This window comes from Gorilla gorilla, chromosome 4, assembly GCF_029281585.2.
Source record: "Gorilla gorilla gorilla isolate KB3781 chromosome 4, NHGRI_mGorGor1-v2.1_pri, whole genome shotgun sequence".
Lineage (NCBI taxonomy): Eukaryota > Metazoa > Chordata > Mammalia > Primates > Hominidae > Gorilla > Gorilla gorilla.
Genome location: NC_073228.2, coordinates 151,610,269 through 151,678,077, shown reverse-complemented (window position 1 = coordinate 151,678,077; position 67,809 = coordinate 151,610,269). Strand labels below are relative to the sequence as shown.

The window sequence follows — 67,809 nt, the reverse complement described above, 5'->3', positions numbered from 1 at the left end:
ATGTAAGTTTTTGTGACAAGGGAACTTTCATAAAGAAATGAAAACCCAAAGAAACAGGTAAACTTGTGCTTTTTGATCTTAGGTTTGAGGAAAATGTGGTCAGTCAGTGAGAAGTATGATTGGATAATGAAGGTCTGATTTAATGGCAATACGCTGGGGGGAATTTAGCAAGGCCTGTTTATTCAGATTCTTATCTGTGTCTATGACTTCAGATATAAGAATGTTTGCTTTCTCTGGGTATGTAGAGGGCATCTCTCCAATGAGGGTTTAATGACCTTCTTCAGGGGAGAAGAGAGAGAAGAAGGTAAGAGAGACCTTCCTTTTTCTGTGGTTTTCTCAAATGCCAATGTGCCATATTTTCTGGTAGCACGTCCTGAATCCCACCTGCCTCAAATCTATACTTCAATTTGCCAGGGATAATCTGGTCATAGAGTTATCCCTTAGACATTTTCAGAAGAGAAGATCAACTGGAAACTTTTTTTGGATACTTGCATGTAAAATAAAGAATGTTAATTATTATAATGTCATCATTGGGTACCAACATAATATTTTCCCCAGTTCATTTCCTTAAATTGAATGTGGCTCAAGAAATCTAGTACTCTCCTTTCAACACCTCTCACTTTCAGTAGTCTGTGATGAATAACTCACTTGTTTTTGCCTCAGCTGTTGATAGAGAAAAGAGAAGAGAGAAAAAAGACAAGAGGGTAGTATATAGAAAAAGAGATTATGGTAGTTGGTAGAATAACTTGACTTAACCTCCATAACTGTTGGTAGATGTTGATTAGAGAATGGAACTTCAAATTGAACCCATTTATTTGTCTCTTATAATGGCATGAGACTTGTAATACCAATAATCCTATGAATGTTTTCAATGTTCTAATTTGTTTTTTATTGAACATTTGATGTAGACAGTAATAAATTAGGCACTGTTTTTACATTGTCTGTCTTCCCTCATCCTTACACTTCTGGAACTTAGAAAATAGTCCCCTCTCTTCTCATATCTCTCTTCTCACTATGCCAGAACATGTAAGTAGGTGAAGTAGGTTTGTCTTCAGTAATGATTGGGTACCCACTGTCCTCATACTACCAACTAACTTTTTCCTGTCTCTCCATTGAACTCTCATCATCCAGGCCATTCATTCGCATTCTCTTTCTGTGTGTGTGTGGGTGTGTATGTGTGTGTGTGTATGTATGTATGTATGTATGTGTGTGCCTGCCTGCCTCTGTGTCTCTGTCTCTCTCTCTCTCTTTCTCTCTGTTAATGACTCAACCATTCACCTAGTCACCCAAACTATAACCTGAAATTTACACTTAGCTCCTTGCTTCTAATCTCCCTCTTGCTCTCTATCACAAGATCATTTATATTTACTTCCTTAAAAATACAGGTAAGAAAGTCTTTATTCTCATTTTGCAGATGAGGACACTGAACCTCAACAGGTTTAGTAATTGTCTGCTACTGAAGACTAAGTAAATGGAAAGGCAGGATGGGAATGCCTAGCTATGTGCTTCTCATTGTGCCATGCTGCTTCCTCTATGTCTTAAGCAGTGTCTCTGGATGTGAATTTAATACAAGAGCTCAGTTAACCTCTACATGGACTATGCATTGTTTGTGGACAAAGGAAACTACTCCTATAAATAGGTGACAAAATTGTTCAAATATATTTGAGGGTTTGATTCACAAAAAAAAATTTAAAGGCAATATTAATTTGTTCATTTAAAAAAATACTAAAGTTTTTGTCTTTGTGTACTTTCTTAACTAATGAATTATAAACATTTTATTTTTTGGCATTAGGGAGTTCCTCATATGCAAAGAAGTTGGAAACCAGTGGCCTTCAGGATGTAATGCGAACTTTTTTTTTTTTTTTTTTTTTTTGAGACAGAGTCTTGCTCTGTCGCCCAGGCTGGAGTACAATGGCATGATCTTGGCTCACTGCAACCTCTACTTCCCGAGTTTGAGCGATTCTCCTGCCTCAGCCTCCCTAATAGCTGGGACCATAGGCATGTGCCACCACGCCCAGCTAATTTTTGTATTTTTAGTGGAGACTTGGTTTAACCATGTTGGCCAGGCTCGTCTCAAACTCCTGACCTCAGGTGATCGACCCACCTCGGCCTCCCTAAGTGCTAGGATTATAGGCGTGAGCCACTGCGCCCGGCCAGAATGTGAGCTCTGTTACAGGACATAGCTGCTGGAATTCAGCTTTTGCATAGGTGCTAATTTAAACTCCAGTTATCCCTACTCTTTCCCTGTCACAGGTTAGACTTACTTCTAATTGCTTGGAACACACTTTGCTTTTGCTCATTTACTGCATTTCTTTCCTTCTCTGTCACCATCTTCCAGCACTGATGAACAAGGTGGGCCATACAATTCCCATGGCCTTGCTGGCCCTGTGTGCACACCACTACCACAGCATGCCTCATGTTTTCATTATCCACTTGTGTAATCTTTATCCCTCATTATAATAAAATTCCTTAAATGTAGAAGATATGTCTAATCCATGCCTTTGTCTTCAGGATGCTCAATAAGTGCCTATTGACCTACATTTTCCTGAATAACTTTGAGTTTACTACTATACTGTCCCCCAAATATACTACTATTATCCATCCATACTACTACTGTCCCCCAAAACTACAAATCCATAAATTAAAATGAAATTTTGTTTTTCAGACTAATTTAAAACAAATTCCAGTTAGATGCAAGGGAGAGATAGATTCTATTATTTCCAGATATAATGTAGTGATAAAATAGAAGTTTAAAAATAATCTTAATTGAAAAAATATTTTGATATATTTTCTTTTTCTCGGTGCTGTCTTAAAATCATGTGGGGCTATTCCTAGTTGACCTTCTTCAGCTTTACATAGGAACTTCCACAGAAAGCAGGCTACAACGGGACTTCATATGATGAGTTAATTCTCAGTTATTGGAAGATAGTAAGATAATGCATAGCAAGGGCTGTCTGTGATTAATTATTCAGAATTTGAACAAGAAATAAAGCAGCATTTTAATTTTGTTCTAAAACCTACGCAGAACACAAACAGGCCACTAAATCCTGTTCATCATTCACAGGACTTCTCACCTTTTATCTTCAGTCAGCCTGTCCATTCAGCTCCCAGAGAGTATTCAAGGGAAATAATTCCAAATCACTGTAAGTACTAGTCTTCTGTTGAACCAGGTATTCTGAATTCATGAATTCATTCATACATTAATTCATTCGACCATCATACCTTGACCATTTTTCATATGCTAAGTAAGGACTGTTTGCTGTTCTAATCCCTGGAGCTTCAATAATATCCAAGTCAGAAAAGATGCCTCTTGTCATAGAGCTCACACTGAAATGGAAGGAGTAGGACTCATTACCAAAAGAAAACAAATACACAAACAAGATAACTTTAGATAATGTTAAGAACTATAAAATAAAGAAATATGAAATGGAAGGAGCAGGACTCATTATCAAAAGAAAACAAATACATAAACAAGATAACTTTAGATAATGTTAAGAACTCTGAAATAAATAAATAAGAAGATATGATAAAGACTGATGGGAGGACACAGGAAAGGAGGCGGGTTAGATTTGAAATCACCAAAAATTATATGCAGCAATGCTTATCAGGATGTAGAGTCTATTTCTCGCCCATTAATCTTGGTTAGCCTCATGATATACTTTGGCCAATACACTGTGGCCAAGGTGATATGGTGCAACTTTCAAGCAATACCTCAAGAGGCCTTTTAGTTTATGCTCTCATTTTCTGGAAGCCCAGGTGTTTTGTAAGAAAGGCCAAACTAGCCTGCTGGAGAGGCCACGTGGAGAAAAATCAAGGCCCTCCAGCTGATAGATTCCATCAACTTCCAGGCAGGTGAATGAGGACATTTGAGAGCCAGCTCCAGGGCTCCTTCCAACTGACCACAAATGCATGGGTGAACTCAGATAACAAAATGTGAAGCAAAGACAAACTATCCCAGCAGAACCCTGACCAAATAGCTGGCCCTTGAGTCATGACTAAATAAATAGTTGTTTTAAATCACAATGCTTTTGGTGAATTGTTACATGACAATAGATAACTGAAGCTGAAACCAAGGTGGTAAAGCTACTTTAGGTGAGATGGTGAGGGAGAACATGCATGAGCGGGTAGCATTTGAGCAGAAGTTTAAACAGGAAGAAGCCAGCCCTGCAGAGGTTCATGAGACATGATTCCAGGTAGAGGCAAATGCAAGTGCAAGGGACCTAAGGCAGAAAGATGTGCAAGAGAAACCGAAAGAAGAACATGTGGCTGGAGTGTGATAAACAATGGGGAAAGTAGCACTGTAATAGGAGATGAAGGAACAGAGGTAAGGGAGGCCTTATCAGGTAGAGCCTTGTAGATTGTGGAACCAGGTTTTGATTTTATTCTAGATGAAATGGGAAGTTATAACAGGTTTTCAAAAGAAAACTGATATGATCTTTCTACATGTTTACATATTATCCTGGATACTTTGTGAAGAATGGATAATAGAATGGTGGAACAGGAAGACCAACTGAAAGGCTGTTGAGTTAGTTTAACTGATAGATCATGGCTTTGACTAGGATAATGATTGTGAAGATAGAGGGGAGAAAATAGGTTAAAAATGTGTGTTGAACATAAAAATGGTAGGACTGTTGATTTGGATGTAGTGGGTAGTTAAGAGGAAGACAAGAATGGAGAATTATTGCTAGGTTTTTGGCTAGATCCTACCAATTAAGGAATAAATTGAGGGTAGAAGAGAGGCAATGAATATTTAATTTTTATTAAAGTGTGTTATTTTGAGTGGTGATGCACAGCAGTTAATAGTAGTTAATTGGCTTTTTGCTTGAGACTCAGGGGAGAGAACACAACTAGAGATATACATTTAGGAATCTTTAGCATATAGATGGTATTTAAAGCCATGGAAGAGCATGATCTCTGCAGCGAGTTTAGGTAAAGACGAGAGCCTCGGTCCTATAGACAAGGAAAATACATTGTACTGATGTAAAAAGAGTCACCAGTTTAATGTGAGGAAAATAAAGAGAATATGAAGTTGTGAAATACTATATATACATAGTATATATATATAGACCTGAGGGATGTTTCAGCAAGTAAAGTATTAATGACAGAGACAAGAGCAATTTTGGAGAAATCAAACCAAAAAGCTAGAATGGCATGAGCTGAAGAGTGAATGGAAGGTGAAGGGGTAGAGACAGTGAGTAAAGATAACTATTTCAAGAAATCTACTGTGATAGGCAGTGGAGAAATGGATCTGCATCTCCAGGGAAATGTGGAGTCAATGGAGGACTTTGGAACTTTCCAAAGCACGTTTTTGAACTCATGTTGGGCAAAGATGGAGAAATTGATGATGCAAGAAGGTAGGGGATAATTGTAGATGTAATATGACCAGGTTTGATGACTGGAAAGTTTAATCTCCCTAGAAAAGGTTTCACATTATTTTTTTTTGTTGTTCGTTTTTTGTTTTTTGTTTTTGTTTTTGTTTTTTTTTTTTTTTAACAGTCTCAATCTGTTGCCCAGGCTGGAGTGCAATGGCACAATCACGGCTCAGTGTAACCTCCACCTCCCAGGTTCAAGAGATTCTGCTGCCTCAGCCTCCTGAGTAGCTGAGATTACAGGCCCCCATCCACCACACCCAGCCAATTTTTGTTTTTTAGTAGAGACAGGGTTTCACCATGTTGGCCAGGCTGGTCTCAAACTCCTAACCTCAGGTGATCCACCCGCCTTGGCCTCCCAAAGTGCTGAGATTATAGGCATGAGCCACCATGCCCAGACTCATGTTATTTTTTTTTTTTTTAAAAAAAGCTTTTGGAAATGACACTGTGAGCATGCACTGAAGCAGTGGATGCTACCTGAGCAGGTGGCTGGGACTCCAGCAGCACCTACTCCTCTTGCTCTGATGCTCCTCCCTCAAGCATACACCTGTGGCCTCACCTGAAATTCTTTAATTTCAGTTGACAGAGAAAAAAATAAATGGGTTGTGATTACAAATGGCTTTGCATATTGTGCTGGTGTAAGGCTAGAAATGCATGATGCAGAATTACAGCCCTATTAAAAGCTTTTGTGTTATAAAATGAAGAAAGGAGAGCCTCCCCTTTAGAATATCTTCTAGAAGTATGTTTGTTTTTTGTAATTTTTTCTGGGTAGAGTTGGCTCAGGTTACTAATATATACTACTTCATGGGCTAGCCAGATCATCAGACACTTGGAAAGAACACAACTGAAGATTTAGTAACAAGGAGATCTGGGGAGAAAGTATATCAACTTTCTCAGAATGAATATAGGATATAAGGATATTTGTGTTCCATGTGAATACTCACTCAAGAGTACCCACTGAAGAGGATGTTCTCAGTAATCACATGGAAAATGCTATGCTCTGCAGATGTCAGCCAGTCTCTTCCCCCAAGCACTCTAGCAGTCACTCAATCTGATGAGGTTAAAAATGTTCATGGCAGTAGGGATGAAAGCTATGCATTGGCTCAGCAACATGGATTTCACCAGGGCTGACCTGGCTACCACCACTGCTGAATATCCACCTGACCATAGCTGATGCTGAGTCCTTCTACTAATAGTAGCATCATTCCTCAGGGGACTAGGCAGCTACTTGGTGTTAAGTTGATTTTACTAGACCCCCTTCCTAATGGTAGGATAAGTAACTTATCATCACTAAAATACATAGTTATTTTGAAAATGGATTTCCCCTTTCCTGCACACAGTGCCTTCATAGATACTCTTGCAAAGGACTTATTTGGAATCTTCATATTCCACAGAACATTGATGCTTTATTAGTTTCTTATTGTTGCTGTAAAAAATTACCACACACTTAAGGGCATTAAACAATACTATTTTATTCAGTTACAGTTCTGGAGGTCAGAAGTCTAAAATTATTTCATTGAACTAAAGTCAATGTCAGCAGTACTGGTTTCCAGTTTCTACTGGAGCTGAGGGGAGAATCTGTCACCTTGCCTGTTTCAGTTTCTAGTGGCCCATCAATGTTCTTTGGCTTGCTACCCCTGTTTCCATCTTCAAGTTCATCATTCCAGCCTCTACTTCTGTCATCATGTCACCTTATCCTCTCCTGTAGTGGTACCTCCCTCTGACCCCCTCTTATAAGAACACTTGTGACCAGGCGCAGTGGCTCACGCCTGTAATCCCAGCACTTTGGGAGGCTAAAGCAGGCAGACTGCGTGAGCCCAGGAGTTCAAGATCAGCCTGGGCAACATGGTGAAACCCTATCTCTATGAAAAATATGAAAATTAGCCGGGCGTGGCAGCGTGTGCCTGTAGTCTCGGCTACTCAGGAGACTAAGATCGGAGGATCGCTGGAGGCCAGAAGGTGGAGGCTGCAGTGAGCCAAGATAGTGCCACTGCACTCCAGCCTGGGTGACAGAGCAAGACCCTGTCTCAAAAAAATAAAAATAAAAAAAATAAGAACACTTGTATCATTGGGACCACACAGACAATCCAGTATATTCTCCTCATCTCAAGATTCTTAACTGCATATGCAAAATCCCTTTTGCTATATAATATAATACATTTACGGGTTTCATGCATTACTAGGTAGACATATTGGGGCATCATTGTTCAGCCTACCACAGCTAGTGACCAATGAATGTATTCCATAGAAAATAAAGTGGATCAATGGGCTGACACTCATTAAATTTACTGATCTTGCCATGTGCTCCATTATCCAGAAACACTCGGCTCTGCGGAGCATTAGAATGGCCTACTGAAGATGTAGTCATACTACTTTCTGACTGAAAACATCCCCCAACCAGCCTGGAAAACATAGCGGGGCCCCTGTCTCTACAAAAATGAAAAAACATAGTTGGGCATGGTGGTGCATGCCTGTAGCCCCAGCCACTTGGGAGCCTGGGCGAGAGGATCACTTTAACTCAGGAGGTTGAGGCTACAGTGAGCCATGTGTGTTCCACTGCACTCCAGCCTGGGTGACAGGGCAAGACCCTATCTCAAAACAAACAAACAAATAAACAAACAAAGACATCCTTCAAAGATGTGATGCTGTCCCAAAGAATGTGATATATTCTTTGAACCACCAGTCAAAATATGATGCTATTTTTTTTAATAATTGCCAGATTTCACAGTTACGGGAATCAGGGGTTAGAAGTACACTCAATGACCAGCTTGAAAAATTTCAATTTCCTGGCCCTATAAATTTAAACTCTGCTTCTTTTAAGGTCTTAATTCCAAAAGGAGAGCACTTCTACCACATGACATGATGGTTTCATTGATCCAAAAGATAAGACCATCACCTGGCCTTTTGAGGAATCCTCATGTCACTGAAGCAACAGCCAAGGTGAGGTAACTGATCTCTATTAAGGGAAAATACAATGTTCTCAACAATGGGACATGGTTGACAACATATAGATCCCAAGAGATTCTCTGAAGTGCTTCCAGTAATAAAAGTTAATGTAAAACTATAGCAACTCAACCAAAAGGACTACTAGGGGCTCAGACTCTTCAAGAACTAAAGTTTGAATTACACCACTAAGTAAATAATATCAACCTGAGGAGGACCTGCTTGAGATTAAAGGAAACATGAGGCTGGGTGCATTGACTCATGCCTGTAATCCCAGACATTGGGAGGCCAAGGCAGGAAGATGGCTTGAACACATGAGTTCAAGACAAGCCTGGGCAACATGGCAAGACCCCTGTCTCTACAGAAATTTAAAAATATAGCCAGGCATGGTGGTGCATGCTTGTGGTGTCAGCAACTCGAGGGACTGAGGGGGGAGGATCGCTTGAAACCAGCAGGTTGCCGTTACAGTGAGCTGTGTTGTTCACACCACTGCACTCTAGCCTGGGCCACAGAGTGAGACCCTATCGTTAAAAAAAAAAAAAAAAAGGAAACATAGAAAAGCAGAAGAGGAAATTGCAACTATCACCAGAAGCTGATGATCTGTTAACAACCAGTCATAGAAATGATGACTGCAGTTACACATGATTTATTCCTCGTCTGTTATGCAATATTTGTGTATGTTAATCAGCTGTTTCCTTTTTCGTCTTTCCCTTTCTTATCCTATTTTATATATAAAGTGGGATGACGGCTATTGTGCAATTTAGTGTTTAAATTACAGAATATCCAGAGTGACAGCTTTTCTGTTTGTATGCAAAATTGTTAATTATGTTAGGTAAAAGCACCATATTGTTGTGATTGTTGTTGAATGAAATTTAAATACGGGTACAAGGGAGGCAAATGGACACTGTATAAGCAACAGGTGAACTATGTTGACTCTTTGTCTATTAATTGCCAGCTCTACCCCTACTCTGTAGTGCTCTTTTCTGAATAACTGGCAGAAATGGGAGCCTGAAAACCATTTTTTCCAGGTTTCATTGACAGTGGAGGCTGAGAGAATATAGTATAAAAGAAGAGGGAAACCATTTTATTTTCTATTATTAATGGTACATCAAGATGTGGCAGCAACATCAGTAGAAGTGTAATCTCCTGACTTTCTGCTCAGCTGCAAGTGGTATGAATCCAGCTGAAGAAGTAGCAGCAATGCATTCAGCAGCAACAGCAGGATTATAAACTCCTGCATTTCCTGCTCAGCTGCAGTGGTGTGGATCCAGCTGTAAAAGCAGCAGTCATGCATTCAGCCGCAGCAGCAGGAAGATAAACTCCTAACTTTCCTGCTCAGCTGCCCGGGTGCAGTTTCAGCATCAATGGCAGCAGCTCCAGCAGACAGAGGGCAAGGGCAGCTAGGCTTCAAGTCCAGGTTCAATCGCAGCTTCCGGTGTCTTTATAACACTCTTCTTTTTTGTGTTCTTTCTGTGTTTCTAAGAGCACTGTAACCAATTGTCTGCATTAAATCCCTCTTTGCTTGAAATATTTAGAATGACCTCTGATTTCTGGGCTTGGCACTAACTGACGTAGATATGAATCTCTCATTTATATAATGTGTAATAAAACTATTTTCCAAGGTTGTTTGCTCTTTCTAGTCACAATTTTCCACCCTAGACTGGAATATTGTTTGGGAAATTGGGCTGACCATCTCACCCAGAGAAACAGTGATTCACAATGAAAAAGCAGTCATGTGATCTTAGGCAAGTTAAAATTACCCTTCAGGGTAAGTGTTCTTAAAAGTGAAATAATGAATATAAGCTTGTCCAAAGAATTAAAATAATTATGTAAACTGAAGTATGCAAATTATTTGCTTATGAAATTAAATGGTTTAAGAAAAAAAGAATCAATAGAAGTGAGGCTATCTGACTGCTATAAGGGATTGGATGTTTCTATCTATTCTCTTCTTTTGCCCTCTTCTCTAACATCTCTCTTTCTCTCTCTCTCATTCACTTTCTCATTCTCTCTCTCCCACTCTCTAATGAGACCTCTATTATTCTAGAGTATTTTGCACCTTTTTTTCTACTCATTCTCCCTCCCTGTATTATGGCTCCATTCCCAGAGAGACATAGTTCAGTATCTCCCTCCCATGGTCAAGGTCATTGACAATGTAGTCCCATTATCCCAACATCTGCATCTACAACTAAAACTTAGTTTACCAGACATTATAAGCATGATCTGTATTAGTCTGTTTTCAGACTGCTGACAAAGACATACAGAAGACTGGGAAGAAAAAGAGGTTTAATTGGATTTACAGTTCCACATGGCTGGGGAGGCCTCAGAATCATGGCAGGAGGTGAAAGGCACTTCTTACATGGCAGTGGCAAGAGAAAAATTAGGAAGAAGAAAAGTGGAAACCTCTGATAAACCCATCAGATCTTGTGAGACTTATTCACTATCATGAGAATAGCCCAGGAAAGACTGGCCCCCGTGATTCAATTACCTTCCCCTGAGTCCCTCCCACAACACGTGGGAATTCTGTGAGCTACAATTCAATTTGGTTTCGGTGGGGACACAGCCAAACCATATCATTATCTGTGCACATTCCCCTGCCATGGAAAGAATAGAAGTTCCAAAGTCTATAGAACTGCAATTCAAACGTAATTCAATTAACTTGGAATTATCACATATCATTTAATTATCTGGGAATTTAAGTACCATGGATAGGTACTTAAATACAAATCTGGGAAGCTCTGAAGGGGATGGTTAGGCAAGTTATTGGTCCAAGCTGAGGGTGAGGGGTCAGAATCCTATCTGAAGATGAGGCTACTGTGTTGATGGATCCTAGAAAAGGAGCACCACTCCCCTTCTTTGCTCTGCTGAATCAGAATCCTCTTAAGGAAAGAAAAAAAAGGTTGAAAAATTAAAGAATGTGGTGGAACTGTGAGATAGTACAAAGAGGGGATGCTAAGTCTGGAGAAGGAAGAAGAATGCCAATGATGCCTTCTCCTCATCCAGAGACTCCCTACCCCTGGCTGTTACTGCTAATGGGTTGTCCTTTGTGACTCCAAAGGCATAGAGTGCCAAGATATTCAACCCTGCAGCAGCCTCCTCTATGGGACTACTGCTGATCATAAGCATAACTCAGCAAAATGTCCCAATCATAGGGGATCCCTGGATGAACTGCTCCTTATGTTCAACAGATAAAATTCTAGACACAGTAGAATGGGAGAAAGGGCCATTGCCCATTTAAAAAGAAAGCACAGCCATCAACAGAGGCAAGGATGTGGTACTAGGAACTGATGCCTACTGGCATCTCTTGCTTATACCATAGAATGGTGATATAACAGAGCTTCTCAAGGGCCAGAACAGAGGAATACATAAGGCATGGGGAAGCAAGCTTAAGCATTGTGGCAAGTCATCTTCAAGGAAGATATTGTTCTCAAAGATATCATTCCTGTGGTACAGTTCTCATTCATTTCACATCTCTATTCCCAACACCCTTCCAAAGACTGCCCCAGTCTAACGTATGCAGTTACTTCTCTGCATAAATCCTGCTTTTCCCTATCGAGTCTTACCACGTAAAGCTACAGTTCTATTGCAAGAGAGGGAAGCACATCTCTACAGATTGTGTCTTTAAGAACTAACATAAGTATTTCACCCATCTGACTAGGAAGGAGGAGGCTTATCAAGTGATAGTTTTATAAATCTAGATAGAATTTTTCTCTCAAACATTCAGAGTCAAAGGCCAGAAGTTACTTACCTGATGTAAAGTACTTTCAATTAAACATACTGGAGACAGACTTGTATCAATGACATTAAGTTATGAATGACAAAAGAGAAATAATTCAACCTCTTCTAAGGAATATGTGTGAAATACTCCCTTGGAGTGTCACCAAGCCAGGCTAGGACAGAGAGTTAGGCCTCCAAACCCCTGAGCAGCACTTGCTTTCTTGAGATAGCATTATCTGGGGATCAGTTTCAGGTGGGAGGCAAAAAGTTAAGGAAGAGTTTGCCACTATGGCAGAATTAGTTTGGCAGTGGGAAGGTCTACGTTTTGGTCTCAAGAGAGGAAATTGTGAATTTACCTAGAAAGGGTGAAGTTTTACCCAGCAGATAACTCTGCCCTTTCCTGTAAATTTACCTAGACGGGGTGAAGTTTACCCAGCAGATAACACTGCCCTTTCCACTATGACCCATGTAACCTGGACAGCCCTGTATTGCCCAACACAAAGTTACTCTTAGAACATAGAAGACCTAGGCAGGAAGACCTGGTGGTGTTTATGATGTCCACTGTGGACTTGACACCAGCTAACCAGAATAAGAGAATTTTAGGGACCACTCCTTTTTCTTTCTTCGAAAAGGAAAACAGAAAATTGAGCATCAATAGAAACATCAGCCTCTGTCCTTCCTGACTTCTGATGTCTACCCTTGGACATCCATGAAATCCCAAGCTGTCTAATTCCCCTTGGAAATGAAAAAGTAGAGAGGGGTATGCACTTAAGTTTCTCCGGCATGATGCCTCCACCTTATAGGAACCGGTTAAACATCCCCAAGACAATCATCAGCAATTGCCTCTGGATACGTAAGGATTCCTAGGATCAGTTGCTCCCCCTGAACTTGAAGAGATCACTTTATGTGTAAGAGAATGAAAAGCACATATATAGGGCCATCAAGGACAACATTGGCCAGAAAATGTAAGGTAAGGGCCACAGCAAAACAAAGACGCATTCAGGTAGGATTTCCTGGGCTCACATCATACTCACATCAAGGTCAAGGCTATTTTTAGTGTTCCCTTCCCTTCATCTCAGCTAAGGTCTGTAATTCTCACTGCCAAGTCCCAGGTTCATTTAGGCATGCACTTGATGCCGCTTCTAAATCCTTATCTTTACCTGTTTATCTTGCTGTTTTCTCAGTAGTTGTGGCTAGATGTATCTGCTGTCCCAGGCAGACCAAGTTTAAGACATGTACACTGGTCTCCCAGATCAACTTAATTTAAATGGGTATGTCCTCCTTGCTACACACAAGAGGATTTTGAATTGATAATCCAGGAAAACTGGAGTCACTTCTCCTAGGATAGAACTCTGCATTTATTTGCTCAAAGCAACTGGTAAAGAATGATGGATGAGCCAAGGTTTTCATTTCACCATATGGAATCAAAGGAGTTTGCATTCCTTGTTGCTATGTCTCTCAGTCTGCAGTCAACGGAAAATATATTTCATTAGAACAAGAGGGAGCTACTCAAGTTACCTCTTTTATGTTACTATTTATGTTAGATCATAAATCAATCCAGTCTTTGATATAAAATCTAGTATTTCTAAAGCCATTATGTAAATACAAAATTACCAATTTTCAGTGCTTAAACCAGGGATGATGCATCTATACTAAAGCATATGAGAATTTTCTTTTTGTCAAAAATACTGGTTCTCAGGCCTTTGAGATTACTATAAATATCAATGGGAGACTTTGACTAAAAGGCTTCTTTTTAAAGATTTGCATAATGTTGTCTGGATGGTATTGCAGAACCTGGATCCTGCAATCTGCCCCTACCTTTAACTTGTTCCCACCGTGTTTGCTTGCCTTGACCTACTGGTTAGTCCTGCTCTCCCTGCCATTTTCACTGGGATTTTTCTTCCTATGTGCTTATTTGTAGGAAACTCTTCTCCATTTCAGACAACATATTCTAAATGCACTTTACTGCACTATACTTGAAGAATGCTCCTTTTAGCATGGACTGGTCTAAAAATTATATCAGTGCCAATGCAGTAAGATTTATAAGAGGATGGAAAATGCAGAGTTTGGCTCTTTTTAAATTCTTTTACGTAAGTAGGCTCTACAAGACATTTGAACTATACTTTACTGAAAATAATTACATCAAAATTTGGTCAACAATGCAAATTGTTGCTGGACCAGGGCCAGGGCTAAGATGATACCCCAGGCATTCAAAAACTCAGCTGAGTGCTCCTGTCACATATGAACCATGAAGAAGGACCTGCAGAGTCAAAGGGAGAAAACATACATCTCATATCCTATCTCTTCTAGTGTCTGCTTTACTTATTTACTCTTAACTGTGTGCATTTTCTTTATTCAGTCATTTATTGGTTGGCTTTATCCTCTTGGGGGAGTTAACCAATTACAGAAACAAAACTTTTATTTTATCTGATTAGAATCAGATTATGCATTTTGGTAGAAATACCTCAGAAGTGATGCTGTGTCCTTTTCAGCGCATGATGTTAAGGAGACACAGGGCCAGGCGTGGTGGCTCACGCCTGTAATCCCAGTACTTTGGGAGGCTGAGGCAGGCAGATCACCTGAGGTCGGGAGTTCAAGACCATCCTGGCCAACATGGGGAAACCCCGTCTTTACTAAAAATACAAAAATTAGCCTAGTGTGGTGGCATGCACCTGTAGTCCCAGCTACTCAGGAGGCTAAGGCAGGAAAATCACTTATCACTTGAACCCAGGAGGCAGAGATTGCAGTGAGCCAAGTTCATGCCACTGCACTCCAGCCTGGGCGACAGAGTTAGATTCTGTCAAAAAAAAAAAAAAAAAAAAAAAAAAAAAAAAAAAAACAAAGAGAGAGAGAGACATAGGATGTCTGTTCATTCTACTCTTGGTGATGTTAACTTTGATCACTTGATTAGAGAGATACAGTAGCCCCCTCTATCCCCTAATCTGGGGGATATGTTCCAACACCCTCAGTGGATGCCTAATGCTGCAGAAAGTACTGAACCCTATATATGGGCATACTTTAGTGAAGTTACAGGTTTGGTCCAGACCACAATAAAGTGAATATCAAAATAAAGCAAGTCACAGGAATTTTTTTTGTTTCCCAGTGCGTATAAAAGCTATGTTTACATTGTACTACAGTCTATTAAGTGTGCAATAGCATTATGCCTTAAAAAAACAATGCGCATACCTTAATTTAAAATATTTTGTTGCTAAAAAATGCTAATGATCATCTGAGCATTCAGGAAGTCATAATTGTTTGCTTGCCTCGATACTGATGCTGCTGACTGACCAGGGTGGGAGTTGTTGAAGGCTGAAGTGGTGTGGCAATATTTTAAAGTAAGACAACAGTGGAGTCTGCCACAACAATCGACTCTTCCTTTTATGAAAGATTTCTTTATAGCTACCAATGTTGTTTGAAAGCATTTTACTCACAATGGAACTTCTTTCAAAATTGTAGCCAATCCTCTCAAACCCTGCCACTGCTTTATCAACTAAATTGATGTAATACTATAAATGCCTTGCTGCTATTTCAACAAGGTTCACAGCATCTTCACCAGGGGTAGTTTTCATTTCAAGAAACCACTTTTCTTTGGTCATCGATAAGATGCAACTCCTCATCCTCATCTGTGAAAGTTGTATCATGAGATAGCAGGAATACAGGCACATCTTCAGAGTCTGCTTCTAATTCCAGTGCTCTTGCTATTTCCACCATAACTGCAGTTATTTCCTCCATTGAAGTCTTGAACCCTCAAAATCATTCATAAGGGTAGAATCAAGTTCTTCAAAACTCCTACTAATGTTGATCTTTTGACTTCCTTCCATGAATCTTGAATGATCTTCATGGCACCCAGAATAATGAATCCTTTCCAGGAGACTTTCACTTTACACAGATCCTTCCCAAGAATCACTATCTATGACAGCTATAGCCTTGTGAAATGAATTAAATAATAAGACTTCAAAGTCAAAATGACTCCCTGAACCATAGGTTGAAAATGAACATTATGTTAACAATCATGAAAAACAACGTTAATCTCCTTGTACATCTTCATCAGAGCTCTTGGGTAACTGGGTACCTTATTAGTGAGTAGAAATATTTTGAAAGGGATCACTTTTTTGAGCAGTAATTCTCAATATTGGGTTTAAAATATTCAATAAACCATGCTGTAGACAGAAGTGCTGTCATTCAGGCTTTGTTGTTTCATTTGCAGAGCATAGGCAGAGTAGATTTGGCATCATTCTTTAAGGTCTCTAGCATTTTCAGAGTGGTAAATGAACCCTGGCTTCAATTTCAGGTCACAGCTGCTGTCCCCTAACAAGTCAGTTTGTCCTCTGAAGCTCGGAAGACAGGCACTGACTTTTCCTCTTTAGGATGTTCTAGATGGTAACTTCTTCTAATAGAAGGCTCTTTTGTCTGCAATGAAAATCTGTAGTATAATATAGCCACCTTCATCAATGATCTTAGCTAGCTAGATCTTCTGAGTGGTTTCCTGCAGCTTCTACATAAGCCCTTGCTGTTTCACTTTGCACTTTTCTGTTATGGAGATGGCTTCTTTCCTTAAACCTCATGAACTAACTTCTGCTAGCTTCCAACTTCTCTTCTGTAGCTTTCTCACCTCTTTCAGCCTTGTAGAATTGAAGACAGTTAGGGCCTTACTCTAGATTAGGCTTTGGCTTAAGGGAATATTGTGGCTGGTTTTATCTTCTATCCAGACCATTCAAACTTTCTTCATAATAACATAACAGTAATAAGGCTGTTTCACTTTCTTATCATTTGAATTTTCCTCAAGCACTTTTACTTTGAATTCACAACTTGGCTAACTGTTTGGCATAAGAGAACTAGCTTTAAGTCTGTCTTGGCTTTTGACATGCCTTGCTCACTACGTTTAATCGCTTAAGTAGAATAAGTTACTTGAACACAAAGACTGCAATACCGTCACAGTTGATCTAATAACTGAGAGAGCTACTAAGTTACTAACAGGCAGGTAGCTCATACAGCGTGAACATGCTGGACAAAGGGATGATTCATGTCTCAGGTGGAACAGAGTAGGAACATGAGAGATTTCATCATCCTACTCAGAATGGTGCACAATTTAAAACTTAGGAATTATTTATTTCTGTAATTTCTAACTTGATATTTTTAAACTGCAATTGATTGCAAGTAATAGAAACTGTGTAAAGCAAAACTAAGGATAAGGGGGAATTCTGGTACCAACTAGGTTTCTTCACTGTAAAGTTATTCCTTTTCCCCTTGTAAAGAATGGGAGGGGGACCTTGTAGAGACTGACACTCCATAAATATCCTCTTCCTCATCAAACATTTACCCATTAGTTTTAGCATTGATGATTCATCCTTAGAATATTACTATGATGTTTGCTAAATGCTGATTTCCCAAATGATGGATCATTCCTTTTATAGTTATGAGTTGGCATTCTGCTGTAAGAAAAAGCTTTCCTCCCTGTTTATTTCATTTTATTTATTTATAAAAGAATGGAATCATGGATTCTAATTTTATTATATGAATTACATTCCACTACTATTATTAATCTTTTGATGCCCAAACTCTTTCAGATTTTGTGAATGCCACTCCTTTCAAGCTGGTTCCTTTGACTTTTGAAGTGTTTCCATCTTTCTCTAAGTACTTCTTTACTTTCTACAACAGCAAGATGTTCCAGGCTCATTTTATCTTTATTGCCACAGATCTGGAATCAGCCATTTTGTCCAATGAGTCCTGATTTATTTTCTTTTAATGAAGTATGACCTTTAGAATTCATGCTCTGGATATTGTTGTGTCATTGCTACCAGGCCCTCTGAGCAGACAGATCTGGCATATACATGTCAGCAATCTCTCTCTCTCTCGCTCGCTCTCTCTTCCTCCTGCATCCCCCCATCTCACTACCAACTTTTGTTCACACATGCAACCTATGAGTATCTGTTCCTCCACAACCTCACCAACAGAAGCTATTTTTATAATAATCTGATCTTATAAGACAATTCCCAATGATCTGTTCTAGTCATGAAGGCCAGACTCACATGGATCTAGGAAGAGACAGCATTCACTGCGCCACATAAAAGTGGAGGCACAGGGTGACTAGATGTCACCAAAGGGCTCCCCTCAGTGTGGCAAGCTATGAGTGTAGCTTTTAAGAGAAGGCAGGCTAAGTGTTTCCCAGTAAACTTTGTCCATCTGCCCAAATGTATATGGGAGACATAAAAAGAAGGGTCAGCGCAAATCAGAGTACAGATTCTAAGACAGACATGAAGCCTTGTTTCAAAGACTGGTCCCTGATAACAAGCTTTGGATTATTGACACTTCTTCTAAGCACATCTAGGGTACTCAAAGGTGGCTCAATGAAAAAAAAAATCTCCCTTTAAAGACTGCATCTTAAAATTTTGCCACAAAGAAAATTTAGAGTGGGAATGGATCTTGGAGAGATGAAAATGTATATGATAAAAGCAAATGGTTCTATTATTCCTCTGTGGCCTGTCTTCAGTGAGATGATTCTTGACTACAGTAAAGGTCCTGCAAGAAGGCATGATCTGAAAAGATCCTGGCCTTGATGGTTAGACTTACAAAGTTCTGGGGACACTATTGGGAGAGGTGAGACTGAGCATTTCATTGATGAACTTTTAATTGAACCAAAACTGGAGAAAACATTTAAATGAGATGTCTTCTAAAGCCTTTTCATTGGGGAAGAAAGGTGCAATTCTAGTTTCCAGTTGCAGTTCTCATCCACATCCAACTGCAGTTCCCCAAAACTGAGGGTTTTACAGAAATCCTGATGACAGTCATGGAGCCACTTCTCTATTGAAGGTGTGGATGGAGGAGGGGACGGTAGGAATATCAGTGACACATTACTCACATACATGTTAAAGGAAAAGGAGAGGAATAGCATTAGGATTCCCCTTTAAGTTTGGTCCCTCAAACTAGTCCCTGGATTAAGAAATTACTATGAATTATCTTAGTAAGACATTACTAAGAATTATCATGAACTTGGAATTGTTAGTCTCAATCATCTTCATTTTCTCATCCTCTGTTTTATACAGGGGTTTCTCTGATCTGAAAATAGGGTGTCAAGTGGAGGAAAGTATGAAGGTTGAGGACACTGAATGAAGCAAAGAATTAGTTTGTAATAGATTAGTTAAGGCTTAGATTTTTTAAAAATGGGAAGCACAAGAGATGTTAGTAGCCTAAGCCTGAAGCTGCTTTATCTTGGTCTCATACAATCTGCTTCTAAAATCTCATTTATAGCACCTTACTCAGGATAATCTGTGGGACAGAGCTCAAAAAACAGAATTTAATATTTATTACAACCTTTGATTCAAGAAATAGGAGACATTGTTATGATCTATAAAAGACCAGGCCTTTGACTTGGTCTAATTCAGTCACAGAGGCTGTAATTAGGTATAAATTATTCTTTCTAAGTCTGATATCCCATACTTAGATCTAGGACATGAAGATTTCTCCTTCAGGGAAGGTATATAAAGCAAATATACTCTTGTCTCCGTACTTATGATCTTTGCATAAAGTCAGACCCAGGCCATTTTCCAGAAAATTCTGGGAAATTAGGGCATTGTATAATGCAAAGCACTTTTCTCTTCTGTGACTTCTCTATGCTATAATATCCCAGGGCCAAGACAGAAATGGTTGGAAAAATGGAGAAAATATTAGATCGATTGCATCTGATTCACACTGTTTTAACTCCAATAATTAGGTGTTTGAACCAGATAGTCATTAGACACACCATTGTATCAAAAGGAAGAATAAAAATATATGCCTGATTGTGAAGGCTAGCAAATCTCTAGAATTACAGTGGCATTTGCATGATTCTCAATATGCTATATCTTCTTTTGCTCTTATATTTAAAAAACCTACTCATCTGACAAAGGGCTAATATCCAGAATCTACAATGAACTCAAACTAATTTACAAGAAAAAAAACAAACAACCCCATCAAAAAGTGGGCAAAGGATATGAACAGACACTTCTCAAAAGAAGACATTTATGCAGCCAAAAGACACATGAAAAAATGCTCATCATCACTGGCCATCAGAGAAATGCAAATCAAAACCATAATGAGATATCATCTCATACCAGTTAGAATGGCGATCATTAAAAAGTCAGGAAACAACAGGTGCTGGAGAGGATGTGGAGACATAGGAACACTTTTACACTGTTGATGGGACTGTAAACTAGTTCAACCATTGTGGAAGACAGTGTGGCGATTCCTCAGGGATCTAGAACAGAAATACCATTTGACCCAGCCATCCCATTACTGGGTATATACCCAAAGGACTATAAATCAGGCTGCTATAAAGACACATGCACATGTATGTTTATTGCAGCATTATTCACAATAGCAAAGACTTGGAACCAACCCAAATGTCCAACAATGATAGACTGGATTAAGAAAATGTGGCACATATACACCATGGAATACTATGCAGCCATAAAAAATGATGAGTTCATGTCCTTTGTAGGGACATGGATGAAATTGGAAATCATCATTCTCAGTAAACTATCGCAAGGACAAAAAACCAAACACCGCATGTTCTCACTCATAGATGGGAATTGAACAATGAGAACACATGGACACAGGAAGGGGAACATCACGCTCTGGGGAATGTTATGGGGTGAGAGGAGTGGGGAGGGATAGCATTAGGAGATATACCTAATGCTAAATGATGAGTTAATGGGTGCAGCACACCAGCATGGCACATGTATACATATGTAACTAACCTGTACATTGTGCACATGTACCCTAAAACTTAAAGTATAATAATAATAAAAAAAAGAAAAAATAAAATAAAATAAAATAAAAATGCTAAAAAAAAATTGTTCCATGTTACAAAGGCAGATCACAGCTTCTGGGAATCTGGGGAAAATAGTAATGAAGCCATGTAACCTATTCCTCCTTTCTGGGTCTCCACTTACTCAGTGACTATATGTAAAATAAGGAAGGATTGGAAATTGAGCTGTTTGGAAATGCAGAAAGCAGTGACATTTTTCTCACTCAGTGTTAATTTGCACCTAATGTAGTGACTTTGAAAGCCTCACCTAGAATAATATGGTAGGCTGAAAGGGAAGGGTAAATTCACTATTCATAGCATTATTACACACGAGGCCTTTCAGGAGATAAGAAGATGGTGTAATAACAGAACAGTCAACCTGACGCGTTGGCTCAAGCCTGTAATCCCAGTACTTTGGGAGGCCGAGGAGGGTGGATCATGAGGTCAGGAGATTGAGACCATCCTGGCTAACACAGTGAAACCCATCTCTACTAAAAATACAAAGAAAATTAGCCGGGTGTGGTGGCACGCGCCTGCAGTCCCAGCTACTCAGGAGGCTGAGGCAGGAGAATCGCTTAAACCCGGGAAGTAGAGGTTGCAGTGAGCCAAGATTGCGCCACTGCACTCCAGCCTGGGCAACAGAGAGAGACAATGTCTCAAAAATAAATAAATAAAAATAACCAAAGAGTCTTGAATTTTACCACTGATACTCTGCCCCCATATTGAAAGCCAAGTATTCCAAACTCTGGAAAAGGCTCTGGCCCAATTTCTTACATCATAATATAAAATCTCCATATGCATGGAGTTGGGATGATGTAAGTGACTCCAAGAGTTTCTCTGTAGTGTAAAGTCTGCTGATTCTCTGCGTTGCCCAAAAGCACAATCACCATAACTCTGTGGAGAAAAATGACTACATGGTGTTAGGCTTTGCAAGAGGAGCTTCCACTGGAAGGGACCCTAGAGAAGCAGGGTCTGCAGAGTTTACAGTTCTGTTGAACAGAGGAGAAGCATGAAGTTCTGAGCACTGAGCTGTGAAGACCTCTGCCAGACAACTCTAGACAAATCAAGGGGAATTTATGAAGCAAAAATTTCTCTCTTTTTCTTCCTGTTTCAAGAAATTCTCTTTTATGAAGACAAACCATAGGATTAACAGGAAATATAGGCATGAGCAAACTGTACAAATAAAACCGTCTGTATTTTCTGCCACTGTCCCAATGCGCTCTAACATAGAGGCAATGAAGCACGAAAAGTAAAATGATAGGGATGTAGCACGGTGCTGCGCTGTTTCTACAGCACACTCGGCTTACCTGTTGGCAAGGAAGATATAAAAGATTGGATAAGGAATTTAACAAGAACTATTTGAGTGGCTCATGCTTATAATCCCAGCACTTTGGAAGGCCAAGATGGGTGGATCACTTAAGGCCAAGAGTTTGAGACCAGCCTAAACAACATAGTCAGACTCCAGCTCTTCAAATTGTTTAAAAACTAGCCAGGCACAGTGGTGCATGCCTGTAGTCCCAGTTACTTGGGAGGCTAATGCAGGAGGATTGCTTGAGTCCAGGAGTTCAAGGCCTCAGTGAGTTATGATTGTGCCACTGCATTCCAGCCTGGGTGACAGAGAATGACCCTGTCTATAAAAACAAAAAACAAAAACCCAACTATTTGCTATATAACCTCATATCTCAAACCCTGATTCATCTGGATGAATGAAGGAGCTATTCACACTGAAAGACCACATTCCTGCTGCATATATTCCCTAACTGCCCTCCACATCTTCCACTTTGATGTCTCTCTTAAAGTCCCCAAGAGGTTTATTATATGAGCTTAAGAATCAGTGCTGCAGCCTCTGGCCTCTGCATGTAAGGACCTGCCCTTCTTTGGCACCACTAAGCACACAGCTGCTGTTGCTTCTCAAGCACCTCACACATGGTCTGTCACCCTGCAGGAGTCCTCATCTCCTCCATGGCACAGTGGTCGGCCCATTCACCCTGGCCATCAATGTCCCCAGTCCTTGTCAGATCAAAATGCTTAGCAGTCTCTTTCAAGGTAAAAAGAATTCACTCTCACCTCTACTTTATGCTCTTTTAGAGAAGGAGAAAGCTCTTTCCTCTGTATGTTAACTTTTGTGAGTGAGGTAGGAACAATCCTCTTCACCTTCTTCTGGAAGAGTTGTCAAAGCAGGATCTCTTGGGCCCTAGTGTGTGAATGCATTGAATAGAAGGGATCTTTCAGTTTCCACACAGAGTACAGCATGCCTCACACCCCCAGTGTCACTGGGTCAAGAGTGGCTCAGGGTCCAGTGCATAGTCTACCTGAAAGCACTGTTTACATCCACTATCCTTTTTTGCCCTCTATATCTTGGTTATGTATCTCTTTGTCATAAATGTATAGCTCTAAGATGGGAGGATATTGTGAGAGATGAAGACATTGCTGAAACAAGAACTCCAGTGTCTAACGTTGGCCATATTGTGTTTCAGCAGATGGGTTTAAAACCCAATCTGGCAAGACCAAAGAAAGTTAGAAGAAAGGGTATGAAATTGTATTTCTCCGACTTCAGGATCAGATAATAGTGTCCTTAACATCCAGTGTGAGGTTTCTCACAGATATAAGAAAAAAGATGAATATTCATTAATCTGTTGATTCAGATGACGCAAAGGCTGGCTATCATGACCTCAAAAAGTCAATCACTGGCTTAGTTTATTCTAAGTCGTAAATTAGATCAATCATACGTATAAAATTTTATCTCAAGCTTGAAGCACAAGTGAGTTGTACAAGTAAACTTGCTCTTGTCCTCTTATTTGTACATTTTCTATAAAAATCTAATTTCTCAAATGTACTTTGGGTCAGTTTTAACACCTCATTAATTAATTAATTAATTAAAATAATTGACATGAGTTCATTTTGCATTTGCCTAAGGATCCTGGTAGTGCCATTTTGAGAATTATACTTCAGCCAGAGTTAAGAGTTTAATAGATTTATTTGAGAAATGGATTGGAGTTTTATTAAGAATTCAGAAATGTATTAGAAAGAGAAATGGATGATGAGAAACAAGAAGGAATTTGGACTTAGGGTAAAAGAGGTTTAAAAGAGTTAATATGAGGAAATCTGCTGCCCTGAAGTCTAAATCCTTCTCTCTTGGCTTGGCCCTGCCTTTCTTCCAAAGCCTTAATTCAGGAATAAACCCACTAGTTTCAGGCATCTCATGAGAAAGACCTTCAGCTTGTAGCAGTAGCTAAAGCCAAGGACATGTTAAGCAAAATGTCCCATGAGGAGGCAGTCGGGCAGCGAGCGGACACAGAGATCTCAGAGATTAGCTCACAAGGTTTTATGTCCTTGGCAGGGAAAAAGAAAAAAAAAACACACAAAACACAAAACACAAAACTCAAACTCTTTCATTGTACATTTTTTCTAACATGGAAGTGTTGGCAAGCTCCAGGCTCCCAATTTCACACTTTGGATCAACTGTAAGAAAGAAATCAAATAGTAATAAAATGTAAATACAGGATTTGAGTTTATGAGCCAGAAAGCTGGCTCATAAACATGTGAGACAGATCATGAAATCTGTAAATGCCACATTCCAGCAACCCTTTTGTCCATCAGTCTCTCTGTACCTGGCATGTCTTTCAAAGGAAAATAAGTACTTAGCTGTTTGAGGTACCTAAAAGATTATTTGGGGGTCTTGAGGTGGGAGGTATTAAGAAAAATGTTCAAACACCTGGGGTCCTGAAGGAAAAGACTAAGGCCCTCAAGGCTTTCATAAGAAATATTCAGATCCAGGGAAGGGCATTATATAATAGAATAGCTGGCACTAAAGAGACCCTTCTACATGCCAGACTTGTGCTCAGGTCTTTACAAACATAGTTCATTTACATCTCCGCTTAATAGCAAAGGCGATTATTATCCTGGCTTCATAGATGAGGACAATGAGGCACAGAAGATATAGTTACAAGGTCTCATGGTTAGAAGGTAACAGGATCAGGAGTGTGATCGATGAAGAGGCCAAGCTAGCTGTGGGAGAAAATGCATTCTGAGTAGATAGAGGAAGGCCGTTTCCTATGGCAACCCACTTCTAAGGTCCTTGGGAATTTTCTGAATGAAAATCCAGGGCCTCACCTGCCCTTTTTAGCCAAGTTGCTTTCATTGCAGTAGCATAAGCTCAGTGATGGTTTACCTGATCCACTGACAAGTTGTTCATGCCTGATTCTCAAAAGCACAAAAAGGAGGCACAAAAAGGAGTCCCACAAGTTGAGCATTTAGAACACCCTTAAGTTTCCCCACATTTTCCCAGAGCCAGTGCTCTGAGGCCTTTACTCATTACAGAAGGTAATAACTGAACCTTGACAGTGTATCCTTCCAAATGAAAGAAGTTAGTTGTCTACTTAGAAGTAATCCTTGACACCTCCCTCTCCCTCAACCCTAACATCCAATCCCTCAGCAATCCCCAGAATTCTACCTCTAAAATGCATTTGAAACAGTCCAATTTTCTCCATATCCACCCTAATCTAACAGGTATCATCTCTGGCCTAGATTACTGTAGCATGCTAACTGCATCCACTTTCACCCACCACCAGTTCATTCCACAATGCTTTAAACCAAATTTAAATTCTGCAATGGCTATTCATTGCAATTAAGAAACTCCAATTAACTTACAGTGGGCTACAAGGTGCTGAATGATTTGACCCCTGTTCACCTTCCAAACTTCCCCTCATGCCAATTTCACCCTTGCTCCCATATTTCAGCCTTCAAAAGTATTTCTCATTCCTAACTTTCTCTTCAGAGCTCATCCATCCACATGAAACTCTCTTTTCTCAGCTCTTACGTGATTGGCATAATTCAAATGTCATTTCTCAGTTTGAATGTCACTCCTCAGTGAGTCACTCTCGTTTTCCCTACCCTCAGTCCTTCTTCATCCTTTCTTTCCTTGCTTCATAGTACTTGTGAAAATTTGCTACTATTTTAGTGGTTTGATTTTTGTTCTTTGGCTATCCCACACATTTGACTCTGAGCTCCACAGGGGAAAAGCTATGTCTGTTTTTCCTCTGTGCAATGATGTGTTTATTGTACTCTCTGGCTCATGTTCTCTACTCCCAGTGATGTAATAAGACATTTTGAGTCCTTAAGCACTGTAAAAATTATGAAAATTATGGTGCTTCCCATAAATGCCTAAAAATAAAAACTAAAGTTACAATAAAACTTATACATATACTGAAATTAAACTGGCTTTTATTTGTAGAATTTCTGATTGTAAAATCTTGTAAAAGGTCGTTGAAACAGAAGTTTTCTCATTTCTTTGGTGTCCCTGATTTTTTTGTAACCTAAGCCCATGTGTTATCTCCCATGGTAATATACAACTGTCCAGGACCTGAAAGGGAAAAACTGCTTCTCATCTCAGCCTCAGAGCAAAGGTTTGTATTATCATGCAAATCTTACTTAATAAATCTGTAATGCGGCAGTAGTTACTGTGAGCATCATACCTCTTTTTCTACTGTTAGAAGAATTAATCCTTTGGCCTGTTTTCATTCATTCTTATCTCATACAGCTTGTCAGCTCCATAGCTATTGACAAGCCCTAATCCCCTTAGTAAATTAACAGAAGAAAAATGGAAGAAAGAAGTTCTGTGTTTACATGTGTTGGGAGATGGAGAAGCCAGATTATTTTGACAAATATGTAGGTGGCACATAATGGGTGCCATGTTCTGTGCTAGGTATTAGGATTAAACAACATTTGAGCAGCATGCCATGTTCTTTCATATATCAGGACCTACGTGCATATTCCAAATCACCTGCTCCCATTTCACCCCACAATCTCTCCAGTAATATCTTCCATGGGATTCCAAACTACATTATACTTTTCTTTTATCTGCTGTCAGAGCTGCCTGATTTTCTCTATTGTAGTGCTCAACATAATTTATTTTAAGTAATTATGTAATCTCTCTTTCCTCTTAGACTATAAGCTCCATGAGGGGAGTTCTCATGCTACCTGACTCACAGCTACATCTCTGGTACCTAGTAACAGCACACAATAGAAACTAGCAATAAACATTTCTTAGATTAAGTAACGTTAAATGAATGGATGAACTTTTCACCTTGACCTCAAAGGCTTGCACTAAAATAAGAGAGAAAGACAAAGGAAAGAATATTTACCATTCACCGTGTAAGTGTAGTTAGGATGTGTCACAGTACAATGCTAACCCTGGTATCAGTGAAGATCCCCTGAAGGAGTTGATGGATACATTTTAAAGGTTGAAGAGTTGAGGCAACAAAGGAACCTCAAGAGGAAATGGACTGAGCAAACACAGAAGTGTCTACTTGTTATGCAAGGAGTCATCTGTAAGATCATTGGCCATAAGAGTGTAGAGTTCATAGCAGAGTTCTTCTAATATATTTGCTTACTGATACTATTGATAAAGGACATAGAGTGAGGTCAGAACGAGATCGTTTATTCTTAGCAAACTCAAGAAGACCCTTACTGCTTACATTTAATGTTCTCTGTAAATGTATTACTATATTAATATAAATGTATACTATATTAATAATCTCTTATAAAGGAGGCAGGGGATAAACAACAGTCACTTATGAAAGCCTTTGTTTTTGCCCCCTTTTTGGGGGAAATCAGGCTTTTGACTAAGTGTGACATAAGCGTCTCCAGAATTCCTCATTATCTGTTGACAGCTGGTCTGCAGCCGTTAACAGCAAGCTTGTAGAATAACCCCAAGTGATCTGAGTGCTTTGGAAACATCCAGAAAAATGTGCTAGGCATAACCATAGTTAATAAAATTGTGTTTTAACCATATTGATATGACTCGTCATTTATTACATGCCAGGTACTCCTTAACATTTTGCACACAAAAACTTCAAAAACGACTCAATGGGACCAAAGACTTCCAACAACCCTAGCAGTGAGTTTGGACTCACTTAACTCAGTCAAGCCTTCATATGAGATGGCAACCACAGCCAACTGTTAAACTACAACCTCATGAGAGGCTTTGAGCCGGAAGCTCTGAGCTAAGCCCCTCCCAGATTTCTGCCCCACAAACACTATGAGATAATAAATGATGTTTCAAGGTGCAAACAAATCCCTCAGAACAATAATTCAGTGGGGTAGGTACTGCTATCATGTCACACAGATAAAGAAACTGAGCCACAGAGGAATAAAGCAACTTGTCCAAGGTCACTCAGAAAAGAAATGGTAAAGCCTGGACTCAATCCAGGAAGTCTGTCTCCAGAGCCCACACTTTGCAGCTTCCTCCCATTATGCTGTGGTATCCCCTGAAATTTTAATGCCACTTTTGGAGCCAAGACCCATACCCTGTACTTTTTCAGACATCTCACAGAATTCAGAAGTCAAAGTTGTAGAAGTCCCAGGAGAGGCAGACAGTTTGGTCACAATTAGTACTATTGGCCAAGAAGCTCTTAGAAGAAAATCAGGGTTTCCCAAAGAACACCATGCCTACCCACTGAGGACATGTTAGATGACTTCGAACATACGTGAGCAAACATGTTTACTTTCATAACTGTGTATTTTTAAAATCTGTGTCAGATAAACATTATGTTAATATGCATGTGTGCTAGATGAGGTAATTAGTATAATTATCTAAATAATTATGAGAAATATCAACAATATATCTGAACAAATGATACTATATGTATTATTTTATTTTTATATATATATAAATTACAGAGCCATGATTCAATGCAGATAGTTATTCTTTATTTACTGGTTTATTCTTCAACAAATATTTATTGAGCACCTAATATGGCCCAGACACCACTCACAAAAAAACATAGAAATAAAAATCCCTATCCTCTCTTAGTTTACATTCTAATAGGGAATAATACAGTATATTACTAATATACAATACAGTACACATTATAGTATAGCATGCCACGTTAAGCAATGTTATATTATCCCATAGTATATTATTCATATTAATTTTATATATAGTATATAGAAAAATAGAACATGGTATGAGAGGGGATGGTAATAGAGAGGTGAGAGTTTTAATCTTTCTTTTTAAATTAAAAATTATTATAAATAAAGTTGAAGTCTTTGTTTTGCTAAAAAAATTAAGAATTTGTTTTCGTTTCCTTCCTATGGGTCCATTATCTTTACCATGTCAATTTTCATTTATGTTTTGCTGAAGTCAGAGAAACATTTCATTAAAAAATGAATAAACAGCCAATCAAGTAAATCATAAATAATTAAAGCAAATAAGGGAACACTATTATTAAATAATGATAACAGTGCTGCCTGGACGTGACCGAAAACAAATGAGTAAGTTGTATTTGAATGGTTAAACTGGAGACTTCTTCAGATAGGAAACACCAAACTTTTCTCTTACCAATTGACTCTTGACCAGCTGTTTTATGTTGATGGGAGGAGAGGAAAAACTAGAATCACCCACCCCTAGACATTTGGCTCCTAGCGCTAAGGATGAAATGCTGTCCCGAGGACAGTGTGGAGGGTTCTGTCATCTAGTGTGTCATAACTTCTACAGCCTGCAGCTTCCTGGTCTGCTTACTCACAAGACCATCTCTGCAGAGAAAGCAGAAGATAAAATACAGGAATACAAAAAGAAGCGAGATGATCACATCCCATTCCTTTATGTTACACATTACACATAGGTGATGCTGACCTGGAAGTGTGTGCAGGTTGTGTGGCTGCTGAGACTTTGACAGAAGGCAGGGGACACTAGCTGCACAAAGGAGGTTGCAGGCTTTCCCACCAAGTGGATGGAAAGCCAGTGTCAAGTGCTGGGGAAGTGCTGCAACTCTTTCCTCATCACCTAGTTATCTTCAAGCCAGTTTTATTAGAAGAAGCCCCTGACATCAAGAGTGACACCATGCAGGAAAAAGTCTTCTCATGTTTTAATATTAGTTACTTACAAATGAGTAACAAGTAACTGTAGCTACATTTATTGAATATTTCCTATCTGCTAAAGACCGTACATTTTACACACATCATCTAGTTTAATTTTTGTAATGACTCATGAGGTTCTGTGATTATTTCTTTTTACAGATGAAGAAACGTAGATTTGAGGAAGTTAATAAATATGTTCCAAATTATACCTATAGTAAATACTGGCGCTAGGAATGGAGCCTAGATCGTCTGACTCTGGAACTTGTGTTAATCCCATTTGAACCTGTAAATAACTCTGTGGATTAAGAACAAAGATTATTTCCGTTTTATGGAGGAGTGGCATAAAAGTGTGGTGGTTAGGAGAGCAAATGTAAGTGTTAGAAGAGTCCATTTTGATTCCGGCTCTGTCGTTTATCAGTTGTGAATTTGGGAAATGTATCTAACTCCTCTGATATTTACGACGTCCTCAAATATCAAGATGTAGAGAACACTTAATCTCTTAGGGCCTCTCTGTCTTTGCCATCATCATCATGGTTATTACGTACTTTGGGTTTTCTCATCTTAATTTTTTCTCCTACCTGAAATTGCCATGTTATTCCCCTTAAACCCTTAGATTAAGAGATGGCTGCAATGTACTACTATGCTGCTAATAGTAAATATTTATTGTACACTTACTACATGCCAAGTGCTTTTAGTGCATTATCTCATTCAATCTTTACAACCCCTCCACGAGATAAATACTGGTGTCATCTATAATTTATAGTTAGAAACAGAACTCGCCTAGAACCGGACATTGCTGATTTCACTTCCCCCTTTTCCTGCCCACCACCCTGACTGCCAACTGACTTCGGAACTCCAAAAAGGCATCCATGAAAACGACAGGAATTGCCTGCAGGAAATTGAATGCTCCAGGAGTTTGACACTAAAAAGACTGGGAACTGTCCACCAACTTGTGCTACCGAGAATAGTGGTTGTTGAAAGGAATTTCGGTCTCTATCCCAACTTACTTTTCCTCAGGGATGTGTCAATTACCTTCAAGTCCTCTTCAGAAGGGTAGCTGGAAAAACAGTGAAACCAAGTAACTCACTTGAGAACAAGCCGGGAGTAGTGCAAAGGAATCAACCAGACTCTTAATTTATTACAAAGTCCAGCCACTCCGTTTGCTTTCTAAAAACCTTGTTGCCTGGTATTGAGTAAAAGATGCTATAAAGGACGAACACGTTTGGAAGTAATAATAATCTGCTGTTATGCGACATAATTTTTTCCACATTTGTTGTTATTTTTCTGATAATAAATTTCATACATTTTATTGGAAAACCACAGAAAATGCAAAAAATAGCTAAGCCGTTGGTATGTTTCTATCTAGATTTCAATTAAATTTTAATTATTCTCTCCCCGTGCCTAGCTCCCCTTGCCCCATTTTTAAAAAGACCTGGAGTTCAGGGTAGGAGACATCAAGAGCATCCTAGAGGGCAGCAGCACAAATTCACTCCCCTCCAGACCCTGCAGCTTGCTTCGCCCATCTCCCCTCCCCCTTAGCTTGGTCGCTTATCATTGGTCATTGCCATGGCAACCAGCAGCTGCCGGGCCAGCAGCCTCTACCGCAGCAGGGGTGGGGCACTGGGGGAGGGGGAGAGAGAGAGGAGGAGCCAGAGGAGGTGTCTGCTGCAAGTTCCTGGCTGCTTCCGAGCTCACCCCATCCTCCGAGAGGGAGGAGGCCCAACTGGTGATGCTGCTGCTGCTGCTGCTGCCGCCGCCGCCGCCGCCTCTATTGCTGATACTCTAGTGGGGCTGGAAGGGTGGTTCCTATTCGCACCATCGCCAACCAGAGACAGAGGGAAAAAAAAACCCGGCAGCCACTGCTGATGTTGGGTTCGGAGGCTGCATCCGACTCGGTCACAAGGAAAATGGATTCAGTTTGCATCTCTCCCTCCTTTAAACAGCTTCTCCGGGTCTCAGCATGGTGAGTAGGAAACAGTAGGGCTCCCTTCTTGGTTTAGAGTGTTATTATTTGACCTGTGTATACATTTCTGGCCTGAACTTGAACAATGACTCCCGTGCCTCAGACTAGAAGGGGGAGATGTGGAGACAGAGATGAGGATGGAGGGAGAGGAAGCTTGCCAGGAAGAGAGAAGTGAGAAGACAACCGCTTGTGTTAAAAAAAAAAAAAAAAAATGGTGTTCTGATTTTATCTCTAACTGGCTCAGAATGCAGACTGAGCCACTTGGTGCCTTTTTTCCTAAGCTTAGCAACAGCATCAGGGGTTGGAAAAAGAGCTAACAACAAGAAGAGGGTGTTATTGAAAGGAATCATTTCATTTGCAGCTCTCACATACAGGGTTGGGCCTTCTTCAGAAATACATTTGGTGTCTCATAAGCTTACCAGACTCATGATAAGGTGGTTTTGCTTATTTTATTGATTGCTTAGAAAAAGTGGCCCCAGAATTTGACATTTTATTTTATATTCTAATATACTCTTGTTGAGAAATCATTTGCAAGACCCAGTTTTATTTTATATGTAGATTTGACTGTGAGCTTACACATGTATATCTTATGGATATACATATCATATATACACATGTCACTTAGCATTTATATTGCATTTATGAAGCATATTTATATGTAGGGTGTGCTTTGCAACCATTTTTATGGGTTACATATGTCCTTGCATGCCTGGAAGTAATTGCATGTTTTTGAAACTATGCTTCTGGTTTATATTATTATTCATTGGCTTTATTTGGATTAATGTGAAATTTATTCTGGTTATTGTCCCTTAGTTTCATTGTGACCGATTGGAACAGATGCCTATCGTTTGATCTGTGTCATAGAACTAGATGCAAATTCGTAGCCTGCCTCTTTATTTTTAATTGGGTTTGTGGGGGATGATATTGAGGACTCTGAATTTACAATGATGGGAATGGGAGGCGGTTTGTGGTATTATTTTGTGTCTAGCATCTTACCAAATCAATGTTGAAGCAAATCAGTTTTCTTGAAATGCCACCCCAACCTTTTCATGTTTGTGCCTTGTGTCCCAGGAAGCACAGCTAAGCTGGAAGGTGAAATGCATTCATTTTATTTAATAGTGCTGCTATCTGCTGTTCATTCCTTCAGTATCCAGGAACCATTTCACAGTTCTCTCAGATGTTGTATTAAGGGTCTCCTTCTGTAAATAATTAAGTAGGAAAGTAGGATTGTTTTGAAAATCTAGGTATTCCCAAGCACCCTAGCCCAGCCGTTTCCAAATTAGTCTGCTTATACAATGAAATGAAACCAGAGTGAGCAAAGCGAGCAGGAGAATGTGTGGCTTGTAGCTGAAATGGGGGTCTATTGTAATTTACAAATGCTTACTGGCATCTGCTTGACCTTTTATTATGTCAAGGCTTTAAGGCAGTTCAGGAGACTAAAGATGCGTGAGATGAGGAGGTTCCATTCCCGCCCAGAATAATGGATTTCATTGAATTAAAGCCAGAAAAAATTATGTAGGTAAAGTGTATTAGTAATATTACATTTACCACATGGGCTATTATAGTTTTATCCATTATTCTCTTCTCTAACAATATCATTGTCAGTACAGACGTTTTTTACAATGTAAAGTAACAATTATTTGGGTCTTTAGTCTTGCATCTGATTCTACATACACCCCCCACATTTATAATTTTCACATGTATTTGAATCAGGTTTATAGTTTAATTTTGCTGAGAATAATTGTTCTATTTGGTTTATACATGAGAAGGTCCCTTGGTGACTCAATTGTGCATGTGCTCATAGCATGTTATATATTATAGATCCATAGCTTTGTAAACTCATGCTACTTTGTGCCTAATTTTAACAACTATATGAAGTAGGGCAAGGAAAGAGGTACTGGGCTTGTATGTTATAACAAATTGTATAACACATTGCATCCTGAATCTTTTAGTGATAACACTTGACTTCCAAAAATTAAAATGTTAGATATGCCTATAGCACACTTAAAAAATTAAGATTTGTACTAGTTGACCCTATTTCATGCAGTGAAAGCAGATATCCTGGGGCTTTGTTTTTGTTTCTTTTTTTTGAGTTTTCATTTGGAGGTGGTTTTATAGGCAAAGTTGGTACAGTTTGAACAGAGGCAAATCCCTTAGGCCATGTGCTGAAAACTCCTTGTAGATAGCCTGTTTCAGCTATGTGTCAGCTATTACCCTGATAGAAATACAGGTCTAGCTTTTGACCCCACTATTTAAGACAATTATATGGCCTTTGCTAAGGGGCCATAGAAAAGTGAAGTGTATTTCAAGCACTAGAAGTTGAACTCTCTGAGGAAAGATTTTTAAAAGCTAGGATCATTTCATTTAGAGAAGAGAAAAATGAAATATGACAATCGTTTGTTTCAGATAAGCTGAGCATGGGGCATAAGCACAGGACATTGCTTATTGCTATTTTTTGGAACCTCAAATGTAGTCAATGGGCTTCAACTTTATGAGGAATTATGAAGATTAGAAATATGCAAATGTAGAAGTTCCTCATAGTAAGTGTGAGTAGTCAACTGGCTAATCAGATAAAGCAATGAACTCTTCTCTCATCAAAACCTCCAAAAGTATGACCTAGATATGCATTTGTCTAGGATGTACTAGATTTCCTTCTCAAGAACTTCTCTTGCTTTTTCTAGAGTGAGTCATTTATTTGAGAGAGTACATTAGTTGTTTAAGATCAGACACTTCTAGGTTATAACAGTAAGACTCCATTTTGTAGTTGACTTCTAAATTACAGGTTCTAGGTATTTGTAAAGAAATCAGCTGATCATCTTCCTAGAGAAATTTACATGTAATCCTGCCAGAATTCAGGAAACTGAACACTTACCTGTTCATAAGAGCCCTTCTTTCTCAGCAACTTTATGGAGTATGATGTCAAATACATATATTAAAATTATTTCATATTGTATAGTTAATTTTGAAAAATGTAATGTGTTATTTAATGGTGTCTTTATACAAAGTAATTCAAGAGCAATCAAGTTGTTTTTTTTAAAAAAACAAATTATATGAAAGGTATATACAAATTAATGTTTAAGTGTGCTGTTTAACAAACTAATCTTCCACTCAAATGCTATCTTAAAAATGTCATTCATGTTAGAATACTAAAGTTAAATATTTTGATTGGTATGTAAGTCTTTAGTAAAACTTGTTTTAATTAAGACACACACTAATTAATTTCTCACTTTGTAATAGAATGTTTCTTATTTCAAGTGACATCAGAACATATTTTGATTTTATGTGCCTGCTACAAGTCTGCTTCAGGATGACTTAGGCAATATTTGGAGAGTGAAACAGTTTTCTACATTTCTTTTTGGTTCATGAAAAGTCAATGCTTTGTTTCTCATGGTTGGAGCTTATTGTGGAAGTTTTAACATAAATAACGCAATGATGGTCTTTTACTGAAAGAAATAAATTAGGTTTATACTTGGTTATTACTCTGTGAAGTGTGTTGCATTCCCTCTGTTTACACATTCCACTATTATTCTATCAAGGGAAAATGTGCTTTCAAACAGGATAAATTAATCAATTGACTAACAACTATCTGTAGAGCTTTTATATGACTAGCAGCATTTGCATATGCTAGCAAGAAAGAATTCCCTTGGAGAATATAAGATATACATCCATGAAACAGTTAATGTTGAAAACAATATAGTTGTAATTAGTACCATCACTTCACCTTATATTATTACAAGTTTTTATGATTCTGTCATTTTTCCATTCTTTTTCATTTTATATTCTATCAATTTCAGTTTATATTCTATCATTTCAATTCTATCATTATCAGCAAAGCTAGTGTCATAATAATTATTTAAAATAAGTGGAAACAGATTCAGGGAGGTTAGACTTGTCCAAATTTGTGTTTGGTAAGTGGTGTAACAGGCTGGATCCCTAGTCTCATGAGCACAAACTACAATAGTAGAAAGGTAGCAAATTATCTTACCAATTTGAATTTTAATTGGTAAGATAATTTTAATTCAATTTACTAATCTGTGTTGTGTGGCTCATTTTATTTGAATATTTCAGGTACCAAAATTTATTCTTTGGCCATATTTAATTGCCAAATACACTAACTATGTGCTTAGGGTATCAGGCAAAAAAACAAACAAAAAACAAAAACAAAGCAAAACAAAAAAAAAGGCTCACACACACAAAAAAGCATTTTAGAGAAAATCTGGGCTTCTTGATATATCAGAAAAACGTAGAAGCATTTGTTTGGGTGAAAATCAGAACTTTGTTGGACTAATATGCACTTATTTTATAGATAAATATTGTTTTTGTTTTTAATGACATAGAGGTTGGGAGGTGACCATTTTTTTCTGTGTTTAGGATCTGATTAAAATTCCTGTAGGTCCTGAATCTTGAAAAAACTTATGCCACCTCCTACTTATATGTCCTAATTATCTCTCCACCTACACATTCTTAAAAGTAAAAATGATATTGTCATAAAATAAGTGTGCATCAGTTCAACGACTTTCTGATATTTTCTCTGAACAAATTCTCCTACATTTTTCTGAAATATCAAAAATATTTATTTGTTTTTCAAATATTCTAATTTTCTGGTGTCTCTTTTTCTTTATTAATGCCCTAGGCACATATTGGTGTAAGTATTGGGTAATTCAGCCCTGGCCAAATAGCAAATCATGGCGTCTGAACTGTATTCTACATTTGGAAAAAGTGTCCTTTATAATTAATTAGCTTGCAGTAAAAATGGGACCTGTCAAACTAAAAATATTATTCTTTAAATCATTATTCATTACTACAAGTAAATTTTGTTGCTTAAAGTTTTTCTATATTTAAAAATAACACATCCTCATTATGGAAAAACGATAATACAGAAATGTGTAAAAGGAAGATGAGAACCGCTCATAAGCCTACCATCAAGAAATCATTACTGTTAGCATTTTGGAATATTTCCTTTTAGATCTTTTTGTATATGCACATAGAAACACATGCAGACACACAGTTCCATAAATGGACCATACTGTATGCACTGTTTTATATTGCTTTTGCTTTATGTATAGTGGCCATCTATCCGTGTCAACAAATGTGTCTCTACTGAATTTTAAATTTCCGCATGCATTTTTCTTGATGATTCAAGCTGTTTTTCCCCCACTTGAGAGTCTTCACACTTTACTTTTAAATACTTCTTATGATACAGATAGATCCTGCTTGATTTAAAGCAGTCGTGAGTCAGGCATTATATTCAGGAAATATGAACTCTGTTAACCTGACCTGCCACTGCATCTTACAATGGGTATTAAATTAACCTTGGTCATTCTTTGTCTGCTGATAATGAATGAGGTCTGAATCCAAGGCAGTGAAATCCCTGTTTGAGTCACTAGGAGTTTCACCAGGTGCATATATCAGCAACAATTAGAAAACAAAAACAAAAACACATCTGTTTCAGATTCATGTTAGTTTTCCCCAGTGTTGTAGTGGTATGTCCTGTAGTTTTATTTTTTAATTTTTAATTTATTATTATTATGATTTTTGAGATAGGGTCTCACTCTGTTGCCCTGGCTGGAATGCAGTGGCATGGTCTTGGCTCACTGCAACCTCCCCCTGCTGGATTCAAGTGATTCTTGTGCCTTAGTCTCCTGAGCAGCTGGAACTACAGGTGCCCGTCACCGTGCCTGGCAAATTTTTGTATTTTTAGTAGAGACGAGGTTTTACCATGTTGGTCAGGCTGGTCTTAAACTCCTGACCTCAAGTGATCTGCCTGCCTGGGCCTCCCAAGGTGCTGGGATTACAGGCATGAGCCACCATGCCCAGCCTGTCCTGTAGTTTTAACCTTGGTTAAGCAACTCAAATCCATTATGGGAAGATATTTAAACAACTTCTCGGAATAAACCAAGTGTATTAGTCCGTTCTCACACTGCTATAAGGACATACCCAAGACCGGGTAATGTATAAAGGAAAGAGGTTTAATTGACTTACTGTTCTGCAGGGCTGGGGAGGCCTCAGGAAACTTACAATCATGGCAGAAGAGAAAGCAAGCATGTCCTTCTTCACATGGTGGCAGGAGGGAGAAGAATGAGAGCCGAGTGAAGGGGGAAGCCCCTTATAAAACCATCAGCTCTCGTGAGAACTTACTCAATACCACGACAATAGAATGGGGAAAGCCACCCCCAAGGTCCAATTACCTCCCTCTGGGTCCCTCCCACGACATGTGGGGATTATGGGAACTACAATTCAGGATGAGATTTGGGTGGGAACACAGCCAAACCATATCACCAAGATGTAGTTTTGCTATTTTTTTTCACTATATTCATTATTTCATAATGAATTCATGTATATCATAGTTTTCAAATAAAACCCCAGTCATCTGACTCTTTCCTCTTTTTTAAATATGAATGGTTGACTCTTCTTAAACTTTAAGTTTGAGCTTTAAACATAATACCTTGGAGAAAATTCCCTAGGTATATATCCCCTTTTGCTCTCTGCAACCTGTGTGTTTCCTTCATAATACGTATCAAAAGTTGTAATTACAGAGCTATTTATTTGCTTTCCCTACTCTTCACTAGAATGTAAGCTCCATGAGGGCAGAAAATGAAACTGTGTTGTTCACCAATTGTAACGAATGCCTTGGTACAACATGCATACTCAATAAAGACTGTTTGACTGAGTGGCTGAATGAATGAAAGAATGAGAGTCCCCTAAAGGGCTCCTGGCCTAAGACTGTAGAAGACTTCAACTAGTAGCTCTTTCGACTGTGATTCTCATTCTTTTAATTTGACTGTAAAAACAAAATGAATTGCATTCACATCCTCAGGATGTTATGATTTTGATAAGGCAAAATCATATTCTTAAAGGTAATATATCATAACACTTAACAATCCATCATTAAAGACCGCTCACTACATGCTACGATATAAGTAAGAAAGATTATGAACACTTCCGTGGATCTTTTTATTTTCTTTTAAAAATTGAATTGCAAGTCAGAAATAGTAACATCATTAATTAATACCTTTTAATTCACTAATTAAAATAAGTTAGTAATTTAATTATTATAAGCAGCAAGTTATATGATACACACTCACAGCTATTGTGCTATTTTAGAAAGCTACTCTACCAAATTCACTAATCATAAACAAATCATTCCATCATATCTCCATTCAAAAATTAAGTTGAATCAGAAATGCATCTCACTCCAAAGATAAATTAAGGCAGCATCCTGCTTTCATGAGAGTTTTGAAATCAAATATAAAAAGAGTGACTTGTACCAGAGGGTTAGCTTGACAGACACACGGACATGCCTTTGAACCACTGAGGACAGCGATTTCTACGGGTGTCTAACCTGCTGATACGCTGTAACTTAAGTATGAGGAAAAAGCCTTTGTTGCCTTTCTTTGTTTGGCACTTAAATCAAGATCATGGCACTTACTGCAATTCTTGAATTTCTGGAGTCCAGTTTCAGTTAGAATATGCATGGAAAACTAAATCTGACAAATTTTAGCTGACACTGTGTGGCCAGAAAACCACTCGATATTATTTTCAAGAAGGGAAATTTGCTGAGATTATTATGACTCTAAAAAAGCCTCTGAGCATGTGGGTAGGAGAAGAGGGTGATATTTTCATCATGCCATCTTTTCCAAACTGGAAATGTTCCCCTGAAAAATGCTTATAACCACAGTAAAAACCAGGCAATTGTTTTTTACCCGCATTTCTTACCTGGCTCTTTCTTATGTAGCACTTCATGGAGAGAGGTACATTCCAAAAATAAACTGAGCTCTTACTCCATAGTCATCACTGACGTATATTTAAGGCCCTTAACCTACCCATAGGTCAAGCATACCTAATTTGAACCTATTTTCCGAAATGAAATTATTAGGTCTTTTAAGTGCAAGAATACTCATGAAAACAACTCGACAATATTTTAAATAAGTACCATTCTGTAAAATCTAGGCTATTGTCTCATTCTACCAATAAGCCATTAAATGAAGAGCAAAACAGTCAACAAATTTTTATATGATGATAACCAATTTGGAGAATTTATATTAAAAAATCCATGCTGAGAATTCACGTGAGAATTCACAAGCTGCTAATTCTGCTAATTGACATTGGCAACAGAGAGAGAAGGACTTAGATGTTTTGAAGATATTATAGGCCCTCAACTTGCTTTCTTATGGATTTGCTAGGTAATTCAGATTATGAAAATGGGTACTCTGGAATTACAGGGGTTTCTCCATCATCTTCTCAGTTCTAGTTTCCTAAACCCAAAGGAAGGAATTATTTTGACCAGTGGCTCAGTCTCTGTCTCCTGTTGTCTTTTAAGGAGTAATTTAAATTGTAGTTAATTAACTATAAAACGGGTTTTGTATTTTAGAGAATATATTATTTTTAGCTATATTATGGAAAACATTTGAATTTTGACTTCTTTTTAAAGCACTTCATTAAATAAAATCATCTATAAAATTTAGAATACAGAATATTTTGAGCCAGATACTTAAAACATTTAGCAATAATGAAAAATAAGTCTCAGCTTTTTAAAAAATGAAGTAGCAAGGAATGCCTTCCCCCAATCAATTTCACATAGAAGGAATGCTTTACCTGTCTTGCTCTCTTCTTAGCCAGATTGTCCACATTTTTGACCTACAGGGTGCAATGCCACACTCTGAAACAAGAGAAAGGAAAATATTAGCCTACGACAAGGGAAATCGATTGTTGCATCTGAGTGTGACCTTTGGGTTTTTGCTCTCTACAGGTTTAAGAGTCCAGTATCCAAATGCACACTTAAACATGCCTGATTCATACTAACACTCTTACATGGGCAGATTTGACTACATATATACTGTTTAATCTATTTTAACTATGGTATGTGACTTTATATTTTTCTCCTTTCATCCTATGTATGGTTATTGAAATCAAGCCTACATGGTTTAGTCGAGGCCCCTGAAACGTAGTAAAGAGACAAGAATTAATATTTCTAGCTAGTCGCTGGTCATTTGCTTGCTGAACTTTCACTAACATATGTGTAGTTTGAAAACATGAACTGTCTACATTTATTTTGTATAATCCTCTCGCTTTGAAACATTGATCTTTGGCCATGTAGTCAACTGTAATCTAAGCAGAATTGATCAGTTCTCAGTTCACGTGGTGCCATCACTAACCATAGTCTTGTGGTGCTTAAGTGCTGTTTGACCAACGAAAGGATCCTTATGACAGAGAGTAGCTGATGAAGCAGTGGAAAAGCATTTCGTTCAAGGCAGACTTTTGCCAAAGATGCACTTCCCCCTAGGTAAATTTGAAAATTTTTTCAGAGTTGATGCTGACTCATCTTTACTCTTTAGAAGATGTGGAGAGACTGATAGTTTAGAATTTTCTTTATAATTCAAGTAAAACTATTTATTCCAGTAGTTAATGGGTTAGCGCTGACCTTCCTAATAACAAGGATATCTGATATGCTCTGAATATAGCAAGTATGAAAGGAACAAAACAGAACAACTTCCTTTTTAAAGTTATCCAGAAAATGAGAAAAAGACCTAAATTCTTTGAGCATCTATTATGCATCTAGTATGCTGAGTATTTTCATCCATGCCTGTTTTTGCAGTTCTCACAGCAGGCTGGTGAAGTAGGCATTTTTCTTCCCATTTTGCCAATAAAAATGAAGCTTTGACAGGTTAAATGTTATACCCAAAGCCATTCAATTAGCGATTTTTTGAACTGAGATGGAAATAAAGTCTGTCTGATTATGTAGCACAGTGGTTACAAATTGGAGCCTTGTGGACTGGACCCAGCTCAAGAAAAGTGTTTGTAAACATGAGTAAAATGTTAGTACAAAGCAATATATGCTCTTAACACAATATTTTTTAAAACACACTTTTATCCAAATTTTATAATTTTGACATTTCAGGAGATATTAAAATATCTCCTCCTCTTAGGAAAAAAAAAAAAGAAAATCTGGCAACACCAGGGCCACCTTTCTTCATGGCATCTGGAGTTGAACTGTGGGTATTCTGGATGGGTATTGTGCTACTTCAAATCCCTAGCCAGCCCCCCACCACCCCCTCATAATTGATATTTATTGTTCTTCAGGTACACATTCAGTTTTCATTCATATAGAAGCTGAAAATCATGAACACAGGAAATAATCCTGCAGACAAACATTTGCTAAAAATGAATTATCTGTATGAAATTTAATGCTTTAGATCTGGTTTGTGGGCAATCCCAATGACATTTCAACAGTATGATTTGCAGCTTCAAATGTTTCCCTTATGTCCCAGCAATTATTTATGTCTTTCATAATTAGTAGACTAAGGCATTTTTTTCACAATTTACATATGTTTAATACTTTATTTTTCAAGTTATAAAAAAACTTTTAATACTTCACATTCTCACAAGAATAAAGACAGGGCAGATATTATATATTAATATGTATATCTTAGGTCATTTAATTATCCTCCTCAGATCTTTCCATTCACATGTAATTTGTGCCAGCAAATCTATGGTTCCTGTATGTGGAAACAGCAAAATAAACCAAGAGCTTTTTCTTTTTGGTGGTGGGGGGAAGAATATGAATAGATAGTTCCTGCAAGTATATTATTATCAGCAGCAGCAATACCACAAAAGCTTCACTGAAGACCCTCAAAATAGAAAATATTTATAGGCTTCCAATTGTTAGCCCTGGTCCCTGTCCAAAAGGAACTTTTGTTTTTAAAAGGATAAAGGGCCAAATATAAATGGAATATTAATGCATGTAACAATTACAGGAGAAACATAAGTAGCACTACAGTTCCCTGTGCAAGTCTTTATTTGTGTGAACTGATCTCTGTGGCTTGTAACTAATGGCCCTAAACTATGAATGCATACGGTGATGAGAATGCTTTGAATCAGTATTTAATCCTTCCTTTCTTCTCAACAGGTATCTTTCATTTGATGAATCAAATACAATAATGTTTATATTAGCAAATAGGAACTATTGAGATGTGTCAGTTTGCTTTTTGGACTAAATCCAGGTTAAAATATATCTAAGGGTTTCTTTCAAAACATATTTGATATTAATGCTAGTTTTTGTTTTGTGTTGGTTTTTATTTTGCTTTACTACTCTTACTAGATACTAGCATTGCACTAAATTTGTTGCATACCTTGTACCATCACACTTTGAAAAAAGTGATTCTATTCTTATTTTATTCATAATTAAACTAAGGCATATTGAGGTCAAGCAACTTAATACTTACTCTAGATCATCCAACTAATGACTGATGGAACGAGATTCTGACCTTAATTCTGTCTGACTGCAAAGTTGCTCTTAACAAATAAGCTAAACTACTTTCCCCTTTTAATGAAAACTTGATTGTGATTCTGAAAATTAAAGTAAATGAAGAAAAAGGCAAATATATTTGAATGTTATTGTTACATATTCATCAAGACACAATTCTTGCTAAAAAGGACAGCAACGCTCTGCTTAAATCTACATTCAAGAACAAAGCCCACATAAACACACTTTCCTCAGTGAAAAAAAGAAAATAAGGGGAGAATGAATCCCAGTCCTAAAATAAACCATTCAGAGATTTTGTGTTTAAATAACTATTAAGAGATTTTGTGTGAGTTCTGTGTATTTCTACAGTGTAATCCAGGATTCACTTTTTAAAACAAAAATTTAAATAGGCATTAAATATATTTTTAAAAAGAAAATTATCTAGTTTTCCTTCCTACTTTTTTCAAGCAATAAATAAGAAAGACAAAAATTTTGTTCTGTATTTTTGACAGTTCTTTAAACTGTAAACATTTTCTTTTCCTCCAGATCCAGAGAGCAGTTTCACAGGAATTTCACCTCTGGATAAATCCCCAACTGCAAAATAGACTGGGCAGTACATATTTCAGAATTTAATGCTATGAACAATATAGTTTCTGTGGTCTTATCATTTACATGGTGTAAATTCACGCAACTCAAGGCTTTTTTGTTTAAATTTTTTGTTTACAGTAAATAGCAGGCATTATAACAAGAATAGGTTTGGATGAGAGACTGAAATTTTGATTTGGTTGTCTGTCTGTACACCCAACGGGTATTTTATGTAGACAGCCTGGATCCTATTGTCCTTTCTTTTCCTTTTTGCTATGGCTCACCAGAAATTGTGTTTGTCTATGTAAACCCATTTAGAACCTCTGACCCAGGTGGAGCAATTTTTCAGAAGTCCTGTGGAGTCACTGTAGATAGTCAAATATATGGATATATGGATATATATGGATATATGATCACTTATATATGATAAGTTAATTGTGACCTATCCCAACTGTGGAATGCAATGAAGCCCTTTAAACAGTATGTTGTAGAAAAATGTTTAGTGATATAGAAAAAATATGTAAGATTTGTCTAAGTTAAAAAAAAGTCAAAAATCAAGATAGAATTTAATCCCAATTCTGTGAAAAGAAAATTACACAAACATATATACATACGTTTTAAAGGGCCAAAATAGTGCAAATGAAAATATTAAAAGGAATTTGTTGTAGGTGGTAAGTTTATGAGAAATTTTTCTTTGAGTTCTCTGATTTCCAGATTTACTAAAATGCATTTTACTTCTTTAACAAAATGTGGTAAATATTTTTAAGGAAAGATGTTGATATCAAAATGTTTAAATCATCTACAAACCCAAATATTTGACTATCCAGTTTTGCTCCACCTGGGTCAGCAGTTCCATCTGGTTTACAGAGACAAACACAGTGTTTCTGCTGAGCCCTAGACAGAAGGAAAAGGCAAGGAGGATAGGATCCAGACGCTCTACACGAAATACCCATTGATGTCCTAATATTTTGAAAAAAAAAAAAAAAAGATCTTGTCTCAAAATAGTTTGAAACCCAATGATATAATTAATGCAATTGACATTCTGTATACCTAATTTCTTTAAAAACTAAAAATTTCAGTTGTCACTGGGATATTCAGCATCCTATTTTCATTAGTCTATAGTGGGTTTAGTTCATAGTAATTATTAGAATACATGGTAATAAGACAAAAATCCAAGTTTAATATTATGTGGCTCAGTCATAATCCATTTTTATTGAAAAGCTCTAACAAGGATTATTACATGACAGGACAAAAATCCATACACGTTCTGCAGAATTCTGAGCTTTTTCCCTTTAGGAGGTAGGCACAGTCATCCTCATCATGAAGGATCTGCTTACACTTTTGCCACCCTCTCCGTAGTTTAGATGAAATGAAATCTTTCTCTTCTTGGGCCTAATAATCATGATGATGAGGAAGATGATTATGACATCTCACACTTTGAGGGTGGGTTCCAGAGGGTCACAACTCCAGGGAGGACTGTGTGAGTGGCACCTCCCTGAATTGTACAAAGGAGGAGTACTGAATGAGCACCTGCTGTGTGCCAGGCGGAGTTCTGATCATTTGACAACTGTGATATCATTGAGGCAGGAACTATTGTACTCCCCTTTAACTTCTGTATTTGAGGAAACTAAGACAGAGAAATGTTAAGGAACATGCCCAAATTCAACCAGCTAATAAATGGTTAGCCAAATGGCTTCTTCATGCTTGTTTTCATACTAGGTGTATGGGATAAAGATCAGGATCCTATTCTCAAAAGGCTTATGTAGGAAGACAAGTCTATAAACAAAAAAGTTAACAATAAAACATTACAAACATTGTGACAGTATGTGTCTCCCATTCAGCCACAAAAGGACCAGGCCTCAAACAAAATTTTAATACTTTAACATTTGCCATAAAGATATAAAGTCTTATTTAAGTGAAATCATATTTGTTCTTTATTGGGGAAGTAAAAGCAGAGTGTGAATTATTTTATAGTGCCTACTTCCTGATGCTGTTTATTACACATTGTAATGCTGTCCATTAGATAGTATATTTTAATACTGTCTGACCAAACCCATCTCAGTGATGAATGTTAAAATAACTCACATGACTTATTTTTATGTAAATTACTACCAAAGAGTATCTGTTTTTTAAAATGATGTCACCTAATAAACCTGTTCAGTTAGGAACTAGAGACATATTTGAACATTTTGAATGGGAACAGAACTGAAAAATATATTTTAAGCTGAATGCAAACAGGTATTTGTGAAATTTGTGGTCTTGATTGTAATACAATGAAGAATTAAGTTTAGAAATAATTCTAACACCTACGATGTGTTCTTCTAAGTTAGGTGTATGTGTGGGGGAGTAAGTAGTGAGTAGGGAACCTACAAAGATGAATAAAACTTAATCCTAAAAGCACGGTAAGCTGTAAACCTTGAGGCACTAAAATTTTGCTGAGAGACCCAGAGGCCTTTATCAGAACATAAGAACATTTACAAATTGAGTATCAAATACGTAAAAATCTATACAAGAAAACTTAAGAACATCAATCGAGGCACGTGAATGAAGAAAAACAGTAAATTCATGAAAATTGAGTTTACAAACCTGAAAGTGTGTGTGTGTGTGTAGGGGTTTTGTAACCTGTCTTGCCTTAAAGTTAAAAAAGAATGTTAGTTACATGGAATCAAGCCATGAATGGCCATGATTCAGGGAGTAATGCAAGAAAATGGATTTTTAAAATAAAGCAAACAAAACAACACAAACAGATCACTTTGCAGAGTGAATGGTTTGCTGTGCTCAATTTCAGCATGCTTGAAACTTCATCACTTAGGAACTATTAGAAAACAGAGTATAAGACTGAAGTAAGAAATGACTATTAAATCCTACGAGGAAAATTATGAATGGCTTTTTAAAGATTTTTTTCCAATTTGAACCGTTTCTTGCATGTGAATCTAATGAGGGCATATGCATGAGAAATATTGGAAAACACATTAGATACATTGATTTCAGTTACAGTCAAGGGACTCTTTCATTATTATTTTTTCTGTATTTAATACATAAAAATCAACCCAGAAAGTAAGAAAAATATAAACCTGGAGGGAAAAAGGTCACTGAGTACTTAATGAGAGTATTGATTCTGATTTGCCTGCCTTCACTTTGGATTTTTCATCTTTGAGCTATGATTATCAGTACTCCAACCTTGGTATTAAATAATCTGTAAATTCTCTCTTGGTGTGTAGTCAAATGCCACTGAGCCAGAAACCTGTACAACTATTGCAAATCCCTTAAACTGTTTATTTTTCTTTAAGTAAAAAGGAAGTGTTGAGATGGATTCTCTACAAGGACTCATCCAGCTATAAGCCAATGTATTTATGACTTTGTGACTGTCCATCACATTTTCTGTCAGTTCTTTGTCATAGTAAATGCTTCTCAAGGTAATAAGGCAATATCAGCTTATTGTCATTTTTCTCTTTCACTCTGTGTGTATGTGTGTGTGCGTGCACGCGTGTACACGCACAATGTTGCCATTCAGTTTAGCCAACAGGTCATTAAATTCAAGCTGTACATCAAACAGTGCATATAATGTGGTATGCTGCCAGGCTAACTATTCAATCCAATGCATAAAGGAATTGACTACTGTTTTCTCTGCTGCAGCCCAGATACTGCATCCTTAAGGCCAATGTGCAAGCAGAAAGTGAGTGATTGACTGGCCGATCTCATTGAGAGGTTTTTGGTTTATTTAAGGGCTTTTATCAGTTTATATTACAGCCACTTTCCACTCAGCATTATGAATCTGTGTTAAGTGGACCCCCAAGGTAAGAGCATTCTCCGCTCTGCAAAATATTTGCACTTGCACATTCAGGAAGCCACTGTCTAGCTTTCCCTTTTTAGAGGCCATGTTGGAAGCCAGCTTACCCATATGTGTGATATTTTAATCAAAGTATGAATATAGCTCTCCTTAGAAGGAAAAATCAAATGAAAAAAATAAAAGATTATCTTTTTCCTTCTCTCCCATCTCTCAGGGCATGTACTGCTGTTGTATATGGAGTCAGAAGAATATCTCATAAACAGAGAATCCCTTGACTTGACAAGTGTTCTTTTCCCACAGTTGTTATTTTGGTACCAAGTTCACTTATCCCAGCTCTGATTTGTTTAGAGTAAAGCAATGTGACACAGTGGAAAGGCACAAATTTGGGAATCAGAAGTCAGAGTTTAATATTTGTTCAGCTACCAGCTGATTGTATGACATAAGCATGCATCCTGTCCATTCTGGATTTTTGTTTTGTTAATTGTTAAAAGAGAGAGATAAAAAACATCACTTATTTTTTTCCTCCTTTCAAAAGGAAAACAAGCAAAAAAAAATTCTACAGAAAAGTCTCTTAATTCCTTTGCCTTCAGATATGTAGGCATGTTTGCAAGCTGATTGAAGAAATCCTCTTCTGAATCCAAAGTCTTTTTATTTGCCAGTGGTAGTGATTACAATTATTTATGGACTTCACTTATTCTCCCATTGGCCTACAGTGTCTCTTTGAGGGAAGTGAGGCCGAGAGGGAGAAGGAGAAAAGATGGGGGGAAACACAACCCTAAGGAGTAGATCATAACCCAAGGTTGGGTGAGGGAATAGCAGATGCCTCAAAAATGCATAGTCATTTAACCTCTAAGTTTTTAATATCTAGCTACAAAGTATAAAACTGCATAAAATTGCCTTGACTGGTTGGAATGTAATGAAGATATAAAGACCATCACAAGATGGACATGTTATAAATGTTTAAACAATTATCACAGATTAAAAAATGGCAATGAACTCAAAGATGTTTAGAATATATTCAATGAAAATGTAGATTTGAAAACACTGTGTCTATTAAAATTTGTTTGTATGCGCATAGAAAAAAAGACCTGAAGGAAATATAAAAATATAAAAAGTGTTCAGGTGGTAGAATTACAGGTGAATTTTTTTTTCTTTTTGTTGACTTGCATTTCCCAAGATTTTGCCAATGAACACATACTACTTGGTTAATGTGAAAAGGGACAAACCAAAAAGAATTTCAAGAAGTTGTTTTTACCTGAACATTAGGAAGTCCCTGATGGATATTAGGTAGGGGAAAGCGAGCCTCATATTTTTTCCACCTTTAAAGCAAGTGATTCCTTTGTTCTCTTGGTCTTTTTTATTTTAATATGAGTGAATTAAAGGAATTCACTATAAAGATATGCAGGAAATGAAAACCCTAGGATTTAGACAAGCCAAGTGAAGACCAGCAGGGCTGTCCTGCCGTGATTAAAACTGTAATGATACTGAAGGGAAAGCCATGGTGTCACGTCAAGTGGACCAAAGTAATTACATCATCACCATCAGTTGGAAAAAAGAGCTTTCTTCATGTCCTATCTACTAATCATTATACAAATTAATATTGGGGTCATTTCTTTTTTGGAAAGTGTGACCAATTGGTTTATATTCCCAGATCTTTTTCTTATTTCCAAAATGAATTGTGATAAACCATTATTTTCATCTATTAGTATTTATTCAGTACATGCTCATACCATAATCCTCGTTGGTCATTCCAATTATTTTTTTTAATGTATCTATTATGAACATGAATTGCTTTTTTCTTTCTTTCCTTCTTTCTTTCCTTCCTTCCTTCCCTCTTCTCTTCTCCTCTTTCTTTCTTTCTTTCTTTCTTTCTTTCTTTCTTTCTTTCTTTCTTTCTTTCTTTCTTTCTTTCTTCTTTCTGTCTCTCTCTCTCTCTTTCTTTCTTTCTTTCTTTCTTTCTTTCTTTCTTTCTTTCTTTCTTTCTTTCTTTCTTTCTTCTTTCTGTCTCTCTCTCTCTCTTTCTTTCTTTCTTTCCCTTTTAGACAGAGTCTCACTCTGTCACCAGCCTGGAGTGCAGTGGCATGATCTTGGCTCACTGCAACCTCTGCCTCCTGGGTTTAAGCAATTCTCCTGCCTCAGCCTCCTGTATAGCTGAGACTACAGGTGTGTGCCACCATGCCCAGCTAATTTTTGTAGTTTTAGTAGAGACAGGGTTTCACCATGTTGGCTAGGATGGTCTTGATCTGTTGACCTTGTGATCCTCTCGCCTTGGCCTTCCAAACTACTGGGATTACAGGGTCGTGAGCCACTGCCCCTAGCCGAATTGCTCTTTCTATAGATTATGGATCACTTGAAAAGCTTTTTAAATCTCTTTTACTTAACTCAATATCCCTACCATTTTTTGTGTCTTTGCTCCAGCATCCCACCCCACCCCGCCCCGCCCATTTTCAATATCCTCTTTCCACAATTTGCTTCTTTAGTGTTGCTTTTCCTGGAACCCCAGTATCTATGACCCAACATTTAGACGAATCTTTCACTGGCAGAGTAGCCCAGCACATTCAGACCTCCCTTGTCGGAATTCCTGTCATACTTGTGGTCACTATGGTACTGTTCAGTGCATAATTGTTCTCCTTGTTTCACATGTTCTCATTGGAACATCGAGATTCCACATCAAGATTGAAGGGCCCTTGAAATATCTGCAATCCTCCTTCTGCTCCCAGAAGTGCAAGGACACCTCTGTTTGAGGAACAAATTCTGTGTGCCATGTACTATGCTAGGTGTTTTGTGTATTCTCTCATTTAAGCCTGACAATTACTCTGTTAAGTTGGTATTAATACCTTCATATATCATGAGAGGAGAATGAAACAGAGAGATTGTGTATTTTCCTGAAGCTATGCAGCTGGTTACTCACAGAGCTATCTGTCTCTTGGTCTCTTAAGTATTTTCCATTCCCCCATGGTGTCTGGCTGGGTGATCCTTAGGTGACTTTAATGTGGCAGCTCATTTACAAAGTGATTTAATTTTCTACCTTTCTCTGTTCTTGCTTGGTAAATGTTTGTGGTAGCAAACATCAAGTATAACCAACTCTTGATTATTTGCTTTTAAATGGCCTTCCCTGTTCATGCCAAGTTTTCATTCTTCTCTTGGTATCTTCCCGAAGATAAAACTACATTAAAGCTCAAAGTGCCTAATTCATTAAACTACTCCTGTTTCCCAGGAACTATTGTTAAGCCCTCTCCATTACCTGGGTGAAAGAACCTACCTTCTCTATATTTCAGTTTCAGATTCCTCTCCACCTCTAAATTAAAATATTTACCCAATTGTGGAAGTACCAGTCTCCAGAGACAAAATGCAAAGAAGAAGAAGCAATGATTCCATATTTAATTTCCTGCAATGCATCTAGGATATTCGAAAGCCTGTAGTAACCTGACCCCAACAAGAGACAGCAGAACAAAGTTATTTATGAAAAGAATGCTGAGTAGGAAAAGGCTCTCCTTCAACAGTGTGCGTGTAGCCAGAAGAAAAAGACAGCCTATAGCTGCCCCCAAATGAACCAGAACATTCCCTGTCTTCTGTCTGTGTTTCTCTTTGTCAATGGGATGAACTGGGAGTTTTATCTTTCCATTAATGCCATGCGAAGAACTGAAAGGGGGTAATTTAGAATATAGAAAACAAAGACTGTCTGAACAGTCTGAACTCATCAATCCAGGCTATTCTAACTCTTCACCTTCCTTACCAATTTCTCCTCTACTCCCCCAAAATTCATATGGAACTCAGGAGTGAACAAACTGGCTGCCTGTGGTCTGGTGTTTGGAACTGGAGTAGTATCAGGCTACTCACCCTTTGTCATAGGCAGTCAAGAGGTGATGGCTTGACCAAAGATTTAGCTCCGGGTTAGAGAATTCTACACCACATGTATATTGTTCCTTAGAATGCTTGTGTTTTCATTCTCAAACTCTCCTGGCAGAAGTTTAAAGGGAAAAAACTTTCCAGAAGATTTTTGATATGAACTTGTCAATTCATATCAAAAGCCTTAAAATGACACACCCTTTGACCTAGCAATCACATCACACTGTTAGGATTATATCAGTGGGAAATAATTGGATAAAAATCACTTTATAATTTATCGTCAAATGATCTATACCAACAGAAATTGGGAAACAACCTGTTATGGACTAAATTATGTCCCTTTACCCCCAAATTCATATGTTGAAGCCCTAATCTTCAATGTGACTGCATTTGGAGATAGGCCCTTTAGGGAGCTAATTAAGGTTAAATGAGGTCATAAGGGTTGAGTCCTAATCCAATACGACATGTGTCCTTATAACAAGAGAAAGGGACACCCAGATTGTGCACCACAGAGAAAAGGCCATGTGAGGACACAGCAAGAAGGTAGCTGCTGTCTGAAAGGCAAGGAGAAAGACATCAGGGGAATCTAAACCTTCCAACACTTTGGCTTGCACTTCAAGACCCTAGAACTGTGAGAAGATAAATTTATGTCGCTTAAGCCACCTGGTTGATGGTATTTTGTTGTGGTAGCCCTGGCAAACTAATACACAGCCCAATCATTAAACAATAGGAGAAAATTACATGAATAAGAGTACAATCTAACATTAGTATATAATGTAACTATAAAAAAATAAGAGTTTGCATCATGTTTATTGCTATAGAAAATGCTCTCAATATGCTTTTAGTTAGAAAAGGAGGTAACCAAAAAATATACTAGTATGATCCTGTTTGTATACAAATATATTTATCTGTGCATGTGTGCATATGTGTGTCAAAGAATTACATCCAACAAACCCTCAAATCCTTCCTAAATATAGCTTTCTTCTTTCTTCTCACTTTCCCTCCTTTCCTTCCTTTCTTTTTTCACTTGTCTGTAAAGCCTATTTTTTCCCAATGAACATGAGTTATTTTTGGAAATATTCATAAGACATATATATTTTTATCCCATGTTTTAAAAGTGCCTTTCAAATGTAAGAAACTTATTCAGATTGTAAAATTCTTGAGCTTAGTAACTACCAGTATCCTATAAATCCATGCTTATAATATCATTAAATGTTTAATTACTTTTATTATCATTATAATTTAACTATTTTCTTTCCCATGACTAAAAGTTCCATTTTTATACCATTTGTCATATTTATTTAGCATTTTTGAGTGATGAAACATGTAACATTTTTACTCTCTGCTTCTGACACTTAGTCTAGTGTTAAGTGCCAATAATACACACTTACAGAAAGATCCAGATTTGAATATTTGCCCAGCCACTTAGCATGACCTTGAGAAAGTCACCTAACTTTTCTAAGTGCCACTTTTCTCAGCTGTTAAATATAGAATAATTATATTTTCTTGTAAGTTTGTTGTAAGATAAAGTTAGATAATAAATCCAAAACACAGTGGAGAGGTTAAGGGCAAGGAGTCTGCCATTAGAGTGCCTGGGTTTGAATCTCAGGTAACTGACTTGCTGTATGGCTGTGGACTTAAGGTACTTAACCTCTCTGTGCCCCAGACTCCTCATGTGTAAAATGGAAACGGTGATGCTCCCTACATAATCAATATTATTTTCAGTATTAAATACATTATTTATAAAATTCTTATAACAATTTTGGCACATAGGAAGACTATGTAGATATTTATTAACTATATGAAGAATTAATACAGGAGCTGGATTACCATCAGAAGAACTACATTGTCAAAATATAATAGCTCAGGGGTTTTGTATATTTTCAGTGCTTTTCTTGTACAACTGCTGGGGACACCTTGATTTAGAAGCATTTTTGAGAATCTGTTACTTTACAAAAACTCTATTTAGTATAAAAGCAGACACTAAGAGATATTAAAGAAAGAAGATTCACCCTGTGTCTTTATTTAACTGTTTTTAGTTACTTGCATTTCTTCCCAGTCTATCTAATACAAATATGAGGTCGTAGAATTAATGTGTCTTGGTATAGGAACCTCATACTTCTCCCAATGGGAGAGTGTCCCTGTACCTTTCCAGACCAGTGAGAAACCTAGGGGCTATGGATCCCACCCCTCTCACCTCTCAAGGTCTTTCCTCCTGCAATTATTTGCTCATTCTCCAGAATCATCCATTTCTTCCTCTCAACTGTATCACTCACATCAGCATATAAATAGGCTGTCATACCTCACATCTTAAAAGAAATTATTTGAGCTTAACATCCCTTTCAATCATTAGTCCATTTATATTCTACCCTTTACAGCAATGTGTGTTGAAAAAGTCTTCTCTCAAAGCTGTCTACACCTACTCACCGCACACTTTATCCACAGCTGCCCTAGTTGGGCTTCCATTGTCATCATTCTAATGATACTGCAACTGTCAAATCCTTAACAAACTATGTCCCTTGATGCTTAATTCTAAAGTCATTTTTTTCTCTTTCTTTTTCTTATATTGACCTCTCAGATAAGACTGTTGACCACACTTTTCTTATTAATGGCTTTCCCTTCATGGTTTTGATAACTACACACTGAGTGATTTTTTTTTTTTTTCACTGACTGCCTCTTCTCTTGTCCCTCTTCTGCTTTCCATCTCTAAACATTTGGGTTTACCAAGGCTCAGTGCTTGACTTCCTTGTTTTCTAGCTACATTCTCCCCAGGTAATCTCATGCATCTGCATCTCTAGGATAACACCAGTCTGCAGTCCTGACTTCCCCTCAGAAGTCCAGGCTCACACTCAGTTGTTGACTTAACATTTCCACTAATGTGTTTACAAGTCTTTCGATCTTCACAGGGGCAAAGTAGACTTCTTTACTCATATGCATGCTCCACCCCAGCACAAACGTGTCCTTCTTTCTCTCCATTTTAGTAAATGGCACTAGGTTTTAAAGCCAATTTGAAGAGCTGTCCTTGATTTCTTTCTTTCCTTTATAACTCTCATTCAATCTGTTAACAATCCTGTTGCTTTTACCTCAAAACATTCCCTAAATCTGTTTACTTTTCCATCTCTATTGCCACCTTCCCATGTAGGGCTGCCATCTTCCCCTGCCTGAACTACCTCAGTAACCCACCACTGGGACTGCCTGCTTCTCTCCCCTGTATGGTAAATTCTCCTCACAGAGAACACAATGACCCTTTTAAACATTGTCAAAATTACCAAATCCTACTAACTGACTTTGCAGACTCCTCTCCTGATCTCTTCCTCATGTCTTCCTCTTCCTGTTAATCAGACACACTTTTCTTGACTTGCACATCTCCTTACCTTATTAGGTTAGCTGCTTCTTGTCATTCAAATTGCAGCTTAAGTGTCCTGTTTTAAGGGAGGCTGTCTCACCATCCAGTCTAGAGGAGCCACCAGGTGCTCTCCAGCACCTCACACCATCTTAATGACCTATTTTACACTTATCATTGATTGATATTTTATTCAGTGGTTGGTTTGTTTCTTGTCCACCACTAGCACTCTCTTTGTTCATTTTCATATCCCTGAAGCCTAGAACAGTGCCTGAAGAGTAGATACTCAAATTTGTGCATAAATGCTCTAGATCAGAGTTCACGTAAACATTTCTTCATGTGACTGCACGGTCCACAAAACTATCTTTAAAAAATGATAATTAGTCGAATTGATATGCCATCTCATTTTTTAGACATTTGGTTCATTCTCTTTTCTTTTTTCTTTTTTCTCTCTGCTCCCTTTCTCCTTTCTCTTTTTCTTCCCTCCTTTTTTTCTTTTCTGTTTTCCAACTTCTACCTGCCTCTGTTTATTTTCTTTTGTTTTCATTATTAGATAACACTGATAAGAACATCTTCTGGTATGGGCATGTATTTTTACTCTTCCTCTTAATTATTTTCTGGAAACAATTTACCCAGCCGTGGAAATAGGATCAAAAGATAAGACATAACCCTTAAAATTTGTTGCCTCTCTTTCCACCTCTTAAAGTCTTTATCATCAAAAATAAAAGAAGGTCACAAGAGAGGTTTCTAAGAGTAAGAGCAGACACTTTCCAGTAATAGAGGGACTAATGTCCCTTAGTGTATGGGTCAGTGGTAGAGGCACTAGACAGTGCACCCTAAACAATGCACCTGCACTATACATAGTTCAATAAATTGCATTCTTGGGACTTTTTATTTGCTGTTTTCTGACTTAGTTTTGCATGCATATATGATACATTTATGTATGTTCTAGTGGGGATTTCATTGTATAAAACTCTTTTAGCTGGTCATGATGATATGCACACCTGTAGTCTCAGCAACTCAGGAAGCTGAAGCAGGAAGTTCCCTGTAGCCCAGGAGTTCAAGGCCACAGTGGGCAATACAGTGAAACTCCATGTCAAAAAAACAAAACAAAACACTTTTATATTCAATTATGTTGAACTTTTTCTTTGTGATTTACTGTTTTATTTTCAAACATTTGGAATTATTGCCTCTTTAAAGATCTGATAGTCCATTTTCAGTTAGTTTTGTTCTATGATTTGAAGGTCATAGTTAACTCATTAAACAGCCTGAAGCTTATTTTGTTATATGGTATAAACTACAGATTATGTAAGTTTTTCCAAATTATTTTTCTTTGTTCTATGTAACATTCGATTTGTATTTTAAAAGAAGTTATTTTTACCTCTCCTAAAAATTAGCCTTCATTTGCATTTAGCTATTACTCACTATGCCTTTTCGTTACCAACAGAAATTATTTAAATTATTTAGTTGCAACATTGCCACAGACTTTTCTGTAACTGTTTACATAAAGTTGTAAAATTTGAAACTAGTGGACAATATTCTGATTACTGTAGTATTTACATGTTCTCATTAGAGGAATTAAACCTCAGAGACCTTCATTTTTTTTTTGAATCTTTACGAAACCGTGTGTTACTACATTTGACTATTTTACCTAAAATAAAGTCCATGATGAATAAACTTTTAATAGATAAATTTATCCTTTGTAAGTTAAATAGCACATGATACAGCTTATGCATGAGTTTAAAAAATGTCATGGCTCATATTTTGAAGTCAAAATCAGGTTAATCAATATTAGTACTTGACACATTCCAAAGAGACAAAAAAGAAGAAACAGAACCTGTGGATTGAAGTTGATTCCCTATATGTCAAATTTTTCATCATATTTCTATCAAATATTATCATAATACTTTAAAAATTTGTGAATTGATGTGGAGCCTCAGGTGCAACTGCATTATCATTTCAGGATTTTTTAAAAATTGCTACCAACATCAATTAATATGTGTTAAATTCTTACCATGTCTGATACTGTGCTAAATGCCCACACGCATTATCTCATTTCATAATTATCACAGCGGCTCTGAAAGTCAGTTATTCTACATATCATTATGATCACTCCTTTCAGAAATAAGGAAACTAGGGTCCAGAGATAACATCACTGGGCCCAGGTTAAAGAGCAGAGGCTGGATTCTCACCAAGGACGATTAGACTCCAGAACCAGTGGGATCCCATCCCTGACTCAGTTGATTTGAGTAGCTCTCTTGTTTCATGAAAGCTATTACTTCTCGAAGGTCTTTTTATAGATATTTATAAAAATTTAAGGACCACATTTAATCATGTGGATGGAGAGAGTAAGAAGAGTTTCCCTAATGCCACATCACATCAGCTCTGCTACCAACATCAAGAACTAAGATAGTGACTTCACCTGTGAAGAGTTCTCCCTCACCCTTGATAGTCCACTTTACTAGAAAAAAGGTTTACAGGAAGGTTGCATTTTTGGTCCCAGTGGCTACCTCTATCCTTTGGGTTATTTTTCATAGTCATATTTCCTACAAATGGAATGGGTCCTACCTGGGTGTAATCACTGTATGGACCATGTAAACAGATCATGACCCCACACCATGCCTCCCTTTCCCTTTATGCCTCCATGCATGCATACATTCATTTATTTCATGATCAGCAACATTAATTCACAGGGACTCTCTTCCTTTTCTCTGCCAGAAAAACCAGTTTCTTTTAATCAGATAGCATAAATTGTGTGAAGGGGAAGAAAATAAGCATTTATTGAGCACCTACTATAAAATATGACAGCATCTAGCACAGTTTACAGAACACAGACAGTACTTTGTAATTGTTGATTTTTCATGTCCTCTGTTCTTTACCTCCCTACTCTGCACTTCTGCTGTTTTGTTCTCTGTTGTGCACCTGTGTTAACAGATGGTAAATCTGGAAACAGCAGCTACCACATGGGAAGGGAAGAGCACAGGCTGTTTATATTGACAGGCCCTGTAGGAGGATAAATGTGAGTAGCCCTGCACCTTCTTGGTGACTTTAGAGATCTGCAGCTACCCATCCAACCTCCTTTTCTTCTCTCAGTGTTTGTTCTCCCTTTACCTGTCCCAGTCTGCATTGAGTGGAAAAGAATTCCCATGAGCAACAGTCTTAAAGAGATTTACTGGATGTTGTTTGTAAAGCTTTTTGAATTCCTCAAACAAAAAGAAATATAAATACAACACATCATGCCGAGCAAGGTCTTTCCTGTTTTAATGTCTTATAACCATGCGAACTTTTCATGAACAAAGGCTTTTTGAATAGCTCAGAAGGTAACGTCTGCAATAATTCTAAGGCTGGGTGGTTAGAATGCTCTAATTTGTGTGTGTACCAGAGTAAGGGGTGAGGGCAGGTGCCTCCCTATCATTTTTTTAAAACTGACCTTTACTGACTTAAATGATTTCTCTTGTAAAGACAACACAAATACAAGTTGTCTTTGATAGAATTCTTCTCTCTGATGCTTCAGTCACGACATGAATCTATAAGGTGCTTTGAAAGGAATAATAATTCTTTCAAATAATAGTACTTCCATTTTATTCATTATAGTCAAACTATTAGTAATCAAAGAGAATATTCCTTTTTGAAAAGAATGTAAATATTCCTATTGGTCCCTTCCCTTTGCACTGATATGCTCATTTATTTCTCATGCTTTCACATGGATATTTGCAAATAACCTGTGTTTCTTTTTGTTAGAGCAATACAGGATATACATATATATGCAGAATAAATTAAATGATTTCAATTTTCACTGTGGCTCTTCAAAGGGAGTGTGTTTAATTGACTTATATCGTAGTATCATGGAATGCTCAGAAACCCCTAGTCATTCATTATTTGTGTATGGACTAGTTACTTTCAAAAAAGAGCTGGGGTCATTGGCATGGACCAATAGTCCCAACTACGCCGGTGGCTGAGGTGGGAGGATTGCTTGATGTCAGGAGTTCACTATGAAATGCACTATGATTGCTCCTGTGAGTAGCAAATGCACTCCAGCCTAGGCAATATAACAAGATCCTATCTCTAAAAAAAATTAAAAATAAAAGTTAATCTGCCTTGGTTAGTTTCCACCAATTAACAAATACAAATTACAGAGGTACTTGGAAGAATGATGCCTAACATCAAATTAAACGTTATTTTTAACATCCATGTATCACTATTGTGGGTGTTGCTATTATGTCTGAACCCAAAAGTATCTGAGACAGGCATCAATCAATTTAGAAAGTTTATTTTGCTGAGATTAAGGATGAGCCCGTGACACAGCCTCAGGAGGTCCTGATGAAGTGTGCCCAAAGTAGTTGGGGTACGGCTTGGTTTTATTCATTTTAGGGAGACAGGAGACATCATTTTATACATTTTAGGGAGACATGAGACATCAATCAATATGTATAAGATATACATTGGTTCAGTCCCAAAAGGGGGGACATCCTAATCTTCTTTGTCCTCACTGCCAGTATCCTTATTTAAGACTTTTGTCTGGTTTGTTTCAATAACCTCCTAGTAGATTTGCCAGCATTTAATTTCTCCAAAGCTTTGTTCAAAACTCTTGGATTTGTCTAATGAGTTCATTCTTGATCTTGTTATTCTGATTCTTACAAGCATCCCAAAAGTCCTTGCTACCTATGGAATAACGCTCCAACTCTATAGTCATAAAATCTGTACGCAGTTTACTTTGCAAGCCTTACACTGAAATATTCACAGCTGCTCTTCATGTGCACACCTACCCGCAAAGCTCCTTGATGCAAGCTCTCTTCCACTCATAGTGGCCTAATCTGTAGTCCTCAAACCACAATATTTTATGTCCACATGTTGCTCACCCTACCTTGTGATAGCATTTACTGTTTAAAAGCCCAGGCTTTCAAGTTATATAGACTTGGAATAGAATATAAGTTTTCACAATAATTAGCTATGAGGCCCTCGATAAATTACTTCACCTTTCTGGGCCTCACTTTCTTAATATGAACAGTGGAGACTGAAAACCCAATCTTAATTGGGTTGTGAGGAATGAGTTATGAGTGCAATAATACCTCACTCACGGTGAACTTTCAGTAGCTGTTTGCTTGTATCACCCAAAATGCAACTCTTATAACTTGAATTCTGAAACTCTAGTCATCCTTAAAGTGAGAGCTGAGTTGTAACCTTTCCTCTGTAGCTTTCCTTAAGCTAGACTTCTCACAGCTCTGCCACCATGTCCTCATTGTTAATCATCCTTTTATCTTAGTTCCCAGGGTATTTTGTAATCCTTCTATTATAGCATGTGTCTCGATATATTATTTTTATGGGTCTTCCTCCTCCACGGGAAAGATAGTGCTCCTGGGCAGAGGCAATGGCTTATTTGTTTTGTATCCTGGGGCCCAGGACACATCCTGGCATATAATACTCATTCATTGATTGTTCACCAGATTGAATTTTTTGGACACTTCAAACATGCTCTTGCTTTAAATGTTTCTCCTTGTTACAAATTAGAGGTTGTTGTGCTGAAAATTGAAAAGATAAGCCAACGATAGCATTTTAATCTCCCTTTTATGAAATTATTTAAGTTGGAACCATCAGTAGAGTAACCTGTCACCATAAACCAAAGGTAGTAACAAGAATTGAATCTTTAAAAAGGGGGAGGAGAAGCATTTAATATCTTTAATTCTAAAATCACATGGTTTGTTGGCACAGTGATGTCAGTGTAGTTGCATCATTGTGTTAGGAGGACTACAGGAATTCATTAGCCACTCAGACAATATGATTTGGAGTTTCACTCTGGTCATCACCTGAAAATGGCTACAGTGTTCCAGACCAAAAAGTAAGTGCCTAGTGGAACCTTTAGCTATTATAAGAAATATTTTTAGCAAAAAAAAAAAAATACATTCTGCTGAGCACATAGGCACAATGTGTTACACCAGACTCACCAATAATATTTACTAAGGGGTAGATTAGCTTTTCTACCACAAGGAAGATGGTTAGTACACTGAGGAATGTGTGAGTGGTAGTTGGTAAGACCAAATTCTTTAATGCCTGATCTAGAACAATGAGCAGGCATTAAAGAATTTATTTTATGTTTAATTGAGAAACTTCATATTTATCAAATAAACTGGATTTTCAACTTCTCTTGAAAAATCAGACTTGACCATATTGTGTGGTTGCATTTGCACAGAGCAACGCTCGGTGGCAGCTGAGGAGCCATTGCTCACTTAAGGAAGGTCATTGCCTTGCCAGTCACCATTATTCAGTACATGGTCCCCTTCACACATTCATATTTCCTGACTCAACCCTGTAGGAAAGGCATCTGTGCTTTTCATCCTTTCCTCTAAGCCTCAGTTTCTAAATGTGTATGTAGAATTAATATAGCAGCAACTAGCTTGAGGAACTCTTGAAAAGATTAAGTAATGTAACTTGTATTAAGTGCCTTACTCAGTTCCTGATGCCATTGTAAGTTCTCAGTAAACGGTTACTATTTCTTCACTTCAAAACCAATATTTATTGAGCTTCTACTATGAGTCAGGTGTGGGGGTAGAGACGGAAATCTAATTTTGAGCAATTAGAGGCATGGTCCCTGCCTTGAGAGTTTGTGGTTTAGCATCCAAGGAAGTGCCAGCTATAATGCCATTGGTCACATGGCTTTTGTTTGTGTTATAGAATGAGGAGGAGATAAAAGTCATTGGGTTGCTTTGCAATTTCTTGTGCTGGACTGAGAAAATAACAACAGAGAGGCCCTATAAAAAGGCATTTCAAACTGAACATTCTCCAACAGTCCTTCATTTTCACTCTTCCCACAAAGCTGCCCCTCCCCCAGAACTCCCCATCTCAGCAGATGGCCTTCTTATCCACTCAGTTGTTCTAGCCAAAAAGCTAGAAATATTTTGAGTCCTCTCAATCCTCTCCTCTATCTCCCTTGATGTTTAATTCACCAGCAAATTTAGTTGGCTCTTCTTGCAAATCATGTCCTAGATCTCTCTATCTCCCCATATCTATAGTGCCACCCCGCACCATGGGCCAAGCCATCATCACCACCATCACTTCCACCAAGGGTAACTACACAGCCTCCTGCTGCCATGCAACCAACTTTTCCTCCAAAGGCCCAGTAGCAAGTATTTTAGGTTTTGTGGGCTTTAAGGTAGGTCTCTGTCACAACCACTCAACTCTCCCGTTGTAGCACAAAAGCAGCTATAGACAATATTTAAATGACTGGACATAGCTGTGTCCCAGTCAAACTATTTACAAAAGTAGGCTGCAGGCTGGATTTGGCCTGTGGGTCATTGTATTATAGTCAGGGTGATCCTTGTTAAAATTAAATATGGTCATGTCACTCACTTAACTCTAACCCCTGCAGTGATTTCTCAGGCACTAAGTTTACAGTACTCAGTTTGGTCTGCATGGCCTTGTTGATCCAGCACCCCTTTTGGCCCCAGGCACTCCATACTTCATCCAGATTTTTAAACAAAACGAGGTAATTCCCTTGACAGGGTCTCTGTACTAATTGCCTGGAATTCGCCTTCCCCATCTCAGCGTGACTGATTCCTCCTTATGTATCAGATGTCATCCCTGAGAGAAGCCTTCCTGATCCCAATGCAGACTCATTCCAAATGACAACTTACAGTCATCCATTCCTCTATTTTATGTTCTTTTCTGTAGTACTCCCCATCATCAGAAAGTCTCTTATTTATTAATTTGGTTGCTTTTATATGGTAGTCTGTATTTTCATACTAGTTTATAAGCTGACGGCAGACTTTGGCTATTGCTTGACTGCTCTAACCCAGATCCTCAAAAATATTTTTTGGAAGGGAGAATAAACAGATGAGTACTCTCTATCAGTGTAAGCCATAGCACCACTTAAGCCTGCAGTCCTACAGAACCTCATCCATCAGGGCAGGCCACACCTTTATGCCACCCTCCTTGCCCAAATGTGCCAAGTGTGGCTGGCCTAAGGAGATGGAATTGTAAAAACTTTTTCGACCAGAAAGAATTTCAGAAGGAAAAAGAGTAAAATTCCTCTAACAAAGAGCCTGTGTTATTGCTGAGCGCACACTGCTTTTGGCTGTGTGGCTGGTCTTTGTCTCCCTGTGGCCCTGTGCCCTTGCTTAATGTCTAGAGGGAGGTACTTATGGAAGAGACTCCTAATAAAGACACTTTACAAAACAAGGGATATGTGAAGGGGGTGGGGAGAGGGGGAGTAATTAATTTTTCTTTTTGTTTAAAGTAGGAAAGCCAAACTACATCTCCCAAACACACCACTTGACTTGAAAGAGATACAAAAGTCCTTTCTCTTAAAAGTCATCCTTGTCGGGCTTGCTGGCTCACGCCTGAAATCCCAGCACGTTGGGAGGCGGAGGAGGGCGGATCACGAGGTCAGGAGATGGAGACCATCCTGGCTAACATGCTGAAACCCCATCTCCACTAAAAATACAAAAAAAAAAAAAAAAAAAAAACAACTTAGCCGGGCCTGGCGGCACGAGCCTATAATCCCAGCTACTTGGGAGGCTGAGGTAGGAGAAGCACTTGAATCCGGTAGGCGGAGCTTGTAGTGAGCGGAGATCATGCCACTGCACTCCAGCCTGGGCGACAGGGTGAGACTCCGTCTCAAAAAAAAAAAAAAGTCATTCTGACTCTTAACAGGGAAAATATAACCATCACTTGTATAGGTGGATGGGAAAGAATTTAATACAAATGTTAGTGGATGATTCTACTTGGGTTGCCGCAATAGAAAACCACAGACTGGGTGGCTTAAATAGCAGAATTTTTTTCTCAACAGTTCTGTAGATTGGAAGTTCGATGTCGAGGTAATGACAGGGTTGGTTTCTGGTGAGGCCTTTCTTGCTGGCTTGCCAATGGCCTCCTCTCTGTGCACTAGGAGAGAGATCTCTGGTGTTTCTTCCTCTCTTGATAAGGATGCCAATATTATCAGACTAGAATCCCACTCTCAAGACCTTCCTTAACCTTCATTACCTTCTTATCTCCAAATACAGCCACGTTGGGATCGGGGTTAAGGCTTCAACGTATAAATTTTGGGAAAACACAGTGCAGTTCATAATAGAAACCTTCAAATGCTGCAATTTCATGTAATATAGGTTTCTTTTGTGTGTGTGTGTGTGTGTGTGTGTGTGTGTATGTGTGTGTGTATTTTCTGGCACCATGAGTGATATCTTCATTGGGAAATGGGTATGCTTACTCATTTTTTCTTACTGGCCTTCAGACTTTACATCAGTCTTAATCTTGCAGCTCTTAACAAATTAGAGATGAGAGTCTGTAAATAAGTGAGTATAACATGTGATCTCTCCATGAGACTGGAGAACAAAGGAAAACCCTCCCCATGGGGCCTTTATCACACATCTTAACAACACAAAGGCGTCATATGAGGACTGTGTCCCTTGGGTTAAGAACGCAGCTGTTTACCACAAAATGGCCTCCTTCCTGCCATTTCTCACATGCTTGGCCCTTTCAGAGCACCTTTCCCAAGTGAGTGTTTTATTTTCTCTTCCCTCATCTTCACTTAAGTTTATTTCGCAATGGTTGTGATCTTTCCTGAGGAAGATATTAGATCTAGACGTGTAATTGCTGGGATGATAAGGAGCTATTCTGTAATTATTTGACTTTTTAAAAATCAGTTTTTATTTATGAAGCAAACTTTGCTGAGTGCTTACCATGTATGAGTCATGATCCCAAGTAGTTTTCATGAATATTCTTTTAATCCTATCAACAAACCTAAAAGGGAAATATTATTCTTATCTTCTATTTATAGATGGGGAAACTGGTTTGGAATGGATAAGTCAAACCAACAAACAAAAACATTTATAAGTATGGGGCAAGATAACCAGCTCAATCCAATTTCAGGGCTGAGCTTCTTAACTATTGCAACAGTTTTTTCTCATTCATTGTTCATCCATAAAGGAACTGGACTCAAGCCTCTTGCCATTATAATTTAAAGTGTTAGCATATATGTAAAATATTTTTTATGCACCATTTGATTCTTTATAATCCAACTTCCAATGTGACATTAAATTCAGTCCAACATTTATTAGGCATCCACTACTTGGAAGACATTTCTAGGTGGGCGATGGTGTATAGGGCAGGGTCCTACTCTTCAGGTGACTGGCAGGTTAGCAGGAGTGTGTGATATATGCACAACTCACAGAGTATCAAGTGACATAGAAGTAGCTACCACTAAGAGAACTGGAAGAAAAGAAGAGTAAGGGAATAGCTTCCACCAGGCAGGACGTTGTTTTAGGTAAGAGCCAGGGTTTGACTTCTAGCTCTGTCACATGTAAGCTGTGTGACTGAACAAGTTTCTCTAAAGCAAAGTTTCTTCCTCTATAAAATAAGGATTAAAAAGGTTTCCTTTTGCTCAATCTGCTGTAAGAATCAAGTAGGATAATGCATGAGTAGTGTTGAGTACTATGCCTGGCACATAGTAAATATTCAATAAATGTTAGTGAATTTTTTTTTTTGCTGTTATTGTTTAGCCCTAAGGAAAATTCCTAGATCAAAAATAGACAACCAGTTTGTCTATATTGCAGAAAATAAGAGGCTTCAAATTGACAAATTTATATGTGTGTTCTAGATGTCACGTATCAGCCATGTAACTTAGGACATGTTTTCAACCTTTTTGAGCTTCAATTTTCTCATCTCTTAAGTGGAAATGAAGCGGCATCATTCATCTGAGGTAATAACCGAGGTTCGTTGTCTCATGCCAAGGAAACCAACAATGCAGACACACGAAGAGTGAGGTTAAGAGTGGAGGTTTAATAGGCAAAAGAAAGAGAAAACCTCTGTCTTCCAGAGAGAGGGGTCCCAAGCAGGTCTTCTGGTTCACAGTGAAATGCAAGGGGTTTTATGGATGAGCTTGGGGAGGTGGTGTCTGATTTAGATAGGGCACAAAAGATTGGTCAGACCAAGTGTGCTATTTGCATAAGGTATGAAAAACTGGTTAGGGTTAGGTGTGCCATTTGCATGGCCACCCCCACCCTAAGCTTTTATTTTGCAGATGGGTTCTCTACCTGGCCAGTGCCATGTTGCCTGTTTCTTTATTGCACATGTGGTGACAAAGAAAAGGAAAGACAGCATCTCCATGTTGAACATACCTGGCCCTCGGGTAGCCCTTTTCTATTGGCACAGCTGCCAGTATTCATCTGTGCAAACTTCCCGCTTGCTTATCTATGTCTGCAGCTCAATTTTTCAAGCTGCTCTTTGTTAGAAAAGAAATGATTTGGGGCGGCTTTTTGTTAAAAGGGAAATTCTGCCGAGGATTCTTTTACCCTCACTATCTGCCTAAATAATTTCTTTCTACCTCCTGTATCAGGAATAATGATGACATCTACCTTGAAGCATATTGTGAGGTACTATAATAACAGCATCAGGTATTTGTAATTACAATTGGCCAGAAACTGTTCTGTGGGATTTATATATATTATTTCACATAATCCTCATAGTAACTCTATTTGGTATTAGCTGTATTATCATTATCCACATTTCACACATGAAGACACAGAATGTAAATAAACATCCAAGCTCATACAGCCAACAAGAAGTAGAGCCAGGATTTGAACCCTGGCATTCTGTACTCTACAATATTATGTTATACTTTTATCATTTTGTGAGATAAGTCTATGAAACCTTTAGCAGAGTGCTCAGAATAGTCTCAGCATTCAGTCATTCAGTCAATGTTCCCAATTATTGTTATCAATAATAAAGTATGGAAAAATGGCCCCTCAGAACAGGCAGCAGATGAGATGCACCTTGAAGAATTTATGCCAGCAAGTCAATAGTTAAGCAACCAAAGTTTTGAGAGGATTTTTGTGTTTACACATTCTAGACAAAGTAGATAGCTTATGCAAAGATACAAAGGCAGGAAAACACAGGGCATATAGGAGAGAACAGTGGGAGTTCAATTTGGCTAGAGCATAGCATGAGGGAAGTAGTCTGGAACAATAAGCCTAAAAAAGGTAGGCTGAGGTTAAATGCTGGGGCAGTTTAAATAAAATGTATGGAATCTGGTGATTCCTTACATTCTTACTGATTCTGAGTGGAGAGTCTCTCAGGTAGTAGTTTTGATGGCACCTGGAAGATGGTCTGCGGGACACAAGAGCCTGGGAAGGAGAAGACTAGTAGCAAGCTATGGAATTTGTTTGTGTGACTTATAATGGGGTTCTGAGGTAGACCAAGTGGCCCTGAGACTGCCTCAAATCAGAGTCAGCTTCTTTCTGTTTAGCTATATCTTTGACAGTTACCAATTATTATTGCTTGAATCCTCATGTTTTCAGGCCCAGCTGTGCCCGGTGTTGTAATTTTTAATCTTTAACTGGTTTAATTTACCCTCAGAACAGACACTCTTGCTGGCTAGGTAGAAGTGACATTTTAAGCATTTTTCTTGTAGGGATGTTTATATGTGTGATGATTTCCACCTTTATCCCCCACTGAGAAATGAAGAGCAGATCATTTCTGTGGGTTGATTGCCTGGCCAAGCTCAGTGGAATGGCTTAGTACTGGTCAGCCTTCTCTGGTTGCACCGTGGCACTGCCAAAGTTTAAAGGAATCTTGGTTTTTCAAAAAAGCTCCTTATGACTCATTGGGTTAAAAATAATAATAATAATAAAGCACTATGGTATGTGGGAGAGTGGGGGAAAGACATTCGAGCTTACCTGATCATCAGTAAGCATTGGACATACAAACAGCTTTCTCTGCATGGAGGGTTGGTCCCAGAATTTAGGAGAAAAATTCACTCTCCTGCCTTAAAGCACTAACTTATGGGCACTGGCTTATTTGATGACTTCATTTTTTAATTAGCAGAATAAATAGCTTATCAATGTTCAAAGATATAGGAATCATTAAACAAACTGTGTTGAAGGAAACCAGCGGACTACTAGGTCACCAATTATAAAGTTAAATATGTGAATAGTAGTAATGTTTCCAATGTTATGTATATGAGAATTTCTGAGTAATAACCATTTTTAGAAAAATGAAAGTGTGTATTTTAATACTAATGAATGAATGAAGATACTGTATAAAAATAGAGGAAAACACAAAGCTGTATAATTGATTGATGTTTTGGTGAGTATTTAATTCTACAGTAATGGAACAAGCTATGTTTCTGGAGTATTTTCCGTGTTTCAGACTCCATGATAAATGATATATAAATAGAAAATTTTATAAATTATATATTTTATTTTACATATTTGCTATTTATGTTTTGTATATTATATTTACATATATTCATTTGTTTATATATAAACTCTAGTTTATAATGCATAAGGGAACCTAAAGTCCCAGAACGGCAATTGGCCACAGAAAATTGTTCTGAAGTTCTATCTTTGTGTTAACTCTATTCCCGTCTTTCGTCCATG

General features: G+C 37.9%; 1 long non-coding RNA gene across 1 annotated transcript; it reads right to left on the bottom strand.

Annotated features, from left to right (window-relative positions):
* Positions 1–31,631: 31,631 nt before the first annotated feature.
* Positions 31,632–51,108, bottom strand: LOC129533658 (uncharacterized). The gene is made up of 3 exons (XR_008679962.2): positions 51,091–51,108; positions 40,229–40,292; positions 31,632–32,832 (listed from the first exon to the last, which is right to left on the bottom strand). It is a non-coding gene; the product is annotated as an uncharacterized lncRNA (long non-coding RNA).
* Positions 51,109–67,809: the final 16,701 nt, after the last annotated feature.